The sequence below is a fragment of the Glycine max genome, chromosome 8 (genome assembly GCF_000004515.6).
Source record: "Glycine max cultivar Williams 82 chromosome 8, Glycine_max_v4.0, whole genome shotgun sequence".
In the NCBI taxonomy this organism is placed as follows: domain Eukaryota; kingdom Viridiplantae; phylum Streptophyta; class Magnoliopsida; order Fabales; family Fabaceae; genus Glycine; species Glycine max.
Genome location: NC_038244.2, coordinates 371,513 through 422,933, shown reverse-complemented (window position 1 = coordinate 422,933; position 51,421 = coordinate 371,513). Strand labels below are relative to the sequence as shown.

The 51,421-nt window shown below is 32.1% G+C and overlaps 6 protein-coding genes across 8 annotated transcripts; 3 read left to right on the top strand and 3 right to left on the bottom strand.

The window, feature by feature from the left end:
* Positions 1-4,004: 4,004 nt before the first annotated feature.
* Positions 4,005-7,665, bottom strand: LOC100788197 (patellin-3). The gene is made up of 4 exons (XM_003532165.5): positions 6,160-7,665; positions 5,758-5,882; positions 5,522-5,657; positions 4,005-4,602 (listed from the first exon to the last, which is right to left on the bottom strand). Exons 1-4 carry the CDS (start codon positions 7,366-7,368, stop codon positions 4,345-4,347), a joined length of 1,728 nt encoding a protein of 575 aa, XP_003532213.1. The 5' UTR covers positions 7,369-7,665; the 3' UTR covers positions 4,005-4,344.
* Positions 7,666-15,708: 8,043 nt separating this feature from the next.
* SPK-3 (protein kinase 3) lies at positions 15,709-19,193 on the top strand. The gene is given in 9 exon segments (NM_001249814.1): positions 15,709-15,921; positions 16,426-16,500; positions 16,602-16,703; positions 16,809-16,862; positions 16,969-17,061; positions 17,151-17,243; positions 17,517-17,621; positions 17,711-17,809; positions 18,649-19,193. Coding segments are annotated over 9 exon segments (1,056 nt in total). The 5' UTR covers positions 15,709-15,801; the 3' UTR covers positions 18,964-19,193.
* Positions 19,194-21,802: 2,609 nt separating this feature from the next.
* LOC100780533 (ferrochelatase-2, chloroplastic) lies at positions 21,803-27,711 on the top strand. Of its 2 annotated transcripts, none has more exons than XM_003532150.5 (11): positions 21,803-22,137; positions 22,236-22,360; positions 23,119-23,446; positions 23,560-23,703; positions 23,873-23,974; positions 25,190-25,293; positions 25,395-25,521; positions 25,887-26,039; positions 26,648-26,748; positions 26,894-27,095; positions 27,269-27,711. In XM_003532150.5, the coding sequence occupies exons 2-11, from the start codon at positions 22,251-22,253 to the stop codon at positions 27,491-27,493; spliced, it is 1,596 nt and encodes a 531-aa protein (XP_003532198.1). In that variant the 5' UTR covers positions 21,803-22,137; positions 22,236-22,250; the 3' UTR covers positions 27,494-27,711. The 2 variants fall into 2 exon arrangements, with proteins under 2 accessions (XP_003532198.1, XP_006584676.1); XM_006584613.4 differs by having other exon boundaries at positions 21,811-22,137; positions 23,220-23,446.
* Positions 27,712-30,374: 2,663 nt separating this feature from the next.
* LOC100790484 (TOM1-like protein 5) lies at positions 30,375-36,211 on the bottom strand. Its single transcript, XM_003532328.5, has 11 exons — positions 35,809-36,211; positions 35,359-35,446; positions 34,816-34,919; positions 34,350-34,428; positions 34,064-34,162; positions 33,846-33,959; positions 33,142-33,290; positions 32,705-32,780; positions 32,174-32,259; positions 31,432-31,593; positions 30,375-30,994 (listed from the first exon to the last, which is right to left on the bottom strand). Exons 3-11 carry the CDS (start codon positions 34,911-34,913, stop codon positions 30,661-30,663), a joined length of 1,197 nt encoding a protein of 398 aa, XP_003532376.1. The 5' UTR covers positions 34,914-34,919; positions 35,359-35,446; positions 35,809-36,211; the 3' UTR covers positions 30,375-30,660.
* A 3,492-nt stretch (positions 36,212-39,703) lies between these two features.
* On the top strand, positions 39,704-44,046 carry LOC100775182 (alcohol dehydrogenase). Its single transcript, XM_006584612.3, has 9 exons — positions 39,704-39,753; positions 39,854-40,172; positions 40,534-40,669; positions 40,802-40,871; positions 40,956-41,049; positions 41,528-41,741; positions 42,080-42,221; positions 42,599-42,769; positions 43,503-44,046. The coding sequence occupies exons 2-9, from the start codon at positions 39,908-39,910 to the stop codon at positions 43,692-43,694; spliced, it is 1,284 nt and encodes a 427-aa protein (XP_006584675.1). The 5' UTR covers positions 39,704-39,753; positions 39,854-39,907; the 3' UTR covers positions 43,695-44,046.
* A 702-nt stretch (positions 44,047-44,748) lies between these two features.
* On the bottom strand, positions 44,749-50,706 carry LOC100789956 (DDT domain-containing protein DDB_G0282237). 2 transcript variants are annotated; one of them, XM_006584610.4, is made up of 11 exons: positions 50,506-50,706; positions 49,256-49,409; positions 48,865-49,037; positions 47,820-48,238; positions 47,550-47,628; positions 46,789-47,135; positions 46,142-46,581; positions 45,856-46,018; positions 45,621-45,782; positions 45,445-45,533; positions 44,749-45,110 (listed from the first exon to the last, which is right to left on the bottom strand). In XM_006584610.4, exons 2-11 carry the CDS (start codon positions 49,366-49,368, stop codon positions 44,960-44,962), a joined length of 2,136 nt encoding a protein of 711 aa, XP_006584673.1. In that variant the 5' UTR covers positions 49,369-49,409; positions 50,506-50,706; the 3' UTR covers positions 44,749-44,959. The 2 variants fall into 2 exon arrangements, with proteins under 2 accessions (XP_006584673.1, XP_006584674.1); XM_006584611.4 differs by lacking the exon at positions 50,506-50,706 and adding an exon at positions 50,073-50,449.
* Positions 50,707-51,421: the final 715 nt, after the last annotated feature.

Here is a 51,421-nt window from a genome sequence, read left to right as displayed (position 1 = left end):
AAAATTGACAACTCCTAGCGTTTAGAGACTACTGGATCATTTCACACATCATTTTCAACTTCAAATATTCCCCTTCGTATATAATTTTTTTCGATCGGAATTGGATTCCTCCAGATCCCATTACTCTTTCTAATTTCCTTTAATCTTTTTCTTTTCCAGAAAAAATTCTGTGTGACTTGACCCAAAGATATAACAATATTATTTTTCTTGTTGGCACTTTATATGAATATAAATAATGCAAGTAAATGACATGATAGAGGGAAATGATTGCCCCAAGACTTCAGTTATTTAAACCGGAAAAAAATGAAAAAGAAGTTTTTGTTTGGATTTTGAATGATGAGAAAAAAATAAAATTAAAAATTAAAAAAGAGAAAAGTTGTTTATTTTCTATTCTTAAATAAAAAATAATTAATATTCTTTCTTCTTATCTAATCGAGAAAAAGTGAGAGAAATACAGTATATATTGTCAAATGGTTTTTATATTTTTTAAAATAATAATTTATAAGTTTATCATTTCAACACATTTTCTTTTTTTTTTACACCTAAAAAACAAAATGTTAGATATGAAATAAATTGTTAAAAAATATTACCGATAGACTTCATCTAAATTACAAACAAGGTATGATTAAGTGGTTTATGTTTCTTAGTTTGATTTAATTTCTTTGTTATGTATTTAGAAGAACATATCTATTAAGAAAAATCTGTCATTTAAATGAATCAATCTTATGAGAGATTAATTTCTGATTTTCAACTGAGGAATATCCCAGGGAAAAAAAAACTAATAAAATATTTCCCTATCTTTTCTTATAATTAAACAGTAAAGATACAATTTGTCTTGAAATTTATCTAAACCATTTTTTATACTTTCACTTTTCCTTAAACAAACAAAAGCAAAATGAGCAGTGTATCCACTTATGCAAGTAACGTTATTGTTGATCTGTCAGGCATGATCAACAAGGAAAAAGTACCAAGATGTTTTATGCCTTTACCCAACTAAAGAAACAAAAACATTTCTATAACTTTGCTGCCTGGCTGGTCTAAATGATGGTATATGGTCGTCCTCCTCTTCCTGCACTTCATGCCTTAAAAGGATCAAAAGCTTGTTTAGAAAAAGAAGGCAAACAGGTGCCTAAAGAATATTTAAACAGATAAAAAAAGCAAGCTAGTTTAGAGTAATCAGTGGGCTTTATGATGAAATTCGGTGCACAAAAGATAAAGTAGCTAGCCACTATACTCATACACATTGAATATCTTTGGGGCCCTTTCAATGTCTTCATTTTTGTCAATTTACACATGCGAGTTGTTCTTCATGGCTGCCATATACAACTCCAAGATTCAAGGGTCGATACTTGATAAAACTTGACAGTACATTTTTACTGCTAAAAGCATATGATAGCTGAAAAGGGGGGAGGGGGCGCAGGAAATAGAGCAATGCTATTTTTTATGAATCCCTGTGGTACGAAAATACATACGAAAGAAATTAAACCAATCAGAAAAATCTATAATAATACATAGGTGATTGAAAATTAAATAAAAGATGGCTTAGATTTAACCACGTCATTCGTGCATCACTTTTTCGTAACATCCAGCATTATCCAAAAAAATACTATAGACTATGTGTATAACTATACAATTATTTACAATACGTGGTTGTCTTGCTGATGATATATGAATTGTAATACTGGTTGTTGATAAATAAAAAAATTGTTATAAATACAATAATTAGACTAATAATCTTCATGAGTAATCACACTTTGTCATTTATTTTTTTCTACTAACAACTAAATTAAAAAAGTAGTATATATCAATTTGTATCTTTTAATCAAGTGATTAAAACTTTAGAGTTTAAATTTTGGTTGATATTAGATATGAAATAAAATGTGTTAGAAGGAGAATTACTATTTCTACCTTATGTGCACTTATAGTCTTTCATAAAGATTAGTCTCCTCCATTGATTAAATGGATAAATACAAACAATGAAGGGATCTAGAAATTTTACTTAGTGGGATAATGAAATAGTTTATAATAAAATAATTTAATTTTTTTTCATAACTTATTTTGCTAGTTCAATTTGGTACACTTATTATTTGCATATTCAATTAGGTCATGTTTTTTTAAAATAATTCAATTAGTCATTCTACTTTTAAAATATTCAATTAGGTACTTTATTTTTTAAAATGGGTTTAATTTAGTCTTAATTAGAACCAATTTAGGTTCTACTCATTAAAACTTTTGGAGCAAATAAAAAAATAATGAGACTAAATTGAATCCATTTTATAAAATAAAAGACTTAATTGAATCTTTTAAAAATAAAGACCATATTAAATCATTTAAAAAATTAAAAAACCTAATTGATTCAAAGAATAACAATTAAAAATCATTTTTCCATTTCTTTATTCGGGAGATCGTATCAAAGTATATTTATGTGTCACTAACTTATTATGTATTTAATACTAAAGGTGTGAAAATAACAAAAATTAAAATAATAAAATGGTAAAATTATCAACATGTTCTCTCTTTTTTCTTAACATTTTCATTATTCATTTTTAAAATATATATATTATGGGAGCAAGACTTATTTTTTTATGGGGAAAAAATTCTTAAATATGTTTAAAAATAAATAAAAATTTTGTGAGGGCAATTAATCCCACAGCTCCTAACATACATCGGCTAGTGGGTCCAGAAAAATTAAATTGCACATATTTTGGCTTAGAAGTGAAATCTCTTGGCATAACTCTTGTTAAGAAGTGTCCTCTTTAATGATATAATTAAAATTGATTAAAAAAAAGCATGTATATTTAAGACAAATGAAGAATTAATTGAGAGATAGAATCACAATTTGAATGAAGGACGCCGGCCAGCAAGGAGAGTTGAGGGACGTAAACGGCAACAGCAAATGTCAACGATATTAATGGTTGGTAGTTGTGTTGTGTTGTGGTAGCCCAGAGTCATCCACCACAATGTATGTGGTTGGTGACAGCAAAAATACTTGTATGGCAATGGCTATAGAAAAAATAGATGAACAATAAAATATACTCTCTCTCTCTCTCTTTAAAAAAAATATTATTTTTGTTTTTCAAATTATTTTTAATTATGATTTCAAAAAAGTATTTATTATTTTTTAAATTAATTATTTTAAAATTTAAATACTAATAGAATACTAACATTCTTAATGGAAAATAATAAAAAGTATCAAAATGGAAATGAAAGATGAAATGGATTTATTTCAGTTTCTTAGCTGAAAAATGTTATTCACTTAAATTCCTATAAAATGGAAATGAAAGATGAAATGGATTTTTTTATTTATTTTTAAAATGAATAGTTTTTTGTAAAGTAAAGATTAAAGTGAATATTTTGTAAAGTTAAAGTAGAATGATAATTTAGTCTCCTAATAAACTTCTTTATAAATTTTAGGAAAATTTATTTAACTTCTTTATGAATTTGAAATTAGAATTAAATTTTAAATTTTAATGTGTGCAGCAAAATGGAATTGTTTAGATCTAATTTTAAGATTTGATTCCAGCTCTCCAATTCTAAATATCTAATGGGACCTAGTTGCTTTTTCAAAAGAGAAGAGACAATTTAGGTCGACTCATGGACAATATTTTCAACAGTTAAGTTGGTCAGTGAAATTTAGTCATCATACAATAAACTAAGAATTTAACTAGAATGTTATTTATAATTGACTAAAAACTTGATTTAAAATTTTTATTAAGAGCAGACAAATTACTAGTTAGTAGTTCCATATTTTATGCACACCAAACTGATATTGTGTTTAAGTAGACAGACAAAAGTTCCAATTCTCCTTCCTGGTTGAGGCAAGAAAGCAAAGCAAAGCTGATCTAAATCTCAAGTTCTCAACCACAATGTGACATATTAATACAGAAGTCCAGAGCCATGATAAACATTCACATCGCTTTTTTTCCCTGGTGGGAACACGGATCATGACAGCTCTCAAACTCACTTCGTGCTTAGGCACAGACAGAGCGACAGAGATAGAGAGAGACCCCACAAAAATTTTACATTATATTTATAACATACAGATAGGGCAACAGCCAACAACTCAAAAGATACCCCCAATTTGAAAAAAGGAGCTTGATATTTTTCTTCAGTGATAACAACAACTATTAAAATAATCATACCAACAAAAACACAGAAAGAGGTATATATAAAATTATATAATATGGTAGAAAACATAATAATCATTGAAACAAAATGGCAAAAAAAAAGAAAAACTTTATATTCATATATGAACAGCAGGAAAGTTGATGCAGGAACGTAAGCAACCAATTCAGGTAGTGATCTTCCTCTTCCCACTTGCACATACACATAACAATAATGATTTTAGTCAGAGAGGGAAGGCTTGGTCTTCAAGCGGTACAATAGCTTCTTCTTCTTAGAGCTTGTGTTGTCAATAGTGAGAACAACTTTCCCAGGTTCACCAACCTTAAAACTGTTGCAAAGAACTGGTTCTTCTGATGAAGCAACCTTCCTAGCCTTCTGGACAATTACTGTGTAGCTTCCTTCTGAGCTTGGCACAAATTCTGCGCCATAACTTACTTCCCATCCTATTACTCTGAGCTCCCAAGAGAGTAAGCAGTTCTGCACGTTCATACACACAAAAATTAATAAATAACATTAAAAAACCATTCTACCATATACATCAAGGCAAGCTTGCCCGTCAAGTCTTCTATCTATTCATCAATTGTAATAATAAGCTACAGTATAGGATTTAATTGCCACACGTGGCTTTAATTTGCAGAGTTAAAGTCCTATAACTGCTCCTAATAATAACTAAAAGATGTCGAGCATAAATATGTAACCCTATACATGAATGGACATTAATGTCAAAATCAACATCGTTAGGTAGTTATCAAGACTTGATAGAGGTTATAGGCTGTTGAATTTTTTTTGTCCTTTTAGGACTTTTGTTCTCCTCTTGAACCCACTGCCTCTTTCTTTTTTCTGTGTAATGTTTTTCCCATGGTTATAAATCCTTCCTAAATGTTGGTGGCACTTGATTTAACATGAATTTCTCTCATCAATCATTTTGAGGTAAAATTGAAATATCTGACAAGTTTAATATTCAAGGTTACTTTATCTTTTTGTACAACCTAACTAATCAAACGTCAAAGTGGTCCGCACATTTTATTGGTTTGCTAAACACAGAGAGAAGAAATTTGGCTATTGCAATATTGAGAAATGAGAATTATATGAAATAAAATTTAAATATTCCGACCTCCCAGCAACAGATAGCTAAACAAAGAAACTGCTTTCTATGTTTATTTTCCTTTTTCCCAATTGGAGTATACCCTTTCTGTGTTTATTTTATTTATTTGCTCCTGAATTCTTCTTCAGGCCAGCACAATTTGTGGCATAAAATATGAGAAATATGCAAACAATGAATAATAATAATATTGAGCAGAAAGGAATCCTATGAAAGATTTCCCCCATTCCAATGCTTCATTCTTTGGATTCTCAAAACCAATAAACTCGGACAAAAAAGCAAAGCAAAACTAACCTCAGTAACTGAAAATTCCACAGTATGTTTTGCTGCCGGCCTCACTGTGATTTCTGTGACAGCATCGGTATTTCCGAACTCCCCATCTTTGCCTAGTCCACCGTACTTCACCGGAAGCTGCTCCGGAGCTATATATCTGAAAGTGCAAAGGGACAAAAATCAAAATCAAAATTATCAACAAACCAAACTAAAAACAACAAAGAAAAAGGGCAAAAATTGAAACTTTATGTCCTCACCTCAAAAGGGTTTCCGTTGATTTGGAAGGCCCAGCAAAGACAAACTTGCTTTTAGTCCTCTGAGTAAGAAAAGGGCTTATCATCCTATTCACTGCCAGGTACCACCAAGGCACATTAATAAAAACCTGAACCAATAAAACAAAAAATTAGAATAACATACATCTGAATTTGATTAGCATGTGCATTGAATGTGTTGTATCTCAATCTCAATCTTTGCACTTTATCATTCAAATCCTTAGGAGCACCCAAAAGAGTTAACGAGCTAATAACCAAGACCACAAATCCTCCCAAAATCTCAATGCAATGGATATATAATATATCTCTTCTCTATTCAATCTAGAATACTAACTACTCGTACTTTTGAAATTCCAACAATGAATTGTAAGAAGTGCAAGGGAGTACCTGTTTGGCAACAAATTCAGGGTAATTGTCTTGAAGCAATTGTAGGGCATGTTTGGTGGCTTGTCTAAGTTCCCACTTGGCAAGTCCAGGAGAGTTCTTGAGGTCATTAACATGAACAATGGTGCATATGCCACCAGGGTTGAAATCAAGCTTCCTTATACTCTTCTCCAGGAACTGAATTCTCCACCTCAGGAACTTCTCCCTCTTCTCCTCATCAGAAAAAGTCTTCTTGTACAACTCCTTGTTCTGGAACTCCTCATATATGTTGTAACACACAGGGTGACCCTCCTTGTCAAAGCCGTGCATGAACACCACCTTCTCCAACTCATCCCCGAGCTTCTCTTCCATCAGCTCCTCCATCCCAAACTCCTTCCTCCACTGGATCGTGTTCTTCAGCATGGTGAATGCCTCCTTCACCTTGAACTCTCTCGCGCGCAGAAACTTAAGCAGAATCACATCGCTCCTCTCGTCTGCAAGCAGCGGTATCCCCCAAATGGAAGCCTCTTCAGGTGGAAGTGGCGGTGAAGATTCTTCTTTGGTGGCTTCTGGTTCTGAAGCTTTCTCTTCAGCTTGAGGCTGAACGGTAGAAGAAACAGCAACAACGGTCTCTTCAATGGCCTCCACAGTTTTTGCTCCATCATCATCCACCGCAGCTTCTTCTTCCTTCGTTTCTGTCACTTGCTCCTTTTCTTCTTCCTCCTTTTCCTCTTCCTTCTTTGTTTCAACATGCTCCTCTTCGGTTTTTGCTGGGGCAGCATCAGGTTTAGTTTCAGTTACAACTTCTTGTGGTTGTTGTTCTTCCTTGTTGTCAGCAGCAGTTGTTTGTGGTGGCTTCTTGTTATCATGTTTGGAAGAGAAGTGGTGATTGTTGAGAGCGTCTTGAACGAGCTTCTTGAGCTCTTGGAGAGCCTTGTTTTCGTTTTCTGGGAGGTCAGAAAGTTTGGTGCTTTCTTCAATGAATTCAGGGATGTTGTTGGTGTGGTCAGCATTGTTGGGTTTGGAGAGGTGAGTCTCGAGAGTGACGGTTTCCTCAACGGGCTTCTTCTTCTCTGGCTCATAAGGTTGAGGTTGCGAATCTCTTTCAACTGGAACTGTAGTTGTTGTTTTGTCGGGCTGTGGAACATCGGTTACCACCACTTCCTCCACTTGCACCACTGACTCTTGAGGAGGGGGTGGTGTGGTTGTCTGGTTTGGAGTCTCCTCAGCCATGTTGGATAGGGTGGTGAATGAATAAGGAGTAATAGGGTATGAATGTGAGATAAGGGGGTGTTTAAGGGAGACAGGGGTTATAAAGAGTGATGAAGGTGTAGTGTAGTGGAGGGGGTGTAAGAGAAGATCGTGTCGTGCCAGCTAGGAATGGGGAACCTTAACGTAAAAGATGGGACCCGTTTTGTTCTGTACATTGGTAATGTAACGTTGTAATTAGGCAAATCATCGGCGGTTTTGCCGGCTACACCTTCTCAATTATCCAACGTATCATGGTCCTACTTACCAGTTACTCACCCCTTCACTTTCCAACCCCAACTCACTCCTTTTCAACCAATCTAAATTTATTTTATTCTAACCACAACATTAATATAATAATACAATGTCATGAACAATTTGTGACATTTCGTTAAATTTACCCAAAAATACCATTTTTGAGTGTGGAGAAAGAAAAAAAAAGCTCAAAGGATTTTTTTTTTTTGGTGGAAAGAATGGTGCTTTGATTAAGCAGAATAAAAATATGATAAATACACGCAACCACAAAATATGGTAAGGAATAACGTTAAAAATTGATGAGAATGTGATTGGTACTTCTACGGTATTATTGTTACTGTTACCTAAAAGCAAGCAAGGATGCGTTGCACACTTGCACTTTGCATGCTTCTGTCTGTGTTCTGTTTTGTTGTCATTTGTGAATGTCTAGCTGTACCTATGATTCCATCCAGGCCATTAAAGCGTTCTACTTAGGCCCACACGACCACCAAGATATTAGATTTATTTTGCCAATAAGAATAAAACATTCCACTATCCATGTTCTGATTAAATGTTCATTTTTTTCTTATGGACACAGCACCAAAGAATATCAAACCACCAACCAATGCCCCAATGAGAGAATTGTTATTCTCCCCCCATTTTTGCTATCCTCAACTCTTTACTTTTCAAAAATACACAAAAAGACACTCTTGCCCTTTCCTATTTTCCTACACCCCCTTCCTCTTCCCCTTCCCCTCACTCCTCACTTCCCAGCACCCCACTTTCCCTCTTTTCCATTGAGTATTTTTCAACGAAATCATGTTTCCATAAAAGGATATTTTTGCAAAATAAAATTTAAAACACACTTAGGAGATGTCAATAAACAAATTTGGAGGTGAGAATAGAAATTCCCATCAAAGACCGGAATCCGGATCATCCAGATCATACACACGTGCTCTCTGTCAATATATACTAGATAAGAAGACCCAACACTTTTGTTTGGTCCCTTAACAATACCCTCTTATCTTAAAAAAAATACGGTGTTAAAAGAAAGGATAGAGCTATGTATGTATGCTTGGCAACTACCAATAGTAGAACTTAGCCCCTACCTCTTTGCAATTGTCTAGTGGGCTCAACTATAGAACACGATGGCCCATGATTTTCTCAACTTCTGTTTTTGATCCTTTTACTCTCCACTCTTTTATCTTTTTTAAATATTCTTGACAAAAATTAATATCTAACATAACTTGTTAAAGTAAAGAGTAATTTTTTAAATTTGTTACTCTATCAAGTTTGGACAATATAAGAAAGAGTATGCAGTAAAAAAAAGAGTCTTAAATTTGTTAATCAAGTTTTGGAAAAATATACTTTTAAGGTGATAACCAATGTTAGGTGTTAACTCATTCGCAAGTACATCAAATTGTCATAAGTACTTCAAAGTTCGAGTGTCAAATTCACGTTAACTTTGTTCGTACTTGAGTTTATGTGTATCCCAATTTTAAAGTAAGAGAAGAGTAAAAGAGATAATGAATTGTAGATACAACATTTAAAGAAAGTAAAGGATGAGAAGGATAAGAAATTTAAAATTAAAGATAAAGAGAGATAGAAAATAAGATAAAAATTTAAAGAGATAAGAGATTTAAAGATAAAAAAGTACAAGATAAAATAAATTAGAGATTTTAAGGTAAAAGATAAAGATAATGATAATATGTTTGGATGCTTAAAGATAAATTCAAAATTTAAAATATGTTGGGGCCTAATATGTTAAAACTACTTGTGATGCAACTTTAATCATTTTTCTCTAATTAATGTTATCTCGGTTTCTATTCACATATATTATGATACTTAATCTTTAGTTTTCTGCATGAAGAACCTAATTTATATATTTTATCTCCCAAATTCCTTTACAAAAATAAAATAATAAATCATTAAAAATAAAGATGCATGAAACAAGCTAAACAAACATCACTTTATTCCTAACCATGGGGTTTAACCTTTAGTAGTCATGAGAACTTTTATACTTTAGGTGTTGATGGGGATAAAAGAAAAAGAGGGATGAATAAAGGAGGAGAAGGGGATAATGAATATAAAAAGGATTTCTCCTATTTTAGATACTGAGACTTAGAATGTATTCATTGAAGAGTTGTGAGTAGTGTGTCTTTTTCCTCTAAGATACTTCTTTTATAGGTACAAGGTAACTTAAAATTCAAATCTCGTACTAAGCGAATCTTCTAAGCTTAGCAAGTATGACCGTGATCACATGTTTAACTTGGAATTTGCGCTAAACACGTTTTTAGGCTTCTTCGTGGGTCTTTTTTGCGCTAGACTTGGACGGGTTCAACATTCTTCAAAAACACTTGTAATTTCCTTCTTTTTGCTGGTCAAATAAATATTAAAATGATATTAAAATTCTTATTTTTCCATTAAAAACAACAGTAAAATTAAAAAATCTAATTATTTTTAATTAAAATTAACTATGAATTAAATCAAAATTTTACGAGATCGATTTGCTTCTAAAGTTTTCATTGTAACAAATATAATAAATGTGATACATGATTTATGTACCGTGGGGTATGTGTAAACTGCGTATTGTTGAATCCTTCCCGTTAAACTAATTGTACTTTTTCTTTTTCCTCTCCATGCCGAAAGAATAACAACCGGACGCAAAACTATCGTCGCATCACAAACAATGATCTGCCTATCTAAGCACTTAGAAATAGAGAGGCTGGAATATTCATCTTCCACGCCACTTTCCTCTACAACCACATTTCGACTCCATGATGGTTAAGTTGCCGTATAGATGATAACTTTTATAGGAAAATGGTTGGTGTTTTTCAATAGCTAGAATCTAACAAGGTCTGACTTATCTTTCCCTATCAACAAACTCTCAATTCATGCACAAGCTTACTGCACTTCGTCTTTGGCAGTCAGCACTTAAAACACCTCATTTGCTACTTAAAAACACTATCAACTTTGGTGTCATGCTTCAAACACCAAAATCCACATATATACATATTCCTGCTTTTGCAGATGTTGATTGGGGTGGCAATGCTGATGAGTGATGACAAAACCTTAACTTCAGCATATATCAATAATATCATGCACCTTCCTTGGAGGTAATCTCATATCATGGCATTCCAATAAACAAAGAAAAGTTGCAAGGTCATCCTTTGTTTAAATTTTTTTCTTAAAATAAGTGTTTTTTGATAAAATAAACAGTTTTATTATTTTATATTGTGTTTCTCTAAAGTATTTTTATTTAAAATAAATAGTTTTTTGTTTTTCTTAAAAAGTAAATTCTATATGTTTATTAAAAAACTACTTATATTAAAAGTGTTTATTTTTAAGATGTTTTTTTTTTAATTTAAACAAACTCAGCAATAATATATTTTTTATGCTGCTTTTTTTTGTTTTTTTAATGATTTATGTTGTTTTATTGTATATCTATTTTATATTACTAATACAGTGTGACAATATTATAGATAAATAATCTTACTCCTTATTAGTTAGAGATTCGATCTCCAAATTTGTGTGTATAAAAAAAAATACTATAGAACAAACGAATCTCTCAAATAAATTTTAGTATAGTGAGATATTAGTCTTAATTTTTTATTAAATTAAGATAAATACACTTATAAACAAATAACGTAAGAGAAGAAATTGAATTATGTTTTTAGAAATTTATTTTTTTTCTTAAAATCAAAAAACATGTTTATTGTATTATGAATATAAATCTCTAAAACACTTAGAGAGGTTTTGATACAAATTGTATTAGACAATGAGAAAAAAAACTTTTATTTGAAAAACAAAAAAACATATAAAATTTAAAAACAAATTCAAAATCCTTTCAAAGTCAAACATGAAAAAAACACACTAAAAATTTATATTGATTCAATTCTTGGCAATCATCAAGTTTTTACTAATTTATCAAAGTTACAAATATTGTTTAATATCACTTTTATCTCTTACACTTGCAAGTTCTATCCGAAACTTGTCTTAAATCCTAATATTCTGTCCTATCAAGTCACTGCTAGCTCTAAACAAATCAACATTATTTGTTGGAAGTTTGTTTACTAACTAAAGTATGATCATTTAATAGACAAATATATCACTCATACTTTTAGTCTCTTCTCACATGATATACAAGGTTTTTGAAAGCTTTGTATCTTTAGAAAAAACTACGTAAAGCTTTACAAGAAAGAATAGTTTGCGTAGATAGTTCGTTGTTTAAAGTTTCTTCTTGAATTTGTTGAAACATGTTTGTAATAAATGCACGTCCATTTTTCATGCAAAGTTCATGATAATAAGATCATGTGTCTTGTACTTGAGTAAGAAAGTCATTGCTTTCATCATAATAAGTCTACATCAACATCTTTTAGACTATGGATTTCATTTATTCTTCATATGACTTTGACAAATCCTAAAATAACATTTTCTACATAAAAATAATCTCAAACATAAAATGCTAATGAAGGTTTTTAATGCATTACTGCTATATTGGATCATCATGTGAATGCATTGTTTGAAATCTTTAAACGTACAAATATAAATCATGATTTGATAACATTTGATTAAAATAACTAGAGTATTGATTCGTTTTTAAAAATAAATGTCTTTTGACAACAATACAAAATTTATGATTTATATTAAATTAGTATATATTAATCATAGTTAATGATTTTTATATAATTTTAGGATAAATATTCAAATTCATCCTCAAAAGTATGATGAGTAACAAATTGATTTCAGAAAATTAAAAAAATACAAATATAATTCTTAAATGTGAAAAAAAGTGTGACAAATTAATTATGTCATTAAATTTACGAAATTATTTTGTCATTAAATTATAATTTTTAAGAAATAATTTGATAATAAGTTATAATTTTCGAGAATAAATTTAATATTAAGCAACAAAATTTATATATCAATTCATGATTAAATTAACTACAAGATTAATTTATCACACTTTTTTATAAATTTAAGAAAAAAATTAAATTTTTATCGAAAACTAATTTATGACCATCTTATACTTTCAGCCCTTGAGGACAAGTTTAACTAATTATCATTAAATTTAAGACAAAATACAAGCCGTGTAGGCTGGACTCAAAACAAATGAATGGAAGAGAGAGAGAGTCAAGAGACCCATAACGAAAGATGAGAAGAAAAAAAAGTGAACCATATCATAGGTGAAGATAATAAATGTAAGCAAATGATTGGGCAATGAGTGGGAAGAACATGAAAAATTGAGAGATGACACATGATGACTGACAATCGCATGTGGTGAAAACGTGTGAGTGTGACGATGTTGCACATAGATTGAGAACAATAACGCTGAACATTTCTTAATTGTTTAAGGTAATAATACACACATTTTAAAAAATAATTCTCATTAATCATTAGTACTCTAACAACATTAGTTAACAAATTTGAAAAATATTTTTTTTTTAAAATTATATAAAAATATGTTTAAAAACTATAAAAAATTAGGTATTTAAATTAAATATTTTGCTCTTTTTCTTTTTTCCTTAGCGAATTAATATTTGTCAAAGAAATTAATTTTTTACTTAAAATGCATAATGATACATTTTCCTAAGATTCTTAAATGCAACCTCACGTTATTTTCAATTCCTTAACCAATATTTTGATTAGCAATGTCGTCAAAAATACTATTCGGAAAAAAAATCATAAAAAAATACTAAATAATTATACCAATTCTTATAATAAAATAACCAAATATAGTTAAAATGTTGTTTTTAGTTTTAGTGGTTTTAATTTTACTACATACTAATATACATTTATCCATGTTTCTTCTTGAGAATTTTTTTATAGAAAAATAATTAATATTTTTGTGAAAAATAATTTGAGCCATAAAACATTCTAAAATTATAATTAAAATGTGACAAAAAGAATAATTATATATAGTATAATTGATCAGGTTTTACGTTTTTCTTTAAATTCCAAATTAATAAGACTGTTTTTCCTAATGAATCAAAACATTAGGATAAAATAGATTAAAATGTAATTTTCGTTTTACTGTATTTTCAAATTTATAATTTTAATTTTTTTTTAATTGAAATATTTTGTCTTTCACTTTTAAAAATTATAATTATAATTCTCTTAATTTTTAATTAAAAAATTTAATCTCCTATTCTAAAAAATATATAATTTTAATCATTTATTTAATTTTAGACTTAATTCTATACTTTTTTTTTATTTTTTTTAATAAATTAAGTGTGTTGGGATTTAAATAATTTTTAAAAAACATTTATTAAGTTGATAATAAATAAGAACGTTTATTGAGTATATAAATTAACATTTAAAATCTATCACACAAAACTAAAATTACAATATTTTTAAAAGTAAAAAAGACATGTTTCAATTAAAAGATGTAAGACTAAAATAGTGAGATTTAAAAAAAATAAAAGATAAAATATATTAATTAAAAATAAATGGACTGTTACGAATTTTTTTTAAAAATTAGAGACGAAAATTATATTTTAATAAAAAAATAATACATAATTTTTTACTACTATTTACAATAACAGCAGTAAGTAGTAACTGATTCCATAGTGTTTGAGGAAAGGAGTGTCAGTTAGCTAATTGCCAATCACAATCAAACGACGGTGTTGCTCTGCTCTATGTCGGCTATGGCCGACCGGATCAAACCCCGATCGGTCAACGCGTTTTCTACTTATCCACATTTATTTCCCTTTTTGACCCATATTAATAAAAAATGCTCAAATTTAATCAATATATTTAGAAATAAAAATTATTTTATATCTATTTTTAAGTGATAAAATTATTTAATGAAATATAGTATTTTGTTTACAAATGTTCTTAAATTATTCATTTTAGTAAATCACAATATAGAAAATCTTGTTATATTAAAAGTATGAAAAAGTATTTACTATTTTTAAGTAAATAAATATTTAATAAAAGACATCATTACTTCTTAAATAGTTTTTTTTTTCTGTCATTGTCTATCAATGGTATCAATTTTGAAAATTGATTTATATTTGAATATGATCTTTTGAAATCGAGTTTGATTTTATTTAGTTGGTAAATAAGATTTAATGATATCATTAATTATTTTTATAAATAAGAGTCAATTAAGTGTATTATAATAAAAATTATTTTAATTTATAAAGAATAATAACATTTTCTTTTTACAAATTAATCTTTCTGAAATATACTATCGAATATTGGATGGTGCTTAAAACACATTATTTACATGAAATATTTTGTAAATTATTAATTTACTTATGGAATGATATTGTTTTTACAACATTCAGTAAAAAATCTCTATATTTTAAACAATGATATGATTATTTTTAAATTACAAGTAGTTTCACCTAGTTATATACAGGTTCAATTTAAACATAACAAAAATATGTTCATCGTTGTACCTATTTTTCACTAAAAATTAAACAAGTAGTGCAACCTAATAAAACTTTATAAAAGGATAGATGGACCAAAATTTTACACATGACCAACCTAATGTATATACGGGGGTTGCATTACCTATTAAGATTGATGAATTAATTAATTAAAGGGTGGAGTGATTTTTGGGCGAGTGAAAGAAAGAAAAGATGCTGTTAAATTAAAATTAAAAAATAAAAAGAAGGAAAGGTAGCTTGTGAAAACGACAAAGAAGATTGAGGAATGAAGAGAAAGGTGTCCCTGTCCTGTCCCCTACAGCATCGGCGTTGTAAGAGATCCCATTCCAAATTTCCAATCTCAATTTCAGTTCTCATGTGTGAATTCACAAACTCAAAAATCAAAAACCAAAAGGGCACTGACTAATTTTCACAATCAACTGGATTCAAGCTGGTTTTCTCTTCCTCTTCTTCATGTTCATTGATTGGATCCCATCCCACCCCAATTTTCTAATGCTTTGTCTCTCACTCTCCCACGTGCACTTTCCTCTTCTCCGCTCTAAATAATTCTCCATTCTCTCTCTCTCTCTCTCTCTCTCAATACAATATTATATGTGTGTGTGGAAAAAAGAACCGTTTTTCTTTTCAGCGAAAGCGACCACCTTTATATTACCCTTTTGATCAGAGTTTAAAATGGTGTTGTGATTCTACGAGGGTCTTGCATGCCCCTTTGAGTTTCAAGTTTCAAGTTTGAGCCCCCTTTCTGTAATCCATAACCATAGCTTTGGTTGAGTTGAGGGATTTGATTATGGATAAGTATGAGGCTGTCAAGGATTTGGGAGCTGGGAATTTTGGGGTGGCTAGGCTCATGAGGAACAAGGAGACCAAGGAGCTTGTTGCCATGAAATACATCGAGCGTGGCCAAAAGGTTTCTTTCTCTTTTCAATTATGTATTTGTTAATTTTTTTCCTTTTTTTTAATCTTTGATTTATTACCACTCTAAAGTTTTTCATTTGAGATTATCAATGAAGGACTTGTGAGGTTGGAGCTCTGATTTGTGAAAAGTGAAAAATCTAAACATGTGCATTTGTCACAGTTTCGTTACACGTGATTGAAAGAAATAATGTAGGAGGAAATGGAAATAAACTACTTAGTTTTTAGATACGAGGCAGCTCCTTCCCGGAGAGAGTTGATTGTGATTACTGATTAGAATTAAGAAATAAAAAAAAATTATCACTTAATCTTTGAGTTAGTAAATCCAACACATGGCTTGTTCCTTTGCTTGTATTCTTCTGTAAGGCCGAGCAGGCTAGATGGGAAAGCATGATCCTCCTATTTATTTCTTGTTTATATTTTTTATATATGAAATTGAAAAGCTATTGTTTTGGTTATCTGTGATTATAAGTTTTTTTGTCCCCTCCTCCAATTCCAGATTGATGAGAATGTGGCAAGAGAGATTATCAACCACAGATCCCTTCGGCACCCCAATATAATTCGCTTCAAGGAGGCAAGGACCTTATTTGTGAACTTGTTGGATCACTTAGTGTTGACTATTGAGTACTCTAATTAATTATGTACTCTTGTTTAAATGGGATTTTGGTTATGCAGGTGGTTTTGACCCCCACCCATTTGGCCATAGTGATGGAGTATGCGGCTGGAGGAGAGCTCTTTGAGAGGATATGCAATGCTGGCAGGTTCAGTGAAGATGAGGTTGACAACTTACTCTCAGTATTTTCTGCTTTATTTCACACTCTTGCTTTTAGTACCATTACTATTGTAGCCATATCTCATTTATTTTTCCATTTGATTGTTCAGGCTAGATATTTCTTTCAGCAGCTGATTTCTGGTGTACATTACTGTCATGCCATGGTATAATCATGCTCAAGTTCTTGAGAAATTATTGGATTTCCTGTACTCAGAAATACAGAGTGAGAACCTATCCTTTTACTCTTTTTTTTTTTTTTTTTTTTTGCAGCAAATATGTCACAGAGATTTGAAGCTAGAAAATACCCTTTTAGATGGAAGCCCTGCACCCCGCCTGAAAATTTGTGACTTTGGTTATTCCAAGGTACTGGAATGAATACCATCTACTTTCAAAGTTCTAATAATATTTACTTTAGCCTTCATATCTCTGAATGTTTCGTACTTTTGGTTTAGTCATCATTACTTCATTCACGACCAAAATCAACTGTTGGAACTCCAGCTTATATAGCACCAGAGGTTCTTTCCAGGAGGGAGTATGATGGCAAGGTATTTACTCTACATATAATTGGTTCTTTATAGTTCCGTACATCTTTATGTGTGTGTGTGTGTTGGATGCTAACTTTATCTTTCTGCCTTGCTGCATGTCAGAATCATTTGTTTTCTTTGAAAGGGGGGAAGGGATTTGTTTTCATTTCTTGCTAAGGCTTGCTGATCTATAATTTTGTAGCTTTGTTCCTGGAAAAGTATTTTATATGCTTCTATTGGTAACCAATATATATTCAGGATTCTATTAATTTTCTATTCTAAAAATTATTTCAGTTGGCTGATGTATGGTCATGTGGAGTGACTCTTTATGTCATGCTGGTTGGAGCTTATCCCTTTGAGGATCAGGATGACCCTAGGAATTTTAGGAAAACAATTCAGGTATACTACCATCCTCTTAATACTGATTTTCATATTGTTTCATATTACAATCACAGCATCTTACCCCCATTTCTTGCCCTCTTCTGCAGCGTATAATGGCTGTTCAATACAAAATCCCTGATTATGTTCACATATCTCAAGACTGCAGACACCTCCTTTCTCGTATATTTGTAGCAAATCCATTAAGGGTATGTTATAATGCTTTACTTTTTTTTCTTCTATTATTACATTTTGGACAGACTATCATGTCTTTTTAGATCATGCATGCATTGTTTGTATTATATTCCAGAAGTACACTTTTGTTATTGTGTTTACTTGAAAACTCTTGTGAATCATTATGTCAATGAAAAATAATCAAAAGAAATTTTGCTGGAAAAATAAACTCTGTTGACTGAAAGCTATACCTAGTGAGAAATTCTACACCCATGACCCAACCCCTATTCTATATTTATCATCTGGTATCCTCTTGTTTAGTTGATTGGTAAAGCTCTCTTGTTTTCATTTCTCTTGTCAGTTTATACCAGAACTTGAATTTGGTGTTCTTTTCTCTCCCTTGCACTGCTTTCCATATTACCTTGCTTAGATTTATGTCGGAGAGCCAGACATTGCAAAATTTGAGGCATATACAATTTGAATAGAATTCTTATCATATTTTATTGAGAACTTATGGTGTTTGCCTTTTGCAATTTTGGTGCCATGTAGTGACTCTGAAGAATAACTTTGCTGGCTATTGGTTGTATATTTTTATATGAAAATTTAACAGATTTTTTTTTATTCATATTCCATTAAGTCCTTATTAATTAAATTTTTTGTAAGGTTTTTCCATCTATATACAGCTCCCTATTTTGATGCAGCTAATGTTGTCTTCAGTTCATTCTCCAGTTTTGATGCATACCTAAGTAAAAGACAATATTTTAAACATAAGCATGGTGCTTTTGAAAATACACTTGCTACATTTGATATTAGGAATCAATATCTTGTTTACGTCAAGCTAACTGCCAGACCTTGTTCTCTTTATGGTTTACAGAGGATCTCTCTTAAGGAAATTAAGAGCCACCCATGGTTTTTAAAGAATCTTCCAAGAGAGCTGACTGAATCAGCTCAAGCTGTCTATTACCAGAGAGGCAATCCAAGCTTTTCAATTCAAAGTGTGGAGGAGATCATGAAGATTGTGGGAGAGGCAAGGGACCCTCCTCCAGTATCTAGACCTGTCAAAGGTTTTGGCTGGGATGGCGAAGAAGATGAAGGGGAAGAAGACGTGGAGGAAGAGGAGGACGAAGAAGACGAGTATGACAAGAGGGTCAAAGAGGTTCATGCAAGTGGAGAATTTCAAATCAGTTAAGCACTATAATAATTCTTGTGTACTTGGTTAAAGTATTTTTTTTAATGCTAGAAGTCATCTATTTATGTGTACTATAATTTATAATAACTACTACTATAAACCATCGAGGCAGCCTAACTTATGGCACTGTCCATGTAATGTGTTAGTATTTTTTACCTGTATCATCATCGAAGCCGTGTATGAGAACAGTAGTTATCTGATAACTTCAAAATTACTCATGCCTGTTATAACCTCCATAGTTAAGCTTTAAATGCTTTTTAATAATATAGTAGATGAAAGAATGGTCTCAGTCATGTATGGTGCCTAAAGTTCTTGTACTTGGTTTTGGCTTACTTTGAGAGTCGCATATCATAGCAAGCGTATGAACTTGCTCAAGTGTGAAATTAATCTTAACCATATAGGATTGGTAAAAAGGAAAGAAATAGGATGAATGAAAATAAAAAATAGAGGATAAATAAATAAAATAAAACAAAACAAAACGTATTTAATTTAAGAGAAATAGAAATAAGTGAATGTATGGGTGAGAAATGTAGTGAATATGGAATGTGAGTTTTACAATTTTAAATTTCTCTCCTCTCTTATTTTCTTATAACCAAACACATCATTTTTCTCTACTTATTTCCCTTTCTCTTCTTTTTATTTTTTCTCCTTCAAACAAAGCATGAAGGAGATGGTTTATGAATATGTAAAGATATTTCAACACTCAAATCATTGAGAACGCTCAACATATAGTGATAACATGAGAGAATGTATGTGTGCTTAGTAGTGTTGGCAAGACTTATTTTATAACGTGGATGCTAGTGATCAGTCATAATCATAACATTATAATATAACTTTGAGATGATTTTTTTTGGGTGAACCTAACTGAATATAACATTATAATATACCATTATAATACTATGAGATAATCCTAATTCCTTACTGAAGATGGGCTCCATTTTAAGTGTTGAATATTATAAAGCCATGGGCATGGAGGTATAAACAAGTGTTGAGGGTCTTATTATTTAAACTTAAGAAATACTTTGAGTCTAATAATGAGAATCTCGCAGGAGTCCTCATCGCAATGAACTTGGACCATTTCTGGGTTCATGCTGAGTTGGACTTAATTTGTGTTGATTCCAAATAATTGCCTTTTAATATAAGGAATTTGCTATTGTGATTCTGAATTCTGTGTTTATTACATCCAAGCTGTGACTAGATACGGCCACAGGCCACGTGGGATAGATAAAAAAAATTGGAATTCAGATTGTGCTGTACTCAATCAACAAATTATTGTGCACCTTGCGGCCGAAAAATAAAGGACAAACAATGGTGCATTTATACTATACGCATGGTAGGTCTGTGATACCAAGAAGTTGAAGAAGTTGATGATTTGAGAGATATTAAACTTTGTTTTGTTAAATAAAATTTTAAATTTGAATTTTATGAATAAAAAAATATGATTAAAAAAAAGAATCTAACATAAATTACTTATAAAAAATTAATACATATTCTATATAATAACATGATTATAAAAAATAAAAACATTTGAGCGTGCACAAAGTATCTGACTCAACTCAACTTATAGCAGCAATAGCCCAAATCATGGCTGTGCCCACATATTTATTTGTAAGAAACTAATACTACCTAACACTAACAGTAAAACCAGGCACACACAAATACACATTATAGTTTTAACTTGGTAAATATTTCATAATTCATTTTACACCATTTTTTTCATAATTCATAATTTACCCACTATTTTTATTTAATGAGAAACAATCTCGTAAATAAAAGAATTTGGGCATGCTTGTTTACATTTAAAATAAGTTTTTTAGCCATATTTTTGTTTGTAATGTTTTACTTATATGCCTTTTTAAATATAAGCTAGTTCAAATGAATGCTTGATTCTTAGTGGATTTTGTTAGCTAAATTTTATTTTTGTCCAATATGTTATAATGTTTTTTATTTTATTTTTATACATTAAGTTTTAAAAGTTTTATTTTTATTTTTTATGTTTTTTAAAAATTTTATTTTGCTCATTTCTTCTATTTTCTGTTACTAATGTTAATTTTCGTTAGCTTTTTAATTTTAAAATAATTAATTTTAAAAAAAATATGACTAAAAGTTATCACTGTGTTTTTTAATAACAAACTACAAATAATAAAACCACTTGAAGTCACACTGGTATTCACTCACGAAGAAAGAGATACAAAGCAACATGCACATTCTTCAAAAACTAACTGGTAACTACCACAACACTCATACTCCATCATCATCTTTATAAAATTAGACAAATTTAGATTTCATAATTTGTAAACTGACAGGACGTTTTTCATTTTCATAAAATTAAAATATATCAAATTTTAATTAAAAATTAAGTTTGAGTGAATTCATTTTTATAATTATGATTTTTTTTACATTAATTATGCATATAAAAAATTATACATATAAATTGAATATCCAAATCTTATTATGAACTAAAAAACGTATTAAAAGTTTTAAAAAAATTCAAATATTTCAAATTTTATAAAAAATAAAATTATATTTTAGCCCGCGCCTATCATAAGAAAATATCAAATTTATCTTGTGTATTATCTATCTCTAATCTGAAAAATAAATTATTAAAAATGTATATACCATAAATAACTGATGGGCGCAATGCACCTACCTCCAAGCGGATAACTAAGAAATTCCCTTTTTTTTCATTTATAAATTTCTTTTATCAAAATATTTGTAAAAACAAGAGCATGGATACAAAATTATTTAATACAAATAGGGCCAAAAAAGGTATACCAATCAAGGAAAGAGGTGGTCGAGTGAACATTTTATAGCATACTTTTCCATGTAAGGATAAAAACACAGATAATCCTGGAAAATGGTGGGCAGTAAAATTTGTTGGAGATGAGATGATAATAACCAAAAAAAAAAAAAAAAAAGGAAGAACAGGAGGTGTGGATTTTTCTCAATCTCACCAGTCACTCTCAACCTCAAGGGTCCCTCTCTGCATTCAGATTTCAGATGCAAATGGCCATTGAACATTTATATCATTCTCCACCTTTGTATCAAAACCAGTGCAATCAGAAAAAAAAAAAAAATTAAAAAAGGAGATTTTCATTTTTCATGGCTTTCATTCACAGTGCACCCTCTGCTTAGGAGTAGTGCTCCTTTCTCTTCCAGTTTTGTGGGAATTTGGTAAAGTTTATTGTTTTGCCGTAAATTATTTCTGGGTTTTGTTTTTTGAGCTTCGAGTTTCGCTGCTAAGGATTCAAGCATGAATTTGTATTGTGCAGTAACAGAGCGAAAGTATGAATTCTCCAATTCATGCCCCTTCACCACCTTCTTCCTCTTCTTCTTGCTCTTATAACCGTCCTCCTCCATGCATCGCTCATACTTCTCGTAATTTCAAGTTTCCTCTGTAAGCGTATTCCTTTACCATGACTATTATTCTGTGTTTTGAAGTGTTCAGTAACTAACTTTTTCTCCGAAGTATTTGAAAAATCATATTTCAAAATCTGAATCAGTGGCCCTAGCTGTTATAATATGGATTTTCATGTGTAATGAGGGTTGAAAGTTGCATTCCATGGTCTGATATGCTGTTCTCTGATGTTATGTTGTGTTTGCTTACATGGTATTTGTAATTGACTACAAACTTTGAATTTTAGAATGAAATATTTTTTTACTTCTGTGTTGTTGCTATTCAAGAAGTTCTGTTTTAAATTCACTATTCTTTACTTTAAAAACATGTAAGGGTTTTGTTGAATCCAATTCCAGATTTATTTTAAACAAGAGTTATAATATTTTAAGTACTCTTTGTTCCCTCTCAAATTTATGTAAATTTTTCATGACGATCAATTTTGCATTTAAAAGTGGTCAACTGGTCGTGACTCGTGATTTAAACTTATGTTCCATTTTCTGCTCTGTTTTCTTGAAGCTGTGAAGTGCTACAGTTCATCCAAATGCCTTTATGTTTATAAATTTCTTTCCCATTGTGCTTCAGAGCCCAAGTTGTCTTGGCTTTCTAAATTTACATGTCTCGGATCTAACATATAACTTTCATTTGCATGTTTAAAACGATCGATATTTACAGTTCCATCTTAATACCAGCTGTGTTTTTCTTGTATTACTAAATGTTAGTAGAATTTTCCAATGATTTTAATATTTTTATTTTCATAGGCTGTTGCCACAGGCAATCCATACCTCTCAAAAGATGTATCGCTGCTCTGGAGGCCATGTGGAGTCTTCTACTAACATTAATCCCTTGAAAAATTGTGTAGTGGGAAGAAGTACTTTAGGATGGTTTGAAACTCAACCCTTGGTTTCTGAGCAATTACTCAACAGGCGCTTGTTGTCAGTGGAAGCTTTAGTCACTCCCACAGTTCAAGATTTTTCTGATACACCTCTTATTGGTGATGATAAGATTGGAGTGTTATTGTTGAACCTCGGAGGTCCAGAGACTTTAGAAGATGTGCAGCCTTTTTTGTTTAACCTTTTTGCTGACCCAGTAATACACTAGCTTTAACTCGCTATTCATTTGAGCTAATTGTCTTCATCATGTTTCCTTTAGGTTGAGATAACCTAAACCTTTTGATTTCATATTTTTTTATGGTTATGCAGGATATTATACGACTGCCAAGGTTATTTAGCTTTCTTCAAAAGCCATTGGCCCAATTTGTATCTGTTTTAAGAGCACCTAAGAGCAAAGAAGGCTATGCTTCAATTGGTGGTGGATCTCCTCTTAGACGTATAACTGATGCACAGGCACGGCACTTTCCAATAACTTATTTTCCATACATCACTACAGTACATATATTTCACTTTCAATGTGTTAGATAGTGCATTGGGGACTTCAAATTTCAAGTTATCAGATATTGAATGTCTTTGTTTTTCCTTCTCATTGCTCTAGCTCTTTTGATGATTCTGTCCACAGGCTGAAGAATTGAGGAAATCTCTTTGGTCAAAGAATGTCCCAGCCAAAGTGTATGTTGGCATGCGTTACTGGCATCCATTCACTGAAGAGGCTATTGAACAGGTATTTGGTCATCTTGTTCTTAGATCACTATAGCATTTCCTTAAGATTATGCCTGGTACTGCCTTTTTTTACAAGTTTCAATGGGTTCTTATCTGATTAGTTGTTTATACATATATGAAAATATTCATTTTTCACTGATTTGTAAGTACAAAATATGTTTACACGCATTCTCTGCCTTTCTCCTTATTAGGAGATTTCTTGGCTGATATCTTTGTTAGAGATGTTATATAAAACTATTCATGAGTCTTTACCTAACAGCAAAGTTTCGGTATAGTTGGTTCATGACATGGTATTAGACATTAGAGCCTTTATGACCAAGTGGTCTATAGTCTATACTCTATATAGTTTAGAGTTTGATTCTTGTGACCCTGCTTTTGTTCTAATAAAAACTAGAATTTCAATACAAGGTAGGTGGCCCTGTGCAATGTGCACTGCCCATGCCCATGCTTCAAGCCCAAATGACTATTGTCTGAGGGGGGGGGGGGGGGGTTAGAGATGTAATATAAAACCATTTATGCTTCTTCACCTAAAACGTAAGCTCTAGGGATTGGTATAGTTGGTATAATTTGACCATATATCTGATTTTAATTTTCTAAACATAATTTTAGTTCAGAGTTCAGACTGATACTTTTGAAATAATTTTGTCTCCTTTCATTACACGCACTAATGTGTTTGCAGGAAAAGATGCAGAAAAATTAACCCAAAAGTTATATACAGAATGGGGATGGTGGAGGGGTAAAATAAGAATATAGTAGCAATGAAAAGTTTTTTTTTAAGAAAAAATGCTAAAGTTGCTGTGAGAAAATGGATTATATAATCAGTCAAAAATGTCAATTTATTTTGTTAGTATATTTATTTAAACAACATTCAAATGAAATAAGACATTTTTGCCATTCTTAATGCATAACTTTTGTATTCTTTGGGACAGTTGAAGGTTGGTATGTTATATAATCAAAGATATGCAGTTTAACAGGTTATCCTCTTGAATAAACTTTTACCTTCAAATTGATTCGTACCTTAATCTACTATGTATAAAAGTCATTTGAGAAGTAAACTACTGAAAACTAGATTTATTCATTTTGGGGATAGGATATAGGGAATAGGGTGAACTAATATTTGTCTAATTAGTAGAAATTCATTTGTCTTTTGTCTGTCTGATATATTATATTTTCAATCTGGTTTTAATTAATTTTTCCTTTGAAAAATATCGTGTAGATTAAAAGGGATGGAATTACAAAGCTTGTTGTGCTTCCACTTTATCCACAATTTTCAATTTCAACCAGTGGTTCAAGTCTTCGTCTCTTGGAGAGTATATTCAGGTAGTAACTGAAAATTGTAAAAATGTACTGTTATCACATCACTATGCTCCAATACATTATCTAACATTCAGTTTGTTATGAATTATGTATTGGTTCTTCAGAGATGATGAGTACCTAGTCAACATGCAGCACACAGTAATTCCTTCATGGTACCAGCGTGAAGGATACATTAAGGCCATGACAAATTTAATTGAAAAGGAGCTAAAAGGTTTTGACTGCCCTGAGGAGGTACCACATCATGTTATGTTTACATGACTCAGACAAGGGTGTGGTTCTAGACATTTTTTTCATATCATTGTTATTCTCCTTTGAATGTTGATAGCATAATTTATATAGTCAAATTACCAGGTATTTCTGATTAGAATAGTGGAATGATGATTGTAAGAGAGTAACTTACTCTACTTTGTGAAATAGCATTGTGCTTCTTTATTTTTTTTATCAAGATCTTTCTGTCAACATCTGTTATTCTTCATATCTTGTTTTGGCATTGTTGATGAAGTTTTTCCTGAACTTGAGTTCCCTTTAGCTTGAGCTAGGGAGTCACTTCATTGTAAACATTTGTTGTTACTGCTAGTGATTGATGCACATTGCAGGTCATGATATTCTTTAGTGCACATGGGGTGCCTCTTGCTTATGTAGAAGAGGCTGGTGATCCATACAAGGCAGAGATGGAGGAATGTGTTGATTTGATCATGGAAGAGCTTGAAAAGAGAAAGATAACTAATGCATACACCCTTGCTTATCAGGTCACTACTTTTTCTTTAATTCGTTATCCTGATATTACTTTTCAAAAGTATTCATACATGAAATTGATTTATACTAAGGGAAAATAAAAAAACATAAGTACTGGGGTTTATCCTAGTATATGGAATAAGGTACACTGCAAGGGGAACCATAGCATCATCCAAAAATGAACACTCCTATCAAGGATGGAAATTTTTCAGCACAAGAAAGTAAAAAATCTAGACTCTAGAGTGAGATTTCTGTTCATGTATAAACTATAAAGCTGTTGGTGCTCAAATCATGATTGGATTTTTTCTTAAAAAATGAGTGATTAACTAGGCAATAATATTTTGAACAATTCATGTGATTCACCCATCATAACATAAAGAAAGATCTTTGCGAAATGTATGCCTCTTTGATAAAAGATCTTGGGGAATTTGGAGACAACTACAAAACAGCATTGTTGCTAAAGAGTGAAGACTAGATTACTCATTGCAGCCAATAGGTGCAGCAGATTACGTATCTCACACAATTAATCTGTACCAATCTCCTCCTATGGCAAAACCCGGCTACTGCTTTTAGATGCATCCCTTTTTGAATTTCTAACAATTGGCTATTATTCTTGTTACAGAGTAGAGTTGGACCTGTGGAATGGTTAAAACCCTATACAGATGAGACAATAATTGAACTTGGGAAAAAGGGAGTAAAAAGCCTGCTGGCTGTACCAATTAGGTGACACCAATCTTCATTATTTTTACTGTTTCTTATTTTCTCCATATAGTTGTTGGCTTGTTTCCTTCTCTCATTCTTAGTCCCTCAGTCTCATGCCTACACGAGAATAAGTGACCTATTTTGTTAAAATCTGCTTGATTCACAGCTTTGTCAGCGAGCATATTGAAACTCTCGAAGAAATTGATGTTGAGTACAAAGAATTGGCTCTAAACTCTGGTATAGAAAAATGGGGTCGTGTTCCTGCGCTAGGAACTGAAACCACTTTCATTTCAGATTTGGCAGATGCTGTAATTGAGAGTCTCCCTTATGTTGGTGCAATGGCAGTTTCAAACCTTGAAGCTCGACAGGTACCATGATATTTACATTTTTGTATTCTAGCAAGAAATATTTTATTCAATGTTCTGTTTTGAGTTGTTATAGAAACACAGACCTAGACAGTTTCTTTTTACAGCAAACTGTTGATATAAATTGAGCTGTATAGGATTATGTGATCTAATAGAAAGTTTTTGCTCTTTGGAAGTCTTTGGTTCCACTGGGCAGCGTAGAAGAGTTATTGACAGCATATGACTCGCAACGTAGGGAGTTGCCACCACCAGTAATTGTGTGGGAATGGGGATGGACCAAAAGTGCTGAAACTTGGAATGGAAGAGCAGCTATGCTTGCTGTGCTTCTTCTGTTGTTTTTAGAAGTCACCACTGGTGAAGGGTTTCTGCACCAGTGGGGAATATTGCCCTTGTTTAGGTGAGTGAGTCCTCACCTACCCTCCATGGCAATGGAATTTAGTTTTGCTTGTATATGTATACCATTAGCATCATATGCCCCTTGAAGGAATGCATTCAGGAGTTCTCAAATGTAGTTTAGACACATAATTTGTGGATGGAAACGAGAGAAAAATAATGTATAGTGATTTGGTTTGTATACTACAGAGTACCTCTTGTATCTAAAGCAATTTTACTTGGGTTCCATGATTCGTGATACCTACTCGGTGATGTAGCTGAAAAGCAGTTTTTGACATCACAGTTTCCTTGTGAACTCTTAAGACCTCTCTCTCTTGTGTGTGTGTTTGTATTTTTGGGTCACAAGACATTAGTACGAAGTATTTACTAGTTTTATTGACGAGTAATCTTTGTTAGAAAATCTGATTGATCACCTTTAGTGAGATCTCTTCTTCCAATCATTTTATCCATCTATAAGACTTGAATTTGAGGTCTTACTTAAAGGAACTGAGCTTAATACCACTTGGACTAATGACTTGTTGGTATGTGCATTCTTGTATAATGACTACAATAAGGTTTGAACCTAAATTTTGTGCAAATTACCCAACCCTTTTCCCATACTAAGCCGCCCTTAGTGGATTTGACCTTGTCATATGTACTATTTTGTTGAAAGAAAAAGGTGATATTTTGAAAATGGTACAGTTCTTGTTCATTTTGTTTACTTCCCAGCTAGTCAGCCATAAGAATATATTGGTCTTAGATGTGCAATGTGACTGATTTTGAATTGATTGTATTCCAGTTACAGAATATTCTTATTTCTAGGACCATTTCTTGGAAGTATGTGCTGTGGTCTATGGGACCAAAATGTAAGGAACTGTCGATAGTTCTGGAAGTAACATACGTTAAATATTACTGTTAGATGCATTCGCTTAAAAATATGAAAGATTTTTTTTTTTAAAAAAAAATCAGACTTAATATATTTGCAAAATGAGTTTTTGCAGCACAGCATCCCCTGCTTGTAATTTGAAATCTAGTGACACTGGAAAACTAGAAACATTGCATTGAGTATGAATTATGAGGATTGCTCCATTTTTTTTAAAGGAATAAAATGGATTAACATCTTTTGCAGTGATGATAACGATCTGTCTACTGTACTTTATATAATATATTAATCATTCTTTCTTTTATAGACATTCCCGTTTGGTTTGAAATTTATAGGCTTTTAACCTTCATTCATGTTCACTTATGTCATAGATAAACTTCTCTGTATTTGCTTATAATAGAAGAAAATAAATTGATTTTTTTTCTAAAAAATTAAAATTAACTTATGTAATTCAACTTTTATAAAGGTTTTCAATTCTCTAAAAATTAATGTAATAAGTTAATTTTAACTTATAAGATAAATTTAATCTTTTTTTTTTCCTATAAGTATTTATAGAAAAATTTATTCAAATGCTAAGTAACTTTCATAGGATGTTTGGGCAAATCTGGGTAACACAATTACACGGTACAGGAAATTGAATCTGCACTCCCACAAGTGTATCTTGCATCCTCTTATTCCGTTTGAATTATCATATTGTCCTTAATGAATTAGTATCACCTTTTCCAACCCACACACGATGGCTCCCTCCCGAAAAGGCTGCTCCCTTCCTTTTTTGTCTTGAAGTCACACATCCTCGTTTTCTTCCTTTCTGGTTTGGGTTCTGGTGGGGTGGTTTTCGACGTTGATGGGGTCACATTCTAGAATGTTCATTCCGTAACAAAGAATGCTTGAGAATAGGCTTTCCATAAGCAAAAAAAAAAAAAAAGCTTTTGGAGTAAGCTTTTCATAAGCAAAAAAGCTTTTGGAATAACCTTTCCATAAGCCAAAAAAAACTTATGAAATGACTGTTTCAGAAGTACTTTAGCTTAAGGAGCAACTATTCTATAAGCAAATTTGTAAGCCCAAAACATTATTCTATAAGCAAATTTGTAAATCCAAAACATTATTTCTGAAAGTGTATTTTACTTGTAAAGGGGGCTTCAAAAATCAGCATTGGACTTATGAAAAATTCATTTCGGAAGCAACAACTGCAATTCAAAATAGTCTTTCTAGAAGTGTATTTTGCATTTTTTGAAAAAATCGTTCCAGAAAGTACGATTTTTGACTTATAAAAGGACCATTCTAAAAGCAAAAATTGTAATCCAAAATAATCTTTCTAGAAGTACATTTTATTCTGGATAGCACTATTTTTTGTTGTGTAAAAGGTGTTTCGTATGACTTTTCCTTTTGGAATGGTTATTCCGTAAGCAAATTGATTCTCTTATGAAAAGCTTGTTCCAAAAACAGGTCCACAATATGAATGTAAATGCATTAAAATGTACATGCGAAGTGGAGAGTTGGAGAAGGAGAGGGATTTCTATGACATCAAGTTGGACTTGCTTACGATGACTGTAGGAAGAGTTGAGTTGGAGAAGGAAGAACTAGAAAAGGGGTCTAGACTTGTGTCGCGGGAAGAAGAGAAGAAGTGAAACGGGTTGCAATTGTGGGAGAAAGAATAGGAAGAAGATAAAAGGGATACGTTAAGATTTTTAAACAATGGAAAATGGATAATTCAAATGCCCAGTATACAACGTGGTGTTTTAATACGCCATTCTCCCACATGGACATCAAATTTCAGCTAGTAACATTGTGCAAATACGAGGGATGTTTATACAATTTTCACCCATCTAAATTGTCCATTTTTACAATTTAATATCCTATGATATTCTTTTTCTATCTATTATATTTCTTCTAATTACATCATACCATACTTATATCTTTTCTTTCTTTTTCTCACTAAGTGTCACATAGGTAAGGGGTTTTCACCAAAAATGGTAATTTAGGGATATCTAAAACAATCCAATTGCCTATTTGACACTCCTCAATTATGTACATCTCTCTTTTCTGCCCACATTACATATATCTTGATGATGTCTACAAGAGATGTGCATAAATCTTTATTCTTCCACCGATCATTTTTGAAAGTAAAGTCAGGAGTGATTCCACGAAACAACCAGCTTGTAAAATTAGAAAGTAAAAGCATTATCACACTAGGACATGGAACTTACAAACCTCGGGTCTCATAGCACATGATCTCATACCCCCCCCCCCCCCCACACACACACACACTATCAACTTCAAAGGTTAAAAAAAGAGGTTCTTTAAGTTAAGAGATCAATCACTAAAATCAAAGCTTCCACTGTGAGAGCTGCTGCCATTGTGACTATGTAAGGAGAGGCCTCTCAAGTGGCCAGCTAAAGTAGCACCATCCTTTTTATTTTCTTGAAAATATCTCTCCCTCTCAATGTGCTTTGAAGGCGGTGGTGGAATTGCCATGTGAGGAGGCATCACAGCAGGCGCAGGATAAGTATTAGCTTCTCGAGATGGCTCCAAAGATATCGGTCTTATTAACGGCCAGTTGAGTCTCTCTTCAAGCAAACCCAAGTGAGGAAACTCAGATTCTCTTTCTTCATCTTCAGGCCTTGCACAAGCCTTTCCTTTGCTTAATCTGCCAAAAAGTTATTAACTCACATTGGCACTATATTCCTAGGCTCGGTTTGGATAAATTTTTTAGCAAACACTTAATAGGAGAAGAAAATAAAGAAATAAAATAAATCAAACTTCTCTCATAAGTTAACATTGACTTATGCATCTTAAGTTTTTCAGAAGCTGTCATATAAGTTCTTTAAAAAGATAAGGTGCATGACTTGATTTTAACTTATCAGAGACATTTGATCATTTTACCTCCTTATTTCTTCTCTTACAAGAGTACTTGTTGAGAACTTTTAACTAACTATGACTCTAGTAATCAAAACTGCTTTCATTTGATTACACTATTCATTTGGCAAAATAAATAAAACAAAAAAGAAAATGAATATTCAAGATACAGTTTCCTCCTTCATAAAAAGGGAATAAGTTTAGCATGATAAAGAATAGCAAAGGTACCGCCGGAATAACTGTTCTGGTTCTTCTTCCTCCTCTGCTTCTTCACACTCCAAATGATTAGCTATTGTTGTGGGTCTGCCCGAAAGAAGGCTATCATGTCTTGCAAGAACTTTCTGAAGTTGCTCGTTTAATTCTATTGCTCGAGAAACTATACTCTCATCTCTTAAAAAAAAAAAAAGAAGAGAAAAAGCAGTTGAAGGTACAAATTAAACATAGAATAAATGCATGAATGTGCAAAACATGAATATTTGGGAAATTTACAAGAACATTTTTTTCATAAAAAATATTTCCAGTTTCAGAACAAATAACCATTCAATAAGTTAATTATATTCCAATAATGATTAATGAGTAGCCATTTATTGGTTTAATTTTTTTAAAGCAAAATTCTAGGAATTATTCCTTCATAATTTTCCCTAAATTAATATATCAATTTTACATTATATTATATATTAATTGAAAAAGTAAACAAAATGTAGATTTAATATACTATGTAACTCTTAGAAAATAAAAAAAGAAGCAACATTAAAAAAACTAAAAATTATGCCTTTCTTAGATCAATTGCAAAAATCTACTGCATATGAATCGTTAAAATGGATCAAGTATCCAAGCAAAATCTCTGAAGATACCACAGACCAGAAGGAAAGGCATTATAATCCATCCTGTTAAACATTTCAACTCTAGAAATGAGAAACAGAAATTGTATATGCTTTTAGCAGAAAAGAAAAAATTACAGCAGCCTTACCGAGAAGCCATCACAAGATGCATTACCCTTTGCTTCTGAAATGAACATTGTTCAACAAGGTCAAGGGTGAATTCATCTCTTGCAGCCTAGAAAAAAAATACAGTTTTAGCTAAAGCTGGAATGTGATTATTTACATTTTACATACGTGTATCTCAGGTTTGGTTCATAAAATAAAAAGTATATAAAGAACATGACAGTCATTTGTCAAATCCCTTCCTAGTGACAGCTTATGCCTCACGATTTTTTTTTAATTTGTTGTAGAATCTTGAAGAAGTTCCTATTGTTTCCATACTATTTCTGTTTATTATCATCAAGAATTATCTCGAGGCTCTCAACCTCATTCCTTGTTGTCAATCTCAATCCCAGAAGCAAACCAAATATGAGAGGGAGGCCTATTATTTTGACTGAAAGTTGAAGAAGCATCACAAGATGTATCAATGCAAAGGTAGATCAAGTATGAATCAAAATGAAGCACAAGTCATATCCTAGGAATGCAAAATCTGATTTCATGATGACAGGTCCTTGGCTCACCTGAGGATGCTGGGCATTAATAGCATCAAGGACTTCTTTTAAAACTTCTAATGCATTACTAGCCTTTTGAATAATGCTGCAAAACACAATTGCAGAATAAGATGACAATAACAAATATTTTTAGAATGATATTTCTCCACCAGCTAAGTGGAGAGTTCTCTAAATCAAGAATCATCCATGTTTCTGAATTTATATTTATAAAAAGGAACTAGCAAAAAGTATCTAATGAAAAGTACATTTTCAAATGTATCTCTTTTCATTTGTTTCATTTGATAAAAATGCTATTGTATTTGGATAAATCTTCTTATCATAGTTTCTATTCCCAAAATAATAATAATAATAATAGTGAGTCCTGCACAAAACATCCAGACTATCCAGTTAGAGAAGGATTTCAAAAGATCCCTTCCACAAGTTTGCCAAAGATGAAGATAAGTCACCTAGATTCAGGAACAGTTTGGGATTCTGCTTGCTGATGTCTAGGCGGGGCCTGCTCCCTGTTTTGTACATAGTTAATCCCATTAAGTTGTGAATGAGGACGACTTGGTTGAGTCACTTGATCCCTTTGAGGAAACTGCACTCCAGCACTCTAGAAAAAAGTAAAACAAAGCATTGACAAATAATAAACTAGTATTGACAAAAAAGTGTTTCCATATGATCATTTGTATCATATACACACACAAAGAGGGAATAGGAGAGTCATGACTGTCTATAATTCAGGTAGAAAATATGTCAGAATTTTTTAAGCAAAAATAGATACTCTAAAGCCATTCCCAGCATACTTGCAGACCACCCACGGGCTCTCTCTAAAGGAAAAATACCACAATTTGCTGTAAACAGAACTAACTTAGGATCACTCTTCCCACTTAACACAAACTTCTCATATAATCATTACAAATTTATAGCTGCGCTCCATACACTCAAAACGGAGAATCGGAGACTACCATATGACCCCACCATACCCAAATTTAGCATATATAGTAAAAACAAAAACCTTATATATTTTAAAACCCATAACACTTAAATTACTTCACTTCTTTCATACTCTGCTAAAACAATAGTCTAGCTGCCACTTATTAATCAAATAATCTATATCAGAATCATAAGGAAATCTCAGGGTTGTACTTCACTTATCTGTACCTACCACCAAATCATAATATGCATTATAATATTGTGGAAACTTTCCAGAAGCGCCACCTAGGGATGTTTGTGTGGCATCTAGTAGGAGAAATATCCGCTCCCTTACAGGCAAATCTGACTGCATGTAAAGGGGAAAAAAAAAACAGAGAGAGAGAGGGGATTAAGGAAAAAATGAAAAATAACTTTGCTAAAGAACAATAGTCAGTGTGGATAAATACTCACTTTTTTCTTCACAATTTTCACAAGAATAGGAATAATTCCTGTATCAATCACCAGCTGGTGAACAAGATCTCCAATATTGTTCATCAACATTTCCAGCAACTAGAAAATCAACAGATGATACACAAGTTAGTACCACACCATAATGCAGGAAACCAATTAATATAAATATTCAAGAGAAAATCACATAACCAATCTTCTCCATTTCAGGTATGGTGCAGGTAAAAACTATTTAGAAAATTCTCATGAAAAATTATAAACAGAGAAATACAGAAGCTGTTATACGCACCACAACTGCATAAAGTTGAATGTTAGGATTCTTGTTACCCAGCCTCTTTTTTATAGCTTTAATAACATCTCTAGCTTGCCTGAATATTCAGAAAAACAAAAATATGATGATCATGAACATCGACATTGCTTGGAGCCTAGGATTATTCTGGCACATTTATGATTTCATAATCATGTGACAGGCGGACAACCAGGCTCGAGCATCTAGGAGTAGCAGTGGACAAGTACCATGATCAATACAAAGGAAACAACATTATCAAGGTCTTAAATTATGGTCCCGGTCGCAATTGCGGCATTGTCACAATCCTTGATATTGTAAAAAGTTGCAGCAGTTGATGTGGCTGCAATTGTGATTGTGACATAGTCGGAAACTCCAAAAACCTTGATGTTGCCGTTGCAATTACAGTCAAGGACTATTTTTTAAAACCTTGAATATCATATAAGGAAAATAAAGCTTTGTGGGGTACCTTTGATCATGAGCTACTAATTCACAGATTTCAATATTTTTCATCCAATCAGTTTCAGCCAGTTTCTCACTTGTTGCAGCGTTGACCAGAGCTGCCATCTTTTTCTACATAAAAAATATAGGAATTCAATAAAATATAAAATTTATAAGATAGTTCAGAATAGAAAGCAAATATTAAACAGAGAGTAAATATCAATTAAAATTAAATTAGGTCCACTTTCACTAACTAGAAACACACGAGATCTATCTGTATAGAGACAAAATACAAACTTAAATAATAATTAAGCCAAACTGAAAACCAAAGAGAAAATAAGCATTTGTGCCTTTGAATGAACAGCACTACAGAATATAGTACTATAAACTAAAACTTGGATTCCATATTACATTAGACTGTTAACCATATACATAATTTCACAAGGGAAGTGCAAGTTAATTGATCCACAGCACACAAAAAGTTGCTATCGCAAGACTCAGAATTTGTCCTATATAAAACATCTTCCACCATAAGACAATTAAAGTGACCTCAGAAAGAGATGAAACTCACATGTTGTGGCAGAAGCAGAAGGGTAGTGCTAAACTAAATGCTTAGCAAGTAGCGACAAATTCTGAATTGCCTGTATGTCATGAACGACCTGCAACACCGAAAAATTTAAGGCTAGCTAATTCAGCACTTAAACTCAATTTCAATGTCAGCTCAAAGAAATGGAATTCAGAAAAATGGGCAAAAATTATAATCTTCATGCCCACAACCCAAATGATCAGATCTTAATACTTGACACATCAAACAAGTAAGTGGAATAAAAGAAAAAATGAAACATCAAAAATCAAACTTGCAGTGCTTATGATTTATGGCCAATATAGAGCCCACTCAATAAACAAAATAACTACAACAATAATAAAATATATATATATATATATATATATATATATATATATATATATATATATATATATATTTTAACCTTTAGAAGGACAAAGATTATGAGGAAGATACCAAGGGTTCACTTATAAGCCTCGTAGAGCTTCAGCATTTCAATTGCAGCCCAGACCGAAGATCAATTTGGTTGCTGCTTTTTTTCTTTCACAGAGAGTTATTCTTTATGGTTAACTTTAAAGTGGGAAGCTTTTTGGCATATGACGATGAAATAGTTAATTGGGCAAGTAAGTAGTAAAGTTAAAGTTGGTGACAAATTGTCAGTTCCTCACAGAAAGTGAGAGAGAGATGATTATATGAATGTGTGAAGAAAGAAAGAATGAAATCTAAGTAAGGTTTGGGTTTGGTGTTGAACAAACAAACTTCTTCAGCACCGCCATCAGACTCTTCCAAAGGAGAAGCTGCATTTTGATAACCTCACCTTCCCCTTGTCTACTCGCCTATGCTGCTTCATGACACGTATGATTCAAGTTTTTAATTTAGAAAAAATCTTGAATTCTTCGATACTGCCTTTTTGGGCTGATTTAGTATCTAGTTATTGGCATTGTCAGTAACAAAGTAAGAGAAAATAATACGTATATATACTGGGAGTATATTTTATTATTATTATTAAATCATAAATTATGATAAATATTAATTTTTTAATTTTAATAGGAAATAATAAATATTTTAAAAGCTATATAAAAAGGGATTTTTAATTAATTGACAACTTAAAAAGGTAATTCTAGTAGCATATGATTTAGTTGACAAACAATTGTGGTCTTTAAATATGCGAGTAAAAGTATCTTCAAGTTTAATTCAACAAAAAAAATATCTTCAAAATGAAGTCTGTCTATATAAAAAAACGAGAAAAATCAATCTCTAATAAATTTTAGTACGCCAAAAAACGAATATTGTTATCTGATTTTGGAATAAAAAATATCTCCAATTTAAATTAATATAAAACCTGTATAAAAAAACAAATATGTTTCATTATTATCTTTTTTATATATATGTTTAATGTTGATTTAATTTCATAATATTACCAACATTATGTTTTATGAAAAGAGGAAAAGAGAATAAAGCAGTATCATGGAATATGATGTGAAGTTGTTCCCTCAGGCAGAAACAAAGAAGGTATGGTCCTCTGGAGTACACCACACGTCGTCGTTTTCTATACTAACCTTTTGTTGATTTGTAGTTCACTAACATTACCAACATATCGAGAAAAAAAAAATGAAAATGCGATTTGATTAGTAGCAAGTGATTGTACAGATATTTATATATTTTTAAATTAAGTGAAACTAAAACTTAAAATATATATTTAAAATGACCAGATAAATATGAACAACTCATTTAAAACAAAATAAATTTTATCAACGTAGAAAAGTTATATAACACTGTTTAATTAACCAGAAATTAAAACACTTTTTGTTTATATGTCGATTCAATGCGTAAGTGTCTATATCTAATCCACTCTTATGTTGGGATTTATATTCTTAAGCAGGGACAAGAAGGGAAGGTCAAAAGGATTGTGGTTAAATCATATTTGTTAATCTTTTTACAAGTAGGAGTTAACCATGGTCTCCTTAATGGTCATTTTTGCTACTGTCTTGTAATATATCAGTACTCCTTGTACTGCTTTATATTTATATATATTTTATTTGGTTGATAATAAAAATATAATCCACTCTTATAATACCTATTGAGCCATTTTTTTTCAAAAGGAAAACAAATTATATTTACTCCTTTTTTGTGGCTCTCATTTTGTTACATATATTTTATGAAACTTTATATTAAATTAATAGATTTTCGGATATTTTAATCAATATTTAATTTTTCTATTAACATTTTACAACTCAACATTAAAAAAAAAATTCTATAAGGAAATTATTTTTAATACTTTTCAAACTAAATGATATGAGTCATTTTTTCTTTTAATCTGTATTTATATATATATGAATAAATATAAAGAAAACATATAAAGAATGAAAATAATTAATCGTATCCGTTGAATTAAATTAGACTATTAGAATTAACGTCTCACATGACTTGTTTCTCTAACAATCGTTTTTGATCAATTTTCTTTGTTAATGTAAGTATGATAATTTATATTTTTTTGGTCATAAAGCAGTTAACCAGAATAGGTAAAGTATTAATAAAACATTCTCCACAGCAGATTTCACCCCTTTATTTCTTCTCAACATATTATTTTGATCCCTCAAAACGCATCAAATGACTAGCAGTCACCCAATTCTGAAATCCTCTCTCGGATTCGCTATCCACTAAATAAAAGAATAGCTGAAATCAACCAACACCACAGAGAAAATAAAATACGATGCAGAAGTTGTTCTTTGTCATCTCTGAACATATAAGGAGAAAATAAGAATCATAAGATGCTATCCATGGACTCAAACCAACCAAATTGCAGGGATTTTCTGGATTAGAAGGTCATGGCGGGGAAATATAAATCCAATTTGGGCTTTTCTACAAACTAATCATATGGGCGGCAATGGCCTAGAGAGTAAATTAGACGCTGCTGTTAATTGTGATTTTTAGACAAACAGGTCATGTGAGCCATTAGTCAGATTTTAAGTGACTAATTTAATCTTAACCGTCTAATCTAATCTAAGACATGAGATCAATAATTTTCATGTCTAGTACTCTAGTATATTTTTTTAGTTTTTTGAGTAAATTACATCCGTATTTTTTTAAACTGGATCTCATATTTCTTTTACATTATTTTTATTTCTATCTTTAAGGTTCTGAACTAACATGTAGAGACGAAAATATTTAATAACAAATTAATAATTGATCTTAAATCTTTGTTAAAACAATAATAATTTTTTCTTTAATATTTAACTCTTATTTCATTGATATTTTACTAATACTTCTAAAAAATATAATTCTAAATTAAGATATTATATCAAACACTTAATCATAAAAAATAAATATTTAAAAGAAAATTTATCAATCAAATGATTCAACGCATAAAAAAATTAAACTTAAAAGAAAAAGAAGAAAAAATGATGTTAACACATACATATCAAGTTAAAAATAGTATTATATCTTTTATGGAGTTAAGAGAAAGAAGATAAAAATATTTTAGACATAAATTTTCATTAAAAGTCATATAATTAACCTATACTTATTTTTTGTTAAATTATTAAATAATATTTAAGAAGAAAAAATCAACATGTAATATCATCTAAACAATTCAAATATTTTTTTATAGAATAAAAAAAAAGAAATATTAAGTTCAATTTAGAAAAAAAACACATAATGCGAGCGTAAACTTTAATTTTTATTATATAAAATTGTATAAAAGTAACTGTATCATCATATCATATGTTTTATCCGAATACGCAAGATTGGTCTTATCAAAAGGTTATTATCAAAATACTTACTTTATAAATAATTTACTGACTACTGCATGTCCTGTTAATTTCAATAGAAGTTTTTCAAATCAATCAGGTTAAGTTTCGAATCGATAAATTTCAAGTTTTTTTTTATTTAAAGTTTTTGAATTTATACTATTTTTTATTTGTTATTTTAATTTTTTATTTGTATTTTATTTATTTTAATTAAATATTTACACGTGATAATAATAATTCAATTCAAATCAATTATCTTTTTATGAAGTATTCGATTTAAATAAATCTAAAATTTTAATTTAATCAAGTTAATTCAATATAGGCTGAATATAAAATTTTAAAAAAATTCATTCTCCCTCATTTAAACAATTTGGATCAATATTTCCTTCTAATTTAACACTATTCGACCTATGACTCCAACATTATTTTTTATTTTACAAAAAAAATTACATTAATTTCTTAAAAAAATCACCAATGTTAATCATACCATATTTATCCTTGATCGAGGAATTAAAAAGTGTTAGAACAAATAATGGCTTACCCATTAAAATAAAATAAAAGAAAGTATACTTGATTATACAAATATTTTTAGTAGTGACAATGGATTTGGCATTTGCTGCAAGTTGTATTATAGGTTGAGTTGAATATTAAGGTAGTAAGATGAGACGTCAAGTTTGGATCTCTATCTCATTGTTGATTTAGTATTAAATTTCTATGTAGTTGTTGTTTGTAGTAATCATCAACTCACTCAGTTGCCGTAGGTTGTCGTGATCCATCACAACACTTTGTCACTGAAATTCAGAAAAATGGCATCAGCAATGTTTCGTAGGAACATCATCACCCACTACTCCAAGTTTGCTTCTTCTTTGTCTTCGTTGCCTCGCCATTCCTCAATCTACAACCCTCTCTCTATGTCTGTTTCTTCATTTCATAGCGAAAGTGTTGGTGGTGGTGGTGGGTTGCCATCTTCCATGCGTGGAGCTGTGTATTGGGAACCGAACAAGCCGCTAACCATCGAGGAATTTCACATGCCTCGCCCCAAGGCCGGTGAAGTTCTCATCAAAACAAAGGGTAAGGGTACCCTTCAATTCTTGTGCATCCGCAACGTTAATGGGAACAAGGGTCTTCCTCAAAATTCAATTTTTATTTATTTATTTATTATACACTGATATGATTCTGAGGGTGTGCTTTGTACAAGTCAAGTGAGAAATGGAAGAGCGTTAAAAAAAGAAAAAAAAAATTGAAACCCTCATGTAGAGTAGTCAACTTTTTAGATACTAACCACTCTGAGTGATTGTTTTCAAAGTATATATAAAAAAAAAAGAAAAAAAAAGAGGGGGCTGGGGAAGAATCATAGTGTTCAATGGAGGGAATGAGATGTGTTTTTGGGAAGAGGTTTCTTATTATTGAATCTAATTGTGTTATGGTGTAGCCTGTGGAGTATGCCACTCTGATCTACATGTTATGAAAGGTGAAATTCCGTTTACCAGTCCTTGTGTTGTGGGGCATGAGATTACCGGTGAGGTTGTTGAACATGGAGCACTCACTGACAGCAAAACCATAGAAAGGTGAAAGTTATTGGCAATGTCAAACTCTTTTGCTGCTACATTTTTTGTGTCGTGATGTTCTACTCAATGGAAATATAATTTATTCTAGATAATGACTAGTAGGAATGACAATTTTGCTTCTCTGTGTTTCAGGCTTCCAGTTGGATCTCGAGTTGTTGGGGCCTTCATCATGCCTTGTGGCAACTGCTCCTACTGTTCAAAGGTAAAATATTGTGTTAGACACTTCACTCTTATATGTTGACTGGATTCATGTTCATTGTTGATGTTGTCTCCAAATGTTATACAGGGCCATGATGATCTATGTGAAGCTTTCTTTGCCTATAACCGGGCAAAAGGAACCCTCTATGATGGTGAAACTCGACTCTTTTTTCGAAACAGTGGTTAGTATGATTTACCTATTATTTCAACCCTAACTATTGTTATTGCTACTTTTGCCCCATGTGTACTATCAGCAGCTGCAGTAGTGATTTGGATATTATTCGAAAGTCTTGTAATTTGACTTTTTTTATCTTATTTATTCATCACACTGCTACAAGCAGCACCACTGCAGACACCTGAGCTACTTTTTTCTTGATAGTATACACATACTGCTGATATTACTAATCCTGAAGCACTGCAACTTCCTTTCTCATCAAAGAAGGGCCTGTTCTCAATATTTTTCATTTATTATACAAGCTTAATTGTAATGAATTATAACTTCATGCTAAGGGTGTGTGTCTATTATTCCCATTTTTCTGTACTATGATATTCTATATTCAGCTAGTACAAATTTCAATGTTCTTCAAGTGCATTTATCCCTAATTATGGGATCATTCATTATTGAAAATTTGGAAAACTGAAAAAGTTTGCAATTTATAGGAAAACCAGCATACATGTATAGTATGGGAGGGCTTGCTGAATACTGTGTTGTGCCAGCAAATGGAGTGTCTGTGTTACCAGACTCATTGCCATATACAGAGTCTGCAATTCTAGGATGTGCTGTTTTTACTGCTTACGGCGCTATGGCTCATGCAGCTCAAGTGCGTCCTGGTGATTCTGTTGCTGTTATTGGAACTGGAGGTGTTGGTTCTAGGTAAATAATCAATTTTTGGAAGATTTTTATGCTTATAAATCTTCACCAAGCTGTGTCTATTGCCTTTTGTAGTTGTCTTATAATTATCTTGAGTTAGTAAGAAGAAAAAAACAGACAGTTCTTGTTTATGATATGCAAAACATTATATGTGCTAGCCACTAGGCAATTGAGAACTTGAGAATAGCTATATAAATTGTAGAAACCCCACTGATCACTGGATTGGTTGATACTCATTTACGGTATAGTTGGGAATCAGTAGATTTCCTATGTTGACTGTGTATCAGCTCTATTGGCTCTAATCAAATTGTGTTTCCTTTTAACATTATCACCCATTCCAGTTGTTTACAGATAGCTAGAGCCTTTGGTGCCTCAGATATAATTGCTGTGGATGTACGGGATGAAAAGCTACAGAAAGCAAAGACATTTGGTGCTACTCACACTGTAAATTCAGCAAAGGAAGATCCCATTGAAAAGATACTTGTATGCACATTTCTCTTTTGCCTCATTGTTTACATCTCTATATGTATCTACCTTGAATCAGAATTTGTTAGATGACTTCCATTAGAAAACTTTCAAAGCAAAAAACCTTCTATGGCTCTTGAGTGACTTCTATATCACATAATTTAAAAAGGATTTGCTGTGTATTTCAATATGTAAAAAGGAAGAGCAATTCATTCATTACATGTTTATATTAACCTTGACATGCTTAATGGTTTGTGTACACTACTAAATCACCTTTTTACACATACACACACGCTCTGCCTATTGACTCCTGACATGTCCGCTCAAAACTATCAGGGCATCATTCTGTTCACTTGAAAAGACCCCTTTTTTAATTGTTTGCAATAATCACACAGGAAATTACTGGTGGAAAGGGTGTTGATGTTGCTGTGGAAGCCTTGGGGAAACCACAGACATTTGCTCAATGTACACAAAGTGTGAAGGATGGGGGAAAAGCTGTGATGATTGGACTGGCACAAGCTGGTTCTTTAGGAGAGGTGGATATAAATCGGCTTGTTCGCAGAAAGGTGTGTTCTCTGTACTTATATACTTAACTGTTGTAAATGTGGTTGTTACCGGTACTCCCACATGTTAATGGTTACCAGTATTTTAAATTGTTTCTTATGATTATACCATATTGATGTTTGTTTTCTTAGCAACTTTGGCTTTCTTTTTTCCAATTTCTCTTCTTAGTAGTCTTTCTCTTTCCCTGGCCAAACAAGTTTGGCTTTGAAGGACTAAATAGTAGAAGGTTTTTTTTTTGTCAGCAACTAGAAAATAGAAGTAATTTGCCTTTACTTGAACGAACAGAACTGATTGAAGATGATCTTTCGGCTGAAATTGTACATGAAGCAAGCAAGGAATGTTTAGAGGGTTAAGATCATGATGCACAGAGTGGATACGTTCTAACTAACTTTAGAGGAGCCTTGTTTTATCTTAATACACCTTCAGTACCTAAAATGAATATATTCAAACATTACAGAGTCTTAGTTTATCAAACACACTCGTTTAATATTGATTTGAGTTTTGTTAACATGTGAAATTAAAATAGAAACTATTAACTGAAAAGTAAAGCATTTAATATATTGAAAATCCAAAAAGCATTCGATATTTTCTTCAAATACTAGGATATTTTAATCAGGGATAACAAATGCTTCTTAGCCTGTGTAGGACGCATGTTAACAAAACCTGTTTGTTTTCCGTAATGTTAATGATTGTATTCTCTTTTCATCTAAACATGTTAAATTCATATTTGAGCAGATACAAGTTATTGGCTCCTATGGGGGCAGGGCAAGGCAAGATCTTCCAAAGTTAATTAGACTGGCAGAAACAGGTATCTTCAATCTTGGCCATGCTGTTTCAAGAACATACACTTTTGAGGAGGCGGGAAAAGCATTCCAAGATCTCAATGAAGGAAAAATTGTCGGTCGAGCTGTGATTGAGATAATATAGCTCTATATTCCCAGAAATGCTTTTCTGCAGCAGCAATAGCTATGCTTTTCACACCCCACAAGATATACATGCTTTGGAGTTGCAAGGTGTTGGTACCCTGAGAACATAAATAAATAGATGTCTTCTGATGTTTCATTGCAGGGGCATGTTCAAATGAAAACTGTTTTTCTTTTTGTGCATTTCTTTGCTTCTAACTCATGTAATCAGGTAGGTACACCAAGGTGAAGAATAATAGTCTCTGAATGCTCATCATTGGCGTGTCGTAAAACTGATGATGAAAATGCAGGAAAATAACAGAAAAGCTAGAGATGCTCCAAGAAAGTAAATTAAAAAAAAATGTTTCCGACATAAATTTATGTGCAGATTATGGGTGAATGCGGCTTTTACTTTTTAACTTAACGTACTTGAGCACCCAAATTCTTGAAAATCCATTGTTAAATAATTATTGCATCTCCAAAATGTCAAACAGGATCCTAATTCACATTTGTTAGTTGGTACTCTCCAAGGTATAGATTTAAATCCTAGTGGTCAGCAGTCCCACTAAACAACTCCATAAACTTAACAAACTTGATGATGTTAACATACCTTAAAAATTATTCGAAACATATATCCAATGTTAATTTTTAACTTTCCAAACTCCATAACAATACAACCAAAAGTAGAGAAAACCAATATTGATTAATGGTTTACTTTGTCAAAGTTTACACGATCACAGGAATTTGATTAAAAGAATTTACCTATGATTCAACTACATACCCGATCCAGATCATGTCAAAACACCAATTAAATTAGTGTAACCAAGACCTAGAAGTCTCGCTTATTGGATTTTTGGTTCAATTTTTAAAATACTGCTGCTAAGAATTTTTTCAGTTTGACAAGCACGGTCTCGTTCAATGGTCATTCCTTTCCAAAGAGATTCCCTAATGCCCAGGAGATAAAAGTGAGTTGTGTTCATGTAAGAAAATCCTAAAGGATACATACATGTGCCCTGGCAGTACTGGAATAACTTATCCTTGCTACCACAATAAAACAGAGGGAGTAACACGGCATTCAATTTTGCAGTTTCAGATATTATTGAATCGAATAATAAGTAATGTACAAAATTTCTGAAACAAGCACACACATGCTTGTCGATCATCCAAAAATGGATCGGAAAACTACTTAATCTCTATTACTGTGAAGGCAATGAATTAAACTCAGCTCCTTTAAAAGTGCCAAGTTCCATTTGTTTGAAGGTAACTTTACTGAATTTCCCCTTGCACCTCCTATTCTTCTTTATAGTACTTGTTTCTATATCTGAGGCAAGCATCGGAGGGGTTCTGCCTAGGTTGAGCTCTAACACGAGTAGACCTACGAAGCACAGACTCATCTACAAACCTGTGCATCAAATCCTTCGATGTTTTCTGGAGTTCTGAGCTGAAAACATAGAAATAAAAGGAATGAATCTAAAAAAACAAGGGAGGGAAAAATAAAAAATAAAACTTCAAGAATTAATAAAGTGAACACGGAGAGACCTTAGAAGCATCCTTCTACATAAGTAGAACATTGCAAACTAACATCACACATACAACAGCAAAATTTTATCTGCTAACAGTATAAGAGACCTTAGAAGCATATGTGCACATTGGACAAGTCGAAAAACCAAAGCTTCTGCTGAAGTATGTATGATATAACTTAATTACTATGCAAATAGAAAACAAGAGAAAAAGCTATCTAGGTAATCATACATTGAAAAACAAATCTGACTCACCATATTGTATTATAATATTTTTCTAGATGCTTTTGCAGTGCCCTTTCCCGCTCACCCTTGCAATTCAGTGAACTCATCAATGTATCAAGCTATTCAAGCAAGCCAACAGAAAATTAGGAAAGAAAAATGTGGACAGATAACAATGGAAATATAGAAGGCTGTTTTCATCTAGTTACCTCTTCCTTACTGCTGTAGTATCCCCAATTCTTGGAGTCACAGCTTTCAACAAATATCCTCCCATAGCGACAGAACCACCAATACCTATTGTGATCTCTGTCCTTACCTAATGGGCTTCTACGAATAAACCGTTTCTCCATCTCCCGTTCGAAATATTCTTTCTGCAATAGGCAATGTCAATAAAAGATCAATTTAAGGAACAGACAACAATCTAAACAGGGAGATAGGCAGCACCCTCTGTTCTTTACTATTCTTCTCTGATGAATCCTTATCAGCCTTCAACTGTTTCGGTGATTCCTTTCTGGATAATTCTTTTCCATTTTCCGTTGGTTCTTTCAGCTCTGAATTTAACTTCTTAAGTGTCTTTTTCGGAGCAGGATTTAAATGCTTGATCCCACTACAAATTCATTTTTAAAAGGAAATAAAGTGAAATGTAATAACCACCAAATAGAATAAGCCAATAAGGTATTTTGTAGATATATATTGGCAAGCAGAAACAGCACACATGATAAAATCTAACCTTCTACCCAATGGATCGTTTTGCCCTGATGGTTCTATCTCTATAATTCTTTTCTCTCCCACGTCTCCATTTTGTATACCGTGAATATTATTTGCTAGGACATTTGCACCGTTTAGATGCCCATCCACAAATCCATTGCTTTCTGACTCAGCTTTCATCCGCTCCTTTTCTTCTCTTCTCCTCCTACCATTTTCCAATGCTTCTTCCCTTCTAGTGGCCCCAAGTGCCTGCCGCTGTTCAATAATCTCATCTAACTTTTCCCTGAATATTGCAGTTTCAAGGGCTCGATTGACCAATTCGCCTAAGATTTTTAATTTAGCACTGGCATCTACAAGGCCATAATGTCCCCGTTTTATAGTTGTTTTATGTTGCCGTAGTTCAGGAATATTGATCATCTCTAGAAAATGACATAAATATTCTGTCCAATTATTGGTTGTAATCTGGAAATAAAAATGAATGAGACATTGTCAGTTTGTCACATTAAAAACAATGATGAAAAAACCATTCACCAAGTCACAAAGGAAACCGGGATAGGAAGAAGAAATGTTCAACTAGGGTCAAGCCATCTCACGAAATATGGACAATTATCTATAGCTGATACTAATAGTCTAATACTAACAAAAAATAAATGTAAGTGAGATGGTAACCTTAGACTTCAGTTTTCGGTTCTTCACAACCAAGGAGTATTCATCCTTATCTTTGATGAGAAGTCGAAAAAGTGCTGCATGAGATTCCATAAGGAGAGCCACATTGCTATCCTTATGGCAGATTGCAAATTCAAAATCTTCTAGAGAGTAGGGGCTCAGCTGCAACAGTCTACCAAAGGAACTAAGAAAATCCCAAACCATCAAGAGTTCCCCTACACAACTCATTGGAATATTGAAGTCTTTTGCTGGAGAAGGACGATCAGTGAATACAGGATCATCTGGACTAGGCGTCACCAATAGATCATCAATGGGGTATTTGATTGCTTCATCATTGTGTTGACCATTTTCTGGAAAATTTGTGGTTTCAGAAACCTTTTAGATAAAATTGAATCACAAGGGTAAGGGGTTTCATGATTTTTTTGTTAAAGAGATATTATGTATAATTATAGCTATATGATGTAAAGGGAAAATATATCAGACCGTTGTAGTTTCTAAACCATAAGAGAAAATGCTTTCTACATAGTACATAGGTAAACAACAAGAAGAGATGCACCTGCACTGCAGTCCCACCACACCATCCAATTCCAACAAAATAAAGACAAAGAGGAGATAAGGGAGAAAAATTAATTCCATAACTCCAAGCCTTATGGTAAGTATTTTATCAGGAAACAAATGAATTAAACAACTTCACACAATAAAAGGACAGAACCAAATTAGCATGCGGTCAACAATGATTTCAATCTCTAAAGTCTAAACTCTACCTTTCTCTTGGCTAGAATCGTCAACTTGTGCGCCATCCAACTTCTTCCTTTTACAGTTATCAGTGTCTTCCAGTGATTCCTAAACATGACAAATTTAGGACAGAAAATAATGCAATAAAATTCATTAACAAAATAATAAACAAATCATAAAAGCCATATATTAGGATATCTAAACCATGTTCCTATACTATCTCATTTATCAATAATATAATACTTCTATAGAAGAGCATAAAGAAATAGAAACTTTCATATTTTCCTTATCCTATCTACCTCGTTTTTCCTTTTCTTGGAGCAAACTAAAAGTCCATATTTGTAGAAAACCCTTCCTTGTAAGTCCTCAGGAATGTCAGTTGATATTCCATGATTTTTTGCTAGCTCATCATGTAAAACCCAAGGGGCATTCCGATATGTAGACTCACGAATAAAAGACTTCAAAATATTTCTACTAAAAAGCGGCTTCTTATGCACCAAATCTTCTGCGCTGACTTCTGCTTGTTCTCTAATATTCTTGTTTTTGTCAAGCCAAGCTACCTCATAAGAGACTGTGTCAACTCCTTTCTGAATGACTTTTAATATTTTGCATGGATGAACTCCATCATCCTTTTTCCCATGTAGTTCAGCACCCACAAACAAACATTCCTGCAATTTCTCAGCAATAGAATCAGCAAGATCCTTCAAAGGGAGCATACCTGCAAAAACAAAAGATCACTGATCAGTCCACTACAAAGTGTAAAATATTGCAAAACTTTGGATGAAAAGCAATGTATAATCAAACTTGAATCAACAGGTGGTATATTTATCAATAACATTACATGTAGCAATTCGTAAACATGTATGGCTTTTGTAGTTGAGAATCTCAATTCTCAGAAGCATTTCTTTTACTATTTTTCATAACTGTTCACAAAACACATTTTAAGGAGTCATAACTCCAAACAACTTTTGCTAATCACTTAACCACTTCTAGTTTATATCTGCAAGTGCAGCCAGCATTATAGCTCAAATAGTCAAAAGTCTAATATAATGAACAAAAATATATGATATACCTCAGATACAAGGAGAATAATCAAAATTATCATTGCTCACAATGTCAATTAGGACTTCTCTAAGAAAAACAGAAGTCTTTATATTCATCCAAAAGATAAACCTAGGACATTAGAAATATTCATGTGCAGAACAAAAAGAAATATCTGCAGAAATGCATAAAGGAAAAAAAAAAAAAAAAAAAAAAATATATATATATATATATATATATATATGCATAATTGTATCAACATATATTTCTTCATCACAGAACTCAGAAGAGAATAGCTCTTACTGTATTGAATAATGCTTAAAGCAACAGTCATCAGTTCTTTAGGAAACTGTTGAACTTTCTCGGTAGCAAGTTGTTCAGACACCAAAGCCTCTTCATAAGTCAAGCCAGTTTTTCCAGTGACTTTACACATCCAAACCCTCTGGCGGTATAGATTCAATTGCTTCAAATAATCACTACTCCATGTTAAGGAACCATTATCTCTCATTGCCGGGACTAAGTATGAAATAACAAAGACATATATTATTAACTAATTCACTTTGCAACAACTAGCCTAAAATGCTAAAAAATTAGACAAACCAATCAATGTATTTTAACCACTTTCAAGTTAAAGACAGTTAAAAAGCAACAATGCCAAAAGTAAAAAACAACAATAGATAACTATATAGGATACTGATAATCTTGAAAGATTTCTTTCGTAAACCGAATTTGGTAAACAGGCTCATATTGCTTCAAATCCTCAGGAGGCTCGGCCAAGGCCAAAGGCTTTCTCCTTATAAGTGGCATTGCGGAAGAACCTCAGTTCTCATCAAACAGAGAATTGTACCCTACACCGACAATTTGACAGAACAAAAACCAGTCAGTGGCATGACCTTAGCAGTTCCGTTGATTAGGGGGCAAAAAATAAAAGAATCTCAACAGTTCTGGAACAAGCAATGAGCAACCACAACACAGAAGCCACTCAAATAGTATATCTCAGCACTGCAGTTAGTTATAACTGTCTGAATTATCTTTAAGAAAATCACAAAATCTGAATATTGATAAAGAATATTACAAAGGAAGGGAAGAAAAAAAAAAGTGTCTTCATTGTTTTCTATTTGATCTCCTTCCTCAATCACAAGCAGCTTAAAAACTAAACAAGATGAAAAATATGACCAGTCTAACCCAAAACAAGCAGATAAACTTTCCTCACTAAAATACACAACTTTGAACCAAATAACAATCTCATGTCATTCAAACTCACTCGTCGCAGCTACTATTCTCAGAAGCAAGAACCCTAAGAAAATCCCAAATACTAAAATTGATAATTTAACAACAAAAACCAATCCACAACAATCTTCACGACAAAATTGAAAAACACCACAAAAGCCAAATCTAAAACCAATGCAACATACTAAAAAAGCAACAAGAGGTTGAGACAAAACCCCAAAAGACGTCGGTTCCAAAACCCAAAAAACAAAAAAAAAAGGGGGAAAAGACGACAATTACACCTTTTTTTCAAGTAATGCACGCTACGTAAAGCCCAATATTGAATATCGAAGCGTAGAGCATCGTAGAGTCCCATGAAGAAACCCCGACGCAAGAGGATAGAAGAAAACCCTAGAATGAGACCCTATTAGGGATCTCATAATAACGCGTAAACTCTCGGGGCAACGAAATACGCAAACGCCACTGCAAAACGCGGCACGGAATGTCCAAAACGCAAACAGAGAAAGGAACGAAGGCGCCATCCCGCAGTCACGAGAAACACCGAAACCAAAACGAAGATAAATCTCGAATCGGCGAAAAAAACCCAGTTCCCGCCACAACCAAATAACAGTTGAAAATTAAATAAATAAGTCAAAAGTTGCAGAGTGGAAGAGAGAAAAAGTGTGTGCTGTGTGTGAAATGCGAAGAGAGAGAGAGAGAGAGAGAGAATCTTACAGTGAAGAAGTTTGGTGAATGTTTGAAGGGAGAAGCGAAGCGAGACAGTTGAGTTGTGTCGTGTGTTCGTTTTCTTTTGTATATTCGGAATTGCGAGCGAAGAAGTTTCTAACGTTTTCGCTCTCCCCTCCTTGTGTATGGGAAAAAACACACACTTCTCTTTTTTTTTTTTTTTTATGTACTTGTAAGTTGTAGGAATAATAAATAAAGAATATATTTCTATTTCCATGGCAAATTTGCAATTGCACCCCTGCTAATTTAATATTGTGGCCCTCGACTCCGACACGTGTTTATTCTCGCTGCATCTTGTGGAATTCAAATTTCAAGTTTTCAACCCAACATTTACGGTGATCTTGGGATTTAATGCTTGAGTTAGTCTTTTGGGTTTAAGTAATTATTATTTTCCACCTTAATTATAATATTTTTTTCAATTAATTTAGGTCTCTTAATAAAAATAATTATTATATTAATTTATCAATTATTTATATTACAATTTTAAATTTTTTTTTATTTACGTAGTTGATTTTCATTAATGTTTAGAGAAAAAATGATTAAGTAAAGATATGTAAAAAAATAATTAATATATTTAAAAATTATAAAAAAATCTTATAAAAAGAGAAAAATAAATTTTTAAAAAAGATTTTATAATTAGAAAGAGAGGAAATAATTAAAGCATTGGCATTAACTAAAAAGGACTGTAAGTTAAGAAACACAACCTAGCATAATTTAGCAAATATGAACTTCTCTGTTTTGTGAATGAGCTTGTGTTGTTGGACTGGGTGAGATTATTAATTAAGGGAGGACCATGAGGGGCAAAGCAGAAGAGGCCAACGAGGTTGCACTAATAAATACAATAATTAAAGTGAAAAAGAATTACTATGATTTTGTTATGGGACTATCCCTTACACCAAAGAGT

What these genes read in the sequence shown, in the direction of transcription:
- LOC100788197 (XM_003532165.5), bottom strand. Translation starts at nt 7,368, where the DNA reads ATGGCTGAGGAGACTCCAAACCAGACAACCACACCACCCCCTCCTCAA. An exon ending in CTGAATTTGTTGCCAAACAG is followed by an intron (nt 5,883 to 6,159) that starts GTACTCCCTTGC and finishes TTATTGGTTCAG; the next exon opens with GTTTTTATTAATGTGCCTTG. An exon ending in TCAACGGAAACCCTTTTGAG is followed by an intron (nt 5,658 to 5,757) that starts GTGAGGACATAA and finishes TTGCACTTTCAG; the next exon opens with ATATATAGCTCCGGAGCAGC.
- LOC100780533 (XM_003532150.5), top strand. Translation starts at nt 22,251, where the DNA reads ATGAATTCTCCAATTCATGCCCCTTCACCACCTTCTTCCTCTTCTTCT. An exon ending in GACGTATAACTGATGCACAG is followed by an intron (nt 23,704 to 23,872) that starts GCACGGCACTTT and finishes TTCTGTCCACAG; the next exon opens with GCTGAAGAATTGAGGAAATC. An exon ending in CTGAAGAGGCTATTGAACAG is followed by an intron (nt 23,975 to 25,189) that starts GTATTTGGTCAT and finishes AATATCGTGTAG; the next exon opens with ATTAAAAGGGATGGAATTAC.
- LOC100790484 (XM_003532328.5), bottom strand. Translation starts at nt 34,913, where the DNA reads ATGGCAGCTCTGGTCAACGCTGCAACAAGTGAGAAACTGGCTGAAACT. An exon ending in TTAGTAGCTCATGATCAAAG is followed by an intron (nt 34,429 to 34,815) that starts GTACCCCACAAA and finishes CTGAATATTCAG; the next exon opens with GCAAGCTAGAGATGTTATTA. An exon ending in TTAATGCCCAGCATCCTCAG is followed by an intron (nt 32,260 to 32,704) that starts GTGAGCCAAGGA and finishes TTTTTTTTCTAG; the next exon opens with GCTGCAAGAGATGAATTCAC.
- LOC100775182 (XM_006584612.3), top strand. Translation starts at nt 39,908, where the DNA reads ATGGCATCAGCAATGTTTCGTAGGAACATCATCACCCACTACTCCAAG. An exon ending in ATCCCATTGAAAAGATACTT is followed by an intron (nt 42,222 to 42,598) that starts GTATGCACATTT and finishes ATAATCACACAG; the next exon opens with GAAATTACTGGTGGAAAGGG. An exon ending in ATCGGCTTGTTCGCAGAAAG is followed by an intron (nt 42,770 to 43,502) that starts GTGTGTTCTCTG and finishes ATATTTGAGCAG; the next exon opens with ATACAAGTTATTGGCTCCTA.
- LOC100789956 (XM_006584610.4), bottom strand. Translation starts at nt 49,368, where the DNA reads ATGCCACTTATAAGGAGAAAGCCTTTGGCCTTGGCCGAGCCTCCTGAG. An exon ending in TTTAAGCATTATTCAATACA is followed by an intron (nt 48,239 to 48,864) that starts GTAAGAGCTATT and finishes TTGTTTTTGCAG; the next exon opens with GTATGCTCCCTTTGAAGGAT. An exon ending in AACGATCCATTGGGTAGAAG is followed by an intron (nt 46,019 to 46,141) that starts GTTAGATTTTAT and finishes ATGAATTTGTAG; the next exon opens with TGGGATCAAGCATTTAAATC.